Source organism: Seriola aureovittata, chromosome 17 (assembly GCF_021018895.1).
Source record: "Seriola aureovittata isolate HTS-2021-v1 ecotype China chromosome 17, ASM2101889v1, whole genome shotgun sequence".
Lineage (NCBI taxonomy): Eukaryota > Metazoa > Chordata > Actinopteri > Carangiformes > Carangidae > Seriola > Seriola aureovittata.
The window spans coordinates 17,685,208-17,751,201 of NC_079380.1; the positions used below are offsets into that span (position 1 = coordinate 17,685,208).

The window sequence follows — 65,994 nt, forward strand, 5'->3', positions numbered from 1 at the left end:
TGGAGAAGATCTAATTCTAATGCATGTGTAGTGTTTTCAGTACAGTGTGTGTGTGTGTGTGTGTGTGTGTGTGTGTGTGTGTAGTAGTAGTTATTTTCTGAGTGTATTAAGCTGAAAAAAATATCAGTTACTAGTTGTGAGTGATATTTGCTCTGTTTGCAATGCCCCCTCACACCTACCTGCAATGGCTCTGGCTCACTTGTGAAGCTGACTTCACTGCGGTAGACAGGACTGCCATATTATACACCAGCACAGCACAGCTCTGTGTGAGTGGTGAGTAATCTGTTACCTCAGGTGCTACAGATCCTACAAAAACAGTTACACACAGACCTTGAGCCAAATTTTCATTCAACTTGCTTTGTTAAGTGCAATAGAGTTATATCAGCAAGTAATTTATTTATTATAATAATATTTTCTAAAGTTCAGACACAGTATCTTTAACAGCTGTTGGACTTTACTTTTTTTTATTGACATGATAGAAGATGCAAACAGTTAGAGGCAAGAGTGAGAAGAAAAAAGACAGCTGATCAATTTTTCCTTCAAATAATTCTGAGCTATTAAATAATTTTACTGAATGGCTTTATGGGTAAAATGCTATAACTCTATAATTGTAATTTATAAAACTACAACATATAAAAAGTGTCCTTACTGCACTGCTGTATATATTTATATATATGTTAAAAGGTCTCTGACAGAAACTGACTAAAATTTCCTCCACTGTGCAATTCTTTAGACATAACAGGCACACTCCATTAAGTAACGTCTGAGAGTTTTGTTTTTTCAGACTACATCCTATTATTATGGAGAAAGGCATCCGCATACAGTATGCACACACAAGAAGCAGGGCACAGAGTCATTATGTGTGATGCATTTATCTTTGTGGGAGGCAGCGTGAGCAGAAGGCAGCTAGTCTCCTCTCTGTCACCCATACTAAAGAGACATGAGCGAGGACAAGAAGAGAATTCATTAGGAAGAAGTATCAAATATAACACAGCAGAAATGTAAAGGGTGGGTGATTGGTCATGGAGAAGTTTTCAATATTTGCGTTTCAATTAAATGTGAGCAAGTAGTTCAACCTCCGCTGCCCTCTCGTAGAAGAGATGAGATGAGGGCTGAGTTTTAAAAACAGTCACAGGAGAAATAATGTGGATAAATTGAGAAGGACTAGAAAAAAGGAAATAGAGGAGTTGAAGAGAATAAAGGAATGGAAAGGGCAGTGGTGAGGAGGTGAGAGTGAGGCTGGAGGAATGAAGGTGCCTGCTGTGTGTGGAGAAAAGCGATTAATCCTAGTCTGTCTGACCTCTCTCCTTGCAAAAGTTGGCCTGCTATGCCATGAATCATATTGTGTCGTGGTTACACTCTAATTCACTGGTGACGAAAACACACTTTCACACTGCTGTGAGAGCTGCAGCACCTACTGTTCAACCAGCACATACATTCATACTTACATAGTCAAAACCTTGACTTATAATATAATACATTCGTTTGTGTAAAGGTAATTTATTCTTTTGAATGATTCTATTAAAATCAGGTTCTATAAAAGCATAATTCTTTATTACAAATTGTGTCTTTTTTTGTAGTTTTAACCATTATTTCTACCAATTATGAAACAATGTGCTGACACCTGGGAGCTCGGTCTTACCAGGTATGAAAAATAAAGGTAAAACCAAAAGTAACCACACATGTACTGTGCAGTTCAAAGCTGCAGTTGGTCTGCAAACTGTGATGGACGTTTTCAATTGAAGTTTACAAACTGCCTTCCATTTCTTTTTCAAATCCTTAAAGTTTGGCTAACTTGTGGTGTTTCTTGCCCTGTCAGGCTTCTCTTAAGAATTCAGCTTAGATCTCTCCTATTACGTGTCACATCCATCGCCACCAAGAAAATTGGCTCCTGGCATTGCAAACTTTCAGTACTTGAAAAAGTTTCACTTTATTTCTTTGCACTTGTGTCCGGGTAATATATGGCACAAAGGGAAGTAAATGTCAAAATTTAGTGTGATATGATTAAGTTAAGGTAATGGTAACAGAAGGCTGCAAACAGGTGAAGGTGTTATTTCATCGGCCCTATAACTTTGACAGCTGAAGACTGGTGAGTTAACAGCAACACGAGATAGGTCTAGCCTGACGATGTAGCTGGTTATAAACAGACTGTGGAGATGCAGGCTTGTATTCTATCAATCATACAGCACAGAGCATTTCACAGATGAAGTAAGTATAGCTGTAGCGTCTTAAATGTCATGTATAATTAAATGTACTGTAACAGCACTTACAGTGCAGGCATAAACCTGCTGTAAATGCCCAATTAAATATACTCACAGTGAGGAATCCTCCCCTGAATAATACAATGCAAATCAAAGGTTCTTTCATCACCATTATACCTCCAGCACACATCCCAGTAAACCATTAAGATTGCTCTCTTAAGGCAAGCATGTAGCATGTGTGTGCACATTGACTGTCCTGTGAATTTTTCATTCGCGTTATCCTCAGGCCAAGCAGAGGTTTTCCATAGCTCGAGATTTAAAAGAGCTCCATAATAAACTTCTCCCACCTCAATCCACATTGTTACCTGAAGGTAGCGCAGTGAGCTTGCCGGCAGCCTTTGTAGCACGCACAGTCCCAGACTGATCCATAAGCAGGGCGTGGAGAATCTGTCTGAGGTCAGAATCAACAGGTTGTCAGGACAAGAGAACTGTCAAAGAAGCATATTTTACCTGCAGGATGTAAAAAAATAAAAAGTAAAAAAAAAAAAATCTTTGTGTGATTGCTGCAGCATTTTTTAGTGTGTTACTCAGTCAGTTATTTCTTGCCGGCAAATTAATGAAGTTTTTAAGAGGTGAAAGCAGAAATAGAGGTGAGCTTTTTTTTCTGTATGGCTGAATAGAAAAGTGCTTAACTACAGATGCAGCTCAGTAGGTTTTGCTCAGAAAAAAAAAAAAAAACAATTTGAGAAAACTCTCAAGTGGTATATTTATATTTTTCTTTATAGCTTTAAGTCTCAGAGGCTTTTGTTCAGCACCTGAATTCTCACCATAAAAGCCCTAACAGATTCAAATCCCTCTTCACTACTGCCAACACACACATAGATTCTTTTACCTTTGGTTTCTGAGAATCAAAAGAAAGTTCAACATTAGTTCAGAGATTATAAATTGGAAAGGAGAAATAGGCATATTGCGAAATGGTCCTTACTATCAGTCAAAGAGACACCATCATTAAATGAAAACTGGCAAATTCCAACTCTGTCTTTTGAGGATGTCTCATTAAAATCCTCTTATCTTAGTGAAGGGCTTCACAACTTCAGTGGAGCAGCAGCTCACATGATAATGACTTTAGTGACATTGCAACATTTCTGTGCATATTATAATGTCCATTTGTAAAGGTGATTTAAAATAAATGAGGGAAAAAAAAATCCTGTTGAAAATTTCTGATCCTCAAGCTCTCAAGTTGAGCCTGAAGTTGACAAGAAATGCCATAGAAAACGAAGTCGTACTGCAATTTGGGAAATGAGTGCACACCCACTCATGAAAGAGTGCATGTCTTGATTGAGGATATGAATATAAAACAACATGATTGAAGTGAAGAAAATTGTAGGCAGCAGATTTCATTCGACTGTAGATTTTACTCAATCACTCCATACTGATGTCACTGGCACACAGAGGATTGGAGTTGTGTGTTTGATGTTTTTTCCCTTAAATTAATTGGCTAAGACCCACAATTAAACATGCATAACCAGTGGGCTATTTGGGCTTTAATGAATAGTTTAGAACTTGCTACAATATCATAATATTAAGCTATAAGGACATTTTCAAGCATCTGTGTTTACTTATGGAGAGTATTTCTCAACAATTATATCCTCTCCTATGAAAACACATTTTATTGTTATATGATGATTTTAACTGATTTATGATGTTGTCATCCATTATCCGTTTGTGCTGCAGCCTCCACCTTTGGGTGCACGTAGGAGAATGTATAGTTGTTGGTGAATACATTAATAAAACATAGGAATTATAAATACACTACAACTACTATGTGATGAAACAGAAATGCATGTGGAAAAATTGAAATTCATTAAAGATTGTATATTGAGTGGGGCAATGGGAGCCACATTAAATTTGACCTGCTTTGAGTAAAACAGTAGATTACAGCCTTTAAGTTCTGTCTTGGTAAAAAAAAAAAAAAAAATGGTCCCAACATTTTCTCATGATATATCTTTTTTGCCCGAGGCAAGTAAAAGTATTTCTGAGAGAAAATTCCAGGGAGAATTTGATCATTTGCCGTTTTCAGTGTGCCTATCATTATGCGACACATGATGGACACTGGCTGTGCTTTGAAATGGCTGTCGAAAGCGGAGTAGAACTTTCTGGCACAAATTTACCTACTTCCAAGGCGCATGGGGAAAGTTACAAGTCTAAAAAGATCAAAAGTCCACAAACACTTGTAGTATATGGAACAACTGTATTGTCAGACCAATGCATGTCGGCTTGTCCATCTGGGTCCTTTTATACTACAAATGTTGTTTGAGTTTTAACCTCTTTAGGTTTGAAATGACTTCAATCGTACAAGAACAATACGACTAAATCTAACAGTTTTCAGTTTTAACTCTGCTGCAGTTGCCATGGGCTTCTGTCTTAATACAAAACTCACAGACTCATATCTGTACATTCAAACAGTTTCTGGTCACTGTAATAATTCCTCCTCTTCACACTGTTTAACTCAGACTGCTGAAACCTCACATTAGCTTCAGCTCAAGTTTAGAAGTCTTTTATTTTTTGTTTCACAGAATGTCACCAGTGTACACATGTGTAGGCACGTGACTGTTGTTTTAAGACATACTCAAAGAAAATGAGAATTTACAATAATATGGCACTTCATCCGTGAGGATTATACCAAAATAATTTGGCAAGCGGAGAAAGCTGTCATTTTATCTGCTGCTACCATACATCAGTCACTGTACAGTCATAGTGCAGCTCATCTCCTACTCTCTCTGTATAGAGGGCTGATGTCAACCTGTAATTTTCACCACAAATGGTTGTGTTATCAAAGAAAGTGTCTCCCTAAGTAGAAAACATACAACAAATATGGGTTTCTGTAAGGGTTTGAATATAAACAGTGCTTAAGAGTATTGTATTATTTACAACAAATATCTTCTACTATAGCTTTCCTTAATAGCTTTTATTTTTTTATGAGAAAAATAAATAAATAAAGAAAAATAAAATAAAGATGCAGGAATAAACCCAAACACTATTGTCATCTTTTATCCAAAGACTGCTCTATAAACTAATGAGCCTGAGCCAGCACTGTTTGCATATAAATCAGTCTGAAAGAAGTAATTAGGATATTTCCCCGCACTTGGCTTTGTGAAATTGACCATAAAAGATTGATGATGTCTTATACTTTGAGTCCTAGTTTTTAAAATGTGATGAAATATAATAATTTCCACAGATAACCTATTAATAATCTTATAAATAATGGCAACATGTTTTTCCCCTGAATTTTATTAAACAACACTTATGTACAAATATATTCATTACAGGACATGTAAAATAGTACATCTCAGCACGCTGTAAATGGCTTTCGGTGCAACTAGTACAAATATCCAAACTCCACTAAGATACTGTAGCTATTCACACAACACTGAAAAACACACTTATGAAATTCAAGCATTAGCAACATTTTTTTGTGATCACTCTTTCCTTTTGATTGCTCATGATTTCTTTACTAAACTAACTGATCCATCAAATGACACATTTCATCATGACTTCTGTAGTCACTGTGGTGCCATGTGAACCTTTAAACTGAGGTTTCAAACCCACCAGATTCAAAGTACAATCATGCAGTTCCCTGAGAGGTTATTACCACTTTACCTACTTTGGCGGCCAGTCCTGGGTCAGAGGTAAGGGAAAAGAGTCATTATTTTTTCAGTCATTACAGCTTTTTACCGTATTTTCCTCTTGTCAGAGAGGAGCATCTCCTGGGTCATCCTGGACCTCGCCAAGAATTAGAAAAGCGTCTCCGTCCACCAGGAGCTCCTGTGGTCATAGGCAGTCCCTGCACAATGCCACCTGGCCGATACGATAGTCCCTGCAGGGGCATAGGCGCTGGTATTTGGCACTGGAGCCAGCGCAGCTGAACAGCAGCGGATCCTGCTGCAGGCCACATTCAGCATGTTCTGCTGAGAAGGCAGGGAAGAGGTGGTTCATCTCTGACTCCAGTCCCTCACACTGGAAGTCCAGCCTGGACACAAAGACAGAGAAGGAGGACCCAGCTTACAATGTAACATTTATTGTTTTCAGGTTTATAGGGTATTAACTGTTATTCCTCTAATAATATGTTTAATATTAATGTTAGCAGGAGTGCCAGAGGGTACCAGTGATTATTCCACTAATATTTAATATTAATTCTACAGTGTTGCCTCTAGAACCTCAAGGGGGGAAGGGAAATATTACAGGGAAAGGGGAGCCGGTGTCTTCTCTTGTACTTTGTGCTGCTGCATAATTTTGAAACTAGGAGTGCAGATGACGCACAACACCTTGAGGAGGGAAGATTAGTTAAATTCATATCTCCCTCAAGATGCAACATCTCATTTTTAAGACTTTCCTGAAAAGACATTACATTTCACTAAATACTGAATAGTGTGAAACAGTCTCTTGTGTTTAAAGGGGGGCAGTTCAACTTACTGTTTTCCTGTTTACTACCCTGATACATGCTGATAAACACTAAATCTTTTACATTAAGGAATGAAAATTAAGTGTGACAATTTTGTTATAATGCAGTGTCAACAGGAGCAAATGAAAAGATTAAAAATGTGTAAGGCCAAATTAATATGCACAGTCATTAACAAATTATCCAAATGAGGAAACATCTTACGCGCTGAAGGCCTCCTTAATGTTGATGAAACGATACAGGGCGGGTTCGCAGATTAGTCCTGCACTCTGACACGCTTTCACACATGATTGACCCTCCAGCGAAGCCAAAAGCCTCAGCGCACTGAGTGGAGGCCAGGATGTGTAGGAGCTGCCGTTGGACGCCCAGGTTAGGAAGCTAGAGTTGGGCAGGAGGATGAAAGGGCTGGGAGGGCTGCCCAGCCACGTCCTAGACAAGTTTACTGGAGGAAACTGAGCTTGAGGAGAGCAAAAGTCCTGCAAGTGCGAAGACAAAGTGTCCCAGATCAGTAATATTTTGAGTGTTATATTGCAAACACTTTGACCTGTCAGGTAAAAATAAGCACTATACTCCACTGCAGAACAGTGACAAAGTATTCAGCTTAGCAATACATACAACTTCTGGACAACTGATACGGGAAATAATAATGGAAGCGTTACAATGCAAAGGTGCTTATCAGAACTGACAAGTCCTCAACAATCTTCCAGGAGAAATATATGAATGCAGTTATACAACCCAATAACAAATGAGGATTGGAGGCAAAATTAGGCTCAGGTGAAAGCCCTGATTACATTCCCCCTCCAGCTGGAGCTATTCATAAGACCCAGGTAATAACATTTCTCTGACATGTCCCTCTGGCCTCTAGACCCGTTTATTAAACAGGCTCCTAGTGCCCACAGGCAATAACCAGGTTTCCAATCTCTCCATCTCTGCTGCACCTCCACTCTTAAACACAGACATCATCCATGACACGCAGGCACGCACCAACACACAGACACGCGCACTAAGAAATCTGAAACTATAAGATTAGATAGTCACATTGGTCTGTGCAGTCAGATGATCACACAGGTTTGTTTAAACATGTTATGTACATATTATCTGCACAGGTGAAAGTGATTACCTGGAAAGGTTTTTTTTTTTCTCTACATGAGAAGTTGTTGTACTTTTTCAATGCAATGGATGACTGTAATGGACGTTTTGAGCGTGTTCACTGTTGGGTTCATGAGGAATAAATTGGGTGTTTGTTTTGAAAGCCCGTGTGATCATTTGAATGGAATGATTTTGAATGAATCATGTGGTAATGTTGCCGCCCTCACCAGTTCAGTTAATGAGGGAAGTGTTTTCTTGAATGCGAAAACATATTTTAGTATATAACTTATAATGTCTTACATTAATGCAAATGTCTGCATTATTATTTACACATTGCATATATTCTTTGTACAATGAACATTAAAACATTTATAACTCCTAAAGATTTCACTGCTGTACGTCACAGGATGACCCCCCACCAGCCCATAAATGCATTGTAATAATAAAAATAACTGTTGAACACAAAGTTAGCACAAAGTAAACAAACATCTTTCTCTGTTTACTACTCTAATTGTGTGTGTTTGAAAGAATTGTCACTGTTATTTTTCAGTTAAATGCTTTCTCAGTTATTGGGATACTTTAAGGACAAAAAATAAGAGGACATTTGCCATCATGGTGTCCTATAATCAATGCTTTTTTGTTGGGGGGGGGGTTCAAAATGGGGGCCCTGGAACTCTGTCAGTGGATGGAGGTGAGAGGAAGTCAGAGTGGGAGATAAGGAGGATTACAGATTCAGCAGGAAAGTAGAAAAATTTAAGAAATGTGAGCGATTTGTGAAGTTAGAAATAAAATTGGAAAATTCTGAAAGGAGGGTCAGGGAGGGTTGAAAAAAAGTGAAAGAAAAAGAAAAGGGAGGAGAGTCTGATTGGGAGTCTGACCTTGTACACGCCAGGCAGGCAAGCAGTCACAGTCTCAGTCAGTCACGGCATGTTGAGTGTGTGTGTGTGTGTGTGTGTTTCTGACAGCGGGGGGGGGGATTGTGTCAGAGCAGAGCAGAGGCTAACACATTTCCTTAACCTGCCACTGCCAGACCCTATACCAACCATCACAACATAATAGATGTGCCAGAGGATGTCAACATGAGTGAATATACAAATACAAAATACAAAAATGTGTGTATGTTGGGTTTGGATGTGTGTGTGATGAGTGTATTCTTTTTTGTTTGTTCGTTTGTTTTGGTAGAAGGACTTCTGTACTGTTCTGATTACAATAGTATGCGATGTAACATCAGATTTTAATTATTGATGAATTCATAATTTCACGTGTGCAAAAAATTGGATAACCATTTCTATGTATGAGCGTTACTTTCTCTTTCATGTCTGTCCTTGAGGAGCATCATTGAGAAAAAATTAGTCACTGTGCTTGTCTATTATGCTTGTAGCTGGCGCCTGCAAAGGTTTTAATAGCTGACCCAGGCAGTGTAGCAGAGGTATAAATACTGTGGCCAAGCAACTGAGAAATCCCAGAAAGGGAACTGTTTAAATACAAGTTCAGCTTCTTGATTTAACGCAGATCAACTGAATGGACATGTGAGTGCTGCAAGGACAGGAGACATTGTGCAGTTGTGAAAATTCAATTGCCGTTTTAGTTTTTAATCTATTATCAGCCATTTATCCACACAATATTTCTTGGAACTAGTGAAAACCTCTTTATTTAAGTACCTCAAAACACAGGCTGCTGAAATACTTAATACAGTTATCACCACAAATTTGACTGAAAAAAGCGGCTGTCAAGATAAGCAGGGAAACAAAAGATTCAAATAAATATTAAGCTTGGAGCATGAAAAAATGAGGAGGCTAAATGTGTCGAACTGAAGCGGTGTGGTTTAGATGGTGTGTGTCTGTTCCAGGAGAAGGACAAATGATAAATATGCTTCAGAAACAGCGAGCAAGTAAGAATGCTAGGAGAGCCAGGAGAGACCCAAGCATCCACCAATGTCTGGTCCACACCAGGAAAAGTCCAAGGAAGCAGATTTGCTGGGTGTAACAAAACAACAGTCTGTAAACACTGTAATGGAGGTGAGTTGGACTTGTAAGCTTTAGTATGAACTTAATCACAAATATAGCTGCATATGTTGGTAATATTATATTAAATGCAAATTAGCTGTGTTTATCAGCTATATGCATAGGTAAAAGTGTACTATGACATTTTGGGAAAGTCAAACTATTTATGTAAGGGGGCCATTTGTAAATTTTCTCTGCTACCAAACGTGGTTCCGGGAGCCGGTAGTGATGATTGTTACTTGACAAGAGCTTCTTCATTGTTGCGTTTACAAGACAAGAGGTTATAATATTGCACTCTGAGTAACAAGGCGGGCCAGGGCTAGCTGGTGAGATGTGATGGAGACAAGAGTTAACATTGCGGTAGAATTCCACCGCTGGAGACAGATTTTGGAGGATAAAGGAATGAAGTTTTAATACTGAACTTGCAACGTTTCTTCTAAACTTGTAAATAAACAGCTGTTAATGCTAACGCCAGCTATGTAGCAATAGCAAAATTTACAACTAGCTCCATCAAAACGCTTTTAAAAAGGGCCACAACAGCTGAGCCACACACTGAATAATTACTCTTGCTCACATTTCACTTCTATTTCTATGGTTGATTCACACCCCCAAAATGTCACCAACCTAAGTTGCTGAGAGGCAACATATGCACCAACAAACAATTTCTATTATATCATTATAACCCTAACTCGCATGCCTACTGATTTGGATTGGTTTTGAGACCCACCTGGTTCTGAATGTAGGCATGAACTCTTTCAAGCATCCCCTCACAGGTGTACTCATAGGGCAGGAATGGCTCCACCTGCAAACATAGATGCGAACACAGATGAAGAATCGGTGGGGGGCAAGAGAGAGAGGGAGTGTGTCCATGTAATTATAGGAACTGAGCATCTGATACTTAATCAAAACTGACATATTCATTAGTGTAATTGTGAAAGGCTTATATCATACCACAAGCCTCACATTAAAATCAATGACCTAATACATCACAGGTGACAAGTTTGAAAATTGATTTCATTATTTTTAGTGATGACTATATCAATATGTCAAACAATGGATTAAACTGACAGCGGGGCATAGGTCGTCCGGCGCCGAAGAAGCCGATGTTTTTGAGCATTCTGGGTCCATCGGGTGCATATATCAGTGTCGTTAAGGCCTGCCGCTCCTTGTGTGAATTTTGATACCAGACAGTGGATTAAAATTCACTGAGAGAGCACTGATCGATAGCTTGTCCAGTTCTTTCTAGTGTTTTATGCTAACAGCCTTGTGAGAGATGTGAGAACACAGCAGTGGCAGGAAGAAACACTCTTACTGAATTAGTGCAGGCTGATGTCTTATGAGACAGTTTTATATTAAGTACTGAATTTTTGAACCTATTGTTTTTTGATGACATCAGTAATTATGAAATATAACAGGATAGGATACATTGTGTTAGGATCCCCAGTGCAGAATACCCTCTGAATGTCTCCCATGGTAGCTGAAGTGAGATCTCATTGTTTACTATCAGGCCACTAAAGCACAAGGGCTTTTAAACTGATAAATGGTTCCTTTTAGTGTTGTGTTCCTTTTAGCACTCCCTTATTACTTTATTTCATCTGAGTTTAATGAAATGTATCTGGCACTTCATCAGCTATTCTGCAATGCAATTTGCCTTTTGGGCATCTTTATATAATAGAATCCGAGAGCGAGAGGAAAAAAATGCTTCATAGATGGTGATTTGAATTCAGCAGTGGAAAACATTTCAAAAAGACTTTGCAGTTTATATACCAAAACTGACTGCATTGCTGGGCCTCAAAAATATGTGAGCAACATTCATTATTTCACGTCATCTTTGATGACATAAAATAAAACTTCATCCACTTTCCCGAGCTGAGCTGTGCCTGGAGCAGCCATGTCCAGAAAAAGGTACACAAGCCCTGCCTGTGAGTAAGATGAAGCTGGTGTCAGACATTTTAGTGCGCCTTCATCAGCTGTCTGTTTCTTCATTTCCATCATTCATTGTTGCCATGGTGTCAGTAAAAACTGAGGCAACAGTGTTTCAGACAGGCACAGAGGTAGCACTACAGCTCACTGACAGAAAAAGCTATCTTACATTAAAAACATGAGCAACAGCTTTACTAACAAACCTTAACTACAAATAGTGCTGGGTAGTTAGTTAGTGAGTGAGTGAGTGAGTGAGTGAGTGAGTGAGTGAGTGAGTGAGTGAGTGAGTGAGTGAGTGAGTGAGTGAGTGTAATTCACAATACAGAATAACAATGAGTATAAGCTACAAGAAGGGTTTAAGTAAGTGAAATATGATCGATTAAAGTAAGAGATGAGCTAGATTTTCGTGGCAGTCAAAGAAAACTATGCATTCAGCATCCTCATTGTATTTCTGGGTGAGAAAGATCCAGTATAACCTCGTAAGCTTTGTACATTATTATTTAATTCATATCACACACAGCAGCTTACCTATAATTATGTGATGCTATACTTTTGTTTTACCGTATTTACAATTCTCTTTAATTTCAATCTAGTCCTAACATTTACATGTCCACACTACATGGCCATATTAAAACAAAAATCCACCAATTTCTTATGCATGATATTTATGAACATTAAAATGATTAATCTTTTTAAGAAGATACAAAATAGAAGGTGGAACTTGCTCAGTCAGTCTGAGTAATCAGTTTTGTTTTGCTTCCACCAAGTAACCACTTTTTAAGCATTTACCAGTGCCATGACTGGTACCTTATTTTACCTCTATCAGCAGGAAAGACAAAGTCTATTTAACACACCTGCTAGGTAGAGGCACACATGCATCTTGGCACTGCAAGAGCCTTGGCTGTGGCTTAGTGTTGTTGTGGTGACAGATTGAGCACAGCGTGATTGATTAATATGATCTGCTGTGGACAAAGCTTACTGACTGTGGCGCTGGCCTCTGGAAAGCAGCCATGTAAACCCAGGTGTGGGCATAGTTTACTTACTGAGCCGCTCAATATCTCAAGCAATTAGCAGTGCGGGGCGCAGAGAGGGAGCCAGCTAAGCATTTTGCTCTAATGTCGGACGCCATGATTAAGAGCTCTATTAAAGGCTGAGGGCTTCAAAAGTAGGTCAAACCCCGTGAAGTGTGAATGTAAAGTGTGCAAGAGCATATTATGCTATCACCCAGCCTATTATGCAGCAGTACAAAGTGTGCTGCGGTAGACTATATATTAGAATACTATTATATGTTGAATGGGTAGTGCTGAGTTTGGATGACAAACACCGAAAATGAACATACATTGATCCTCATGATCTCACGAATGGTCGCATCAAACTCTTCAGAGTTATTGAAGTCGATTGTGATGACATGAGGCCTGCCAATATACTGCTCTGCATAGGGATGCTGGGAGGACACCTGAGGGAGGGATAAATAGGATATATAATTACAATAACAATAAAAGTCTTAACTACAAATCAAGTCAAGATGAGAGAATGGTGTTGTGCACTTGATTGTTATGGATGTGTGGATATGTGGAAGGACAGGCAGAAATTAAATTACTGTGTTCTGTAATAATATTGTCAATCACCATCATTCTCATGGCTGAGATGAAGACAAGTGTATCTACCTTCCTGGAGGTGGGCTTCCCTCTGAAGAAGTTATGATTGAGAGAGCTGTGAGGGGGATTAAACTTGGGTTGTAGGAAGATGCAGCCATTGGCTATGGCCTCCAAAGGGGCGGGACCTTCATATGGAAAACCAAATCCAATGAAAAGCTTGACAGGAAAAAAGGAGGAGGAGGAGATCGTGAGTATATACACTGAGCTGCTCATATCCAGGTCAACACTTGTGTAAGGCTTAGTTTAACTCTTCAAAAACACAAAGCTATTCAGAGAGCTTTTCATTATGAACCAAAAATTGTGTGTGCAAACATCTGAGCATTCTCATGAAAGCATCAATAATGTCCCCACCTTAGCCTTTCTAAGGAGCTGCTGCAGCTCCTGCTGAGGCAGCAGACCATGGTTCTTGACAAAGGCAGGCACCTCTGGTGGACGCTGTGTCTCATAGTACACTGTCCCGTGGATCTCCATGTAGCGATGCAGAATGGCCAGGAACTTTTCCTTACCCTTTTCAGACATTCAGGAGAAAATTAGTTAAACACTTAAAAAAAGGCACTGTAAAATAACTGATTTATCATTGCAAGCACTGCTGCAAAGGTGGGTCATCTTCATTTGCATTCAAATTATTATTTTTTTTCAATCCACCATATCCCTATCGGTTAGTTTTAGCCTCTCATTCTCACTTTGTATTTGGCATATATTCCAATGGTTTTCAAGACCACTTGACCTGCAGTTTGGATGCTTTTATACTGCTTATGTTGCTTTGAAAACTCACATATTAAAGCACAGACCTCTATGATGAATATATAAATAAATGCTGGCCAAACTAAAGTCTGTTTTTATGAAATTCTTGAATTAACTTTCAGATAAATGTCTCATTCGAGACACAGACAGTACTTATATGTGAGAATGCCAGCTATGCATTTATGAGCTTTTCCTTCTTTTGATTTGTACTATGTTTAATTTAAAGGTTCTGTAAACAAGATTTTAAACAATAATATAGCAGCAAACTACTATTTTCTATGTAAAGATATAATGGAGTAATGACGTCCTGAGCAGAGAACAAAGATACACCCCCTCTGTGTGTATTGTAAATCTGAGTGTCTCTGTCCTTTGTTTTGGTATCCGGTCCAAAGGCATGTGTACGTGTTGGTGCATGTAAGTTCCTCCCTTTTTACTGGCTCTGTCGGTGTCATATGTGCAGCCGGTCCCAGGAGATAACTCCAAGGCTGAATTTCTTTCTTTCCCTGTCGAACTGTGGAGCCAATACTGGTCTGGCTTTAGGAACCTTAAAAGGCTCCAGCTTGACTCGGAGCTGACTTTTCTTCTCCTTGATGATTAAGTAACTTGATAGCTACATAATGTTACGTCTTCATTAATGACCTGCTACATTAGGCAGGATACCGTTAACTAACTTGCTGAATTTGTTTAGCAAATGTTGCTATTGCTAACTGGTTTAATGCCAGCAGGCAATGTGTGGACTAATGGTTATGGCTGGCTAGTAGCAGTGACAACTGTTTACAGAACCTTTAAACACTGTCAATGACTTCTCCTCTAGCACCAACATTACTTTGACCAGTTAAATGGAGGTGCACTGATTCATCAGTATTACACACAACCACTCTATAACGGGCAGAGGAGAAAATCCCAAAGGTGTTGTGGGGAGGGCAGGAGAATGACCCCAGCCTGAGCAAAAATTGTCAATGGAAATGAGGCAACCAGATCTGATGAGCTGAGTCAGCTCTTGTTAGCACTAGCATCATCATCTTGGTAACTATCCAACACCGGTGACATGATGAAAGAATTAAATCAATGTATATCTTCTGTGTTGCTGTGTGGAGACACTTTGCTTGAATAATGTTACTGAGCTAAAAGTGAATTTGTTCATCTCAAAAAGTGTTGCTGGGGGGAATGTCATGAATTATTTACTAATGCTATGTCTTGAAGGCATAAAGCATTTATAAATGTCATCCGAGTGTTACTCCTCGTTTTTCATCTTGGGCTATTTTAATGTCTGCGAGCAACATGGAGATGAAATCACACTTTCTGTAACTCAAAGTGATACTTCTACAGTGAATTATAACTGTGACCGTAGGAAAAAGGGCAGAACTTCTTCACTTAATTCAGTCATTCATTTAGTCATTTTGTCTATGCCCATGAATACTCCACCCTAATAAGTGCACATGCACACACACGCACATACACACACACACGCACTTACATGATGGTCCTCTATGCTACATTACACAGGTTTAGATTCTGGCAAATATTTGAAATCACGTCTGTTAGCATTTATTTTGGAATAACTGCTTCCTGGACTGACATTCAAAACTAAGGCTCTGATATATGAATACATGCCCACATAACTGAGGGGGAACTGTCTAGGAACACTCAGTTTGGGTTTTGACATTTGGAGAATCGATAATGCCAGTGTAAGGCAGGTGCACTTACTTGAAGCTGTGTAGATCCATCAATGATGCATCAGGGTATCATGAATACAGAGTAGTACAGGACGAGAACAGAAGCGTGAAGAGGAGGGATGTGAGTAGGGACACGCAGATGTAGGGGAAGAGAGAGAATATGACATGAAGAATTAGTCATTTTTCCTCTCGTAGGACCTTTGCAAGCCCCAAATCTCACATGCATCTCAGAGGTGGAGGAAGAAGCTGCTCTCAATGAGGGGGTATTCACTGTCTGGAGAGACCCTGGCACTACTGGCTTTTACAGTGCAATCTTTCAGACTCACAAATGTTACATTGCGGCTCAAGTTGTTCTAAGAAACATGGGACGCTGTGGCAGTGCAGGAACAAAGCTCCAGTTAGATACAAGTGAAGCAAACCTTGGGGGAAGCTCCAGCACACTTCAAAGTTACAGTATGAGAGAGAAACCTTGCCAGTAGCTCGGAGGGAAAATTTACTCTAAACAAAACCAATTGTTCCTCTACCAACACACTTCAGGACAGATTCCTGGAGGAGACAGTTGTTTGGAAATGTTAGATCTAGTGGGTGTTTTACAGTTAAGGAATGTGATATTCAAAAGTTCTGCATTTTTTTTTTTTTTTCACATTAAAAACAACCCACCCGGGGTCAAATCATTTCCTCCTCTCACAGATTAGAAAGATGCTACAAAAATATACCACATGTATTGACAGTTGTTGCAGGGGGTTATTGTGTGATACGGACCTTCCACATGCTGGCTTCTTTGCCATACACAACCGCCATATTGTTAACCTTGTTCCTCTGAATGTTCAGTCTCTCCGTCTCATTCAGCTCCTCTGCCACAAAACCCATAAAAGAGTTGTCTGGAGTGTGGGCTGCCAAGGACAAACAAAACAATTGGAAATACAACGTTACAAGTCCAATTCAATGTCTGGGGGAAAAAAAGTTATTAAATTAAAGTAGCTACTGTGGAGATCCAGACTGCTGTGCATTTAGAGAATACAGAATAAAAGGAAGGCAATGGCAATTCTGTAAAGCTGAAATTCATAATATTTTAAAAAATGTATTGTTGCATTCATCTGTATGGGACAGTGTGGTGAAACAGTAAAAATGGTACATGTACTGGGGTTGAGGATGCGTTCCGTAATTGTGATGTTGAGAAATTTCTAGTTGATGATGCCAGTGTTAACTTCACCAATAATCCGTACAGTGTATTTTCCTCTATGTGACCTGGTCGGTTGATTTTAACTGTACATCAACAGAAAGGTGAAAGATCTTTACAGAAGTGAACCTTTTTATTAATCATCTTTGTTGTAGTTTTGACGAACACAGGATTATAGATTGCAGCTTTAATGTGTGCTGAAAGCTTTCAGCTCTCAGAACACAAAATGGCACTATGAATGTTGGCACACACAAAGGATCTACTACACCAGGGAGCTGTAAAGTGGGAAGGCAAAAGAAACTGTATTTTCAGTCAATTTTCAAACCTGAGATGAAAGCTGACATCTTTCACAGTGTCATGCTTTGTGATAACACAAAGTATTTTGGAAACAGCGGGGGTTGCCCATTGTCTCTGAATTAATTGGAGACTAGTGCAAACAGCTGAAGTTTCACCAAATGTGCCGTGAATGTGCTCGTGTTTGTGTGTGTAAGCCTGGTGGTGCTTGGCTACTGTAGGCTGCTTCAGGCATCTGTGCAGGCACAGATGTTATGAACGAGCTCTGCGGTGTTTGTGCCCCAAAGCTGCGCCTGTGTCGTCCTGAGGACTTAGTAAGCTCATCCAATCTGTTTGCACACTCAGTCACATAAACTCAGACGCACACATGCCTGCGCACACGCATCAAAACACCTCGTATTTCTGATTTATAATCATCTGTGAAAATTTATGCAGACATTTAATCTAATAATTTCCCATAAGCAGATGTGAAGCCTCGAGCTCAGAAAGAGCAAAGTGGAAATCTGTTAGAGAAAAATCAAAGTCCACGTACGGAACATGGTCATGTACTGTTGGCCGTGAAGGTTCCAGTAGCCCCAGTTCGTTCTGTAGCCGTGCAGAGTGGCGTACTCCTCGTGGTTGTATGCAGGCTCAGTGCCGAAGGTGTCAATCACTCGGATGTGGCACCTGGGACAGAATAAGAAATAGGCTGAGCTAAAATTAGAACAAAGTTGTGTCTTGCTTTCAAATCAGGAAGTCTCTGCTGAATTAGTGAAACAAAGAGCAAAAAAAGTGAAAAATAATCCCATCAGTTTAGTTTTTTTCACCAAAGGTAGCACGTTCATGCACAGTAAGAATTAAGTCTGCATAATAATATGCTCACACAGTTAGATCACAGTAACGACACGAATGACAGCCGTGTAAAAACAAACAATATATTCTTCATTTAGAGTTATGGGAGCTTATCACACAGCTATAATAGTGTCTTGTTGTCAGAGTGGTTTGTAAAGCTGTCAGCCGTGATGGATATCCATGTCCCCTGCCAGTCTCCCCTCGTTGAGCAGAGCTCATACGGGGCCTCAAGGTGAGACAGCTGAGGTTTAAATCACAGCCTTGTTTCACAGCCATCACAGAGCCCTCTCCTGGAACAGAGCATGACACCACCTGGACTCGGCTAAGCTGGATTTGAGTCAAACACATGGATCAATACTGCTCTCTGAAATGTTAAACTCTTTTGCCATGTGTAAGTCTCTCTGGATTGACTGAAAAATGCTTGAAATCTTTCCTGATAATGTTGAGGCAACATTGCAACAGGGAATAGATTGCACCGCTTCGACTGCATCAGCACTTAAACATGTTGAAATACATTGCATTGACGTCTCTCCAGATTAAACCTGAACGGAAAAACAGGGGTGGAACATTTAGTTTACGAGGAGCAGCACGAAAAAAGACATAAAGAAAACCAGCACTTTATCAGCAGTGAATATTCGCAGTAGGAAGTCAAAAAATCCACTGATGTAATCCAGTCCGAGAAGATTTATCAATGCCCTGCATCTCTAATCAGCATCAGGGCTGGTGAGGAAATTAAAGTACTGGTCTGTCACACTTTGACAGCTCAGGAGTGTTTGTCGATTGGCTGACCTTGGACTGATGCTGATTGGAATCAGCAGAGGCTTTCGCTGCTGCTCTGCCGGGGGCCGCATTTTAGACATTTAAAACACAGGAGAATCCGAATGAATTATTGTGAAATGCGTGCACCTTCTGCTCGGTCATTTAACAAATGTAGCAGCTTTCTTTTCTTATACATTGACAGTAAAATACAGGATGCAAACAACCTGCAATAAAGCCAGAGCATGAAATGTCAACACTGTATTACACCCCATCGATTACCATTATTTTCACATTGCTATAACTTGAAGATTTTGAAGTTTTTCTTAAATATATTTCCCTCCCAAGGGAATAGTTTGCATTAAAAGCTGTTTACAAAGTTTTTCTCTGTTTGGATAAAGAAGAGGATTTTCTTGTATACTGTGACTGTTCCAGTTTTGCTCATGTGGAACAAAAACTTTACCAACTGTATTTATTGTCAGAGCAGAGCCTGCAGCCACGCAGAGTGATGGAATATGTTGGTTTTTGTTTGGGCATTTGCAAATAAATGAGCTGTGTTTCATTCTAATACATATAACTATAAACTTGTGTTGTGTATATGCTAACACATTCATTTTAAGCTTCTCTATTTGATGCATATAATCAACAGTCTGAGAAAAAGGAAGTGACATCAGCCCAGAAGTCTGACCCTGTTCATTGATCAGCGTGGAAAGAGGCTAAATTAGCCGCCCAGTCTACCAGCCTGTAATGCCGGCAAGTCAATAAGCCAATAGTGAAGTATTTCATCAGAAAGGCAATTAGTGATAACCAAAATTGATGCAACAAGTAAATGGAGCTTGTTAAACAAACAGAAATGACAGTCCTAAGAAAGAGAGAGAGAGAGAAGACTGACTTGTGCTTCCTCAGTGACAGACCCATGTGCTGCTTCATTTGCTGCAGGCCATGGTAGTCGGTGTAGATAAGGTCAAAGGGCAGAGGTCCTGTCAAAGGGCAGCTTCCTCTTCCTGGAGGGACACCCAAAAACCTGCATACATGGATCAGATGTGCTTTTATTGTGATACTGAGTCGAAAAAACGTGCAAGGTGCCATAAAAACACTCACTGTAATCCAATAGCACAGATGAAAAACACAAAAGAAGAGAAAGAGCAAATGTCACTACCTGAGAGAGTTTGACTGGCCATCTCATAAGTGGAAAGAGAAAATATCTCAGCAAAAGTGAAGCAGTCCAGGGGCACTCAGGTCTAACGTACTGAGTTCTTGAACAGAATCTCAACTAAGGTTCTGCACATCTAAAAGCTCAGTTCACTTGCCTTCAGTCCAACACTTTTACACTGATACTAATAAAGCTGTAGTCGACAAACAGTCAATGATCAGTTAGTTCATTTAATAAAAACATGTTAATATTGTCACTCCAGTATTATCATACCTGTGCAGGTGGATGAATTCTTGCAGAGGAATCTGACAACTTTCGTGAACATTACTGTGATTGACAGACCATTGTGGACAAAAGGACTAAAAAAGCAAAAAAATCTACTAAAATACAGTCAGTTCACCATAACGCAAACAACAGATCAGGAGAGTAATTGATTTTGATGGGACAGCTCTACTTTTCATAGCGTTGTGCTGCAATTTCTCCCATTTCTCTCAAGTGTGGAAAAGGGTGCATGTAAGAATTGAGAATGGTTGGGAGAGAGAGAGAGAGAGAGAGAGAGAGAGAGAGAGTAGAAGACAGGAGGAATGAAAGAGCCCAATTGCACCGTGAAGCATCTCAGCGCTCTCAGCAAAACGACGGCAGAGCCATTCAACCGAACAACCCACAATTCAACACTACCAGCCAGTGATGTCTCGCACTGGGGGGTCACTCGGTTTGTCTGCACAACTTGTTCTGACTCAGACGCAGAAACACACATATTATATGAGACATGCAGCATGTTCATTTAACCAAACATCTCTGACAGATGCAGAGAAATGGCCGCTTTCAAGTTTATTTGTGCAGCATCTGCCTTTGTCATGACACCATCTAAAGCACCACATAAATTCTTATTTGAGCTGATTCATTGGCTTTAAATTTTAATTGCTTTAATTATTCTTTAGGATTCACTATCATAATTTGGGTTGTTATAATTTTTTACTATGTATTGCCATTTTTATCTTTTTATCTTTCCTTCGAGAGTTACTTGGTCCATTGGATTTTTTTTTGTGCATTGTTCTTTTACGCGGCTATATTTTAAATGAGGTCTCTACCTCAATGTATTTACGAGTAAAAATTAAGGTTGAATGAATGGAAAAATGTTGGCATCTCTTGCATTGTTACTTCTCTTACCAGATGTTTTTTGAGAAAAATAATGAAGAAATTACAATTAAGTGAATGAGGAAAGCACTGATTGCAAAAAGGCTTGTATCGCCTTGCATATTCAGCCCTCTATATTGCTCACAGGGCATGTGTGTGAATGACGGTTATATTCTTTGTATATTTATGGCATAAATTAAATGTGAGAGATTAGAAGTCAGCGCTGTGTTGAGATAACCTGCCCTCATTGCTTCGCTATTCTCTGCAGTCAATGAGCCTGGCTTGATCAGGCTCGGTATTAAGAGTCTGCTGCCTGAAAAAATACAGTATAAATAAAACCAGACGAGAGCAGTTAAAAAAGGGCCTTTTGTTACCAAAAATAAAAAAAAAGAAAGAAAGGAGATGCAAATTTGTTGTCTGCTATGACAAAGTACAGTGCAGCTTCAGAGTGCTCTGCTTTCAGTTGGGATCAAGGTAACACTTTGTTTGAGGAAAACACAATCAAGCGTGTCTGTTTTCATTACAAGAGAAAGTAATGCTTTGTCAAACTTCAGCAGTTCTTATGAGCCACGCAGCATACAAAACAAAAACAAGAGAGAGTGGATGTACTTTGTGCACTAAATGTACTTTACTGTGTGTCGGGATAATGTGACATTAAACACTTTGAGGCAGTTTGTAAAACAAACTCTAGTATAAAATACTTCATAAATACAGTGATAAAGTTCTGTAGGACCAGTACATACCACACAAACACACTGGAGGTGTCGCTGGAGCCAATCTTAGCTGACAGTGGGTAAGAGGTGGGGTAGTCACCAGTTAACAGAACCTGCATGTGAAAACATCTGATTTATAAATGTAACACGATCTAGTTTTTGTCTCCCGAAATAATCAATGACCAATTTTGGCTATGCATAGTTTACACACCTACAATATTAAGTATATGATGCACTACACAGCACCTTTAGTTTATGTGCACTATTTTCCATGTCAAAAAGAACACACAAGGACAAACATGAACTGCAGTGCACGGTGGATATGATTTTTTACAATCGCTCTTTGGTTCTGGGCCAAAGGATTTTAAAGTTAAGGTAAGGAAACAGCATTTGATGACATCAGTCAGTGGAGGGACTATTGACACAGTTAACACCCATCTAACCTAATAGTCGTCTTCCTTGTTTAAGATTTCAGTTTCCCATGACTTTGTCAATGTAATAAATGCTCCTGCTTCATCGACTGGAGCTTTCTCGTGCAAAGTGTAACTGAGACACTAATGGGGTTACAAAGTAGATACGGCAACCAAATTACTTGCGACAGGAAATGGACTGGATCTTAAATATCAACAACGTTCTGTGATCAAAGGAGATCCAAAAAAAGGGAACACTGTCAGAGCTTCTGTTTAAATATGAATGAGAAAGAAAAGTGAACCAATGTTAATGAAAGCACCTCTGTAAAAGATAGAGATGATCAAAATAGCACAGGAAATACTAAAGAAAAGCCTGTGTTCAGTCACTGTTGGTTGAGAAATATAATAGCTTTTAGTGTTGTCAAACTGCATCCACTTCATGAAAGTTTTTGCAGCAGGAGTCACAGACCCATGACCTTACACACTCTCTCAATACCTGGCTCGGAAACAAATCTTGCACGACCCAACAACCACACACACACATACACACAAATACCTGCAAAACAAGAGACTATCGATCTTCCTTTGGACAGTGAACGTATTTAGTCAGCACTGCAGCCTTGTGGAAACAGGCATGGCGGCCCGTTCCCCTACAATAGATGGGATAATGAGCAAGAGTGTGTCAGCCAACGGTGCTTTACGCTGCGGTTTCATCAGTCAAAACTACACACCCAGGCAATTCAGTGCTTACACAAACAAAAGGCTCTTCACTTAAGCTGTATTTCTGTTCTCTATATTGTGTGCAGTATGCAGCCAGGTGGACACAGTACAGTCCAGCTGACAGAATCTTACTATATTAAGGCCCTGATGCGGGCAAGAAAATAAACTTTATTCATATAGAGAAAAAGCACATGAAAGTTATAAGATCAAATATGGAAATTCCATATTTTACACATTATGGGAAAACAGTGAAATTAACTCTTCCACATTATACCCTATACTGAAACAGCTCTCACTTGCCACAGCAGTTTTTGTAATAAATTCAAATGTACGTAAAATAAATTTCTTCTGTTGTTTGAGTGTGTGTATGTGTGTCGTTTCACTTGCCACTATTCTGCGTATGTAGTATAAATGAGCATGTGTTTTCATCAGTCTGTGTGTGTGAGATTTCACTGTGTGAGCTTTAGTTTGAATTATGGTCTTTATGGACCCTCATAGTTTAATGCTGACATGCAGTAATGTAAGAAAAGATGTGTTACAGTGACTGAGTGCAGAACTGTACGTGACTCCACTCCACACAGATTCAATGAAGGTGCTGCTGTTCAGAGGTTTAATTGGATATATGCAAATCCAGAGAAACTTTAAGGGAAGAGTAAAAGGATTAAAGTGTATTATGGAGCAAAGACTATGAAAATAGGAGTACACACAGACTGTAGCTCACAAGCACACATACATATATAGAAAGAAGACACAAACAACTCCATCTTTTTCTCTTTATCTCCTTCGGAGAGGCACACGCGCACAAGATTAAAGGATACGGATGGCATTATTTTATCTTTTTATCATTACCAACAAATCCCATGAAAAGACCAAGACCAACAATGGATTCATTCTACTAACAAGTACTGTTTGTGCAGCCATAGTCTGATACAGCCCATGCCTCTGTGATGTATAACTTCATTATCATCCGGAAACTATTAAAAACACATTAAACAAAAGCCATGCCGTTGCATATTGGTGACATTTTGCTTCACTGTGATGAAGATAGCAAATGTAGTTTAATCTTCTCAGAAGTATAAAGAGGCAGCACATCCCTGAGCATACTCAGTGATATCTTCCCGTCACAGAGCTCCTTTTCAAATGATGACAATGCAGCTAGAGAGTTGTTTCAGGATAAATCCTCCTGGCCGAGTTCATCATAGTGAAGGAATATGTCACCCAACGCAACTTTATGCTTCTAAATGTGTTTTTAATAGGTTTTGGACAACACAGGCGTAAGCTCTATCTGGCTTTGGCTACACACATAATAAGTGTAATAGGATAAATTAAACTTTATTCAAAAAATAAAATAAAATAATATCAGATATTTGAAAACATAGCATCAAACTGAGTTCTACAGAAAAAAAAGATCTGTGCTTTAATAACCTGCTCAGACTTCAAAGAGGACAAATAAGTTGTGGAAGACAAATTTCACAAAAGAAAGACTGCAAAGAGAAGAACAAAGGTGCAAGACTTGCATGAATTTCCTGAAACGTCTTGATAACCACCATCAGGCACAATTTCTCTCTTTCACAGCTGGCCACTGGCACCATGGCAACTCACCAGTTTGAAGAAAGGGAGAGAATGAGACAAACAAATGAGCGCATGAGACTCCACACTCGCGCTGAATTACCTCTTAAAGGAAAGACGCATAAAGTATATCAAACGGGAAAGGTAATTGGCTGAGGCAAATTTCTCGGTACATGTGAGGGGCTGAAGCTGGGGGCATGGTGTTTACTGATGGCTGCAGGGAGGCAGGCTGGGGAGAGGGCTCATAGTGTGAAGTGAATGGCATGGGCAGAGAGGAGAGTTGATGTGCCACTGAGTGTAAAGCTGGCCTGGCAGAGGGAGCGGGGTCTGGCATGCTAATCGATCACTTGAGACAGCAGGATAGCGAGAGGAGATGAAACCTTAGATGTTGTCGCAGCCATGATCAGATACAGCCGATGTGCCACTTTGTTGTGTTGCATCTGTCTCCAATTTCATGTTTAAATGGCGCTATCACAGCACATAAGAAACAGTCTCTCCTTTGTGTTGGACAGCTTTGTATGCATAAAAAGTAACTGGGGCTCATTATTTTCAGTTTTTATTAAAAAAAAACAAAAAACACTGCAAATATTTTTGCGTTCATGGGGAAAAACATCAATAATACAAACATCTGGGGAGAAATCTGATTTTTAACTTTGTTTTTTTACTTACTAAGAGGGACTGTAGTGCAAAAATCATCAGCTTGTTTGTGTATTTTCATGGAAGTACGTTCGGAGCTGTCAGCATCACAAGAGGGCCTAATTTCCTTAAAACTCTAGTAAACAGAGTCCTTATGCTGCAGAAAATCTAACAATTTCGGGTGTGTATGGGCATTAAATATGTCTGTCTAGTTAAGTTTTGTTATATCTACATCGTCAACCACCTAGCTCAGGCCCAGTTGGTCCATCTAGTCACTTTCTGATACTGAGTCACTGTAGCATCCCGTTTGTCCTGAAGAAGTAGCGCTGCTCAGGAGGTGTATTCAGGGGCCGACTGAAGGGATGTTTAAGGCTGGGAATTTGACACCATCCCAGACCAACCTCACAAACCATCAGACTGCTGGTGTTGTAGGCCAACCCTATTTGAGACAAGGCTAGTTACAAATTTGGCCCCTATGTTCGTCTGGGAGGAAAGTTATCCAGATAACAAAATACAAATGTTTGTGACTGATCATCAATTCTGGAAAAAAATTATGTTCAATTTACAATTTTCACGATTGCATGTTATTACAGGAGAAAGTGGAAGCTACATGTGTACTTTATAGTCATAGCAGAAATCCTATCTCTCTCTCTCTCTCTCTCTCTCTCTCTCTCTAAAGGAGGGTAAACAAAAATCATGTGACTGCTTTCTTAACTCTTCACCTTTCCAACCACTCATCAGCAATTATTACTGTTGTCCATTATTCAAGGCGGCGGTCTGACAAACGCAGGTGAAGTCAACTAATTCCAGCTTGTTATATTATGGCTGGTCAAGTTGACTGTTAACAGCACAGGCAAAAACGACCACAGGGAACCGGGTAATGTCCTACTTCTCCAAACGGGCTGAGATATAACCTCTTGTACTGTAAATTCATTAAGGGCTGAAGCTCTCGGCAAGACTGGCAAGTAAACAGAACAGAATAACAGAGCATTGGCTATTTAGCAATAGGAAAACTTACATAAAGCTCCTTTAAATCTTTCTTGGTCTTTAAAAAATTCCGTATTTTTCTGTAAAAAAATCTCTAAACGACAGTCTTTAGGGTGACATATTTATGTATGTTTATATATTTAAAAGCACTGGCTAGTTGTATTTTAGTAATAAAAATTATGGAATATCAACATATTGCAACACAAACGTACTGCAGTGTTAACCTAAATTAGTTACTATACTACTCTGTTGTACTGAAGACGAATCCCGGCATTGGCCCACACTGGCTATTTTTAACAGTGCTGCTGTTTTTGCATTTCATCTTAAAGCACAGAAACACAGTCTCATCAATCAGAAGGCTGCAGGGTGAGAGTGCATCAGCACTTATGGAGAGGCACAACCTGACACTGGCAGCATAACAAGGCTCTTTGTTGATGCTTCGAGGAAAAAAAAACACTTTGATTTCAAGTTTCTTATTTTACACTTCAGCATGCCTGCACACGCCTGTCATTACTTCTACTGTTCAGGCTAGGTTTGAGGATTACAGACACATTTGAGTCCCAATTAAACATTTTTGAAATAATTTCTTAAGGTTACTGATCACACAATTCTGGCACTTCTGTATGTTTGCAGCAAGAAACAGGAGGAAATTACCTGATGGCTGTGTTAATATGCTCTGTCAAGTGCACCACAAAAGCCCACTAGACATGATTCATATAGAAACGCCATCGGCAAAGCATCTAGGCAAAGCAGCTCTCACATCCTGCACGTCAAACCAGGGAACAGCAAAGTGGGAGAGCCTGAGAGTATGTAAAAACAGTGAGATGATAACAGCGTCAGACATAAAGAGAAAGACTGACAGAGACATTTTGAGTGGAGTTGGAATCATCCTGTGAGAGAGTGAGGCAAATCAAAAATATTGGTTTCTCCTGATTATTTCTGGATGATAACAGTAGTAAGTACAATACTCCTCCACCCTGCTGACAGAACTTGCTGTATGTGACAGGCTGCAGCTACCTAACCCCCCCACCCCCCTCATCTGTTTCTTTGCTCCTCAGGTGTTGAGACGCCATGCTCTGTCGCAGGCTAATTACCCGTGTCGCTCTGGGAGGAGATGAGGGGAGATCCCAAAGCGGAAGTGACAGCTGTCTTTGCCACACTGCAAACTGCAGTGGGACCCTCCCCTCCTCTCCCCTCAGATCGCTAAAAGTGCCGGTCTTACAGACAGAAATGATGTCATAGTCTCCACCTCACTTACAGTAAATCAAGGAAAGATGAGAGACAGAGACTGTACTCCTTCTCTTGTTCTTTTATCACTACCGCTCTGCTTCTACATGGACCTGTCTTTTACTTTTCTCTTCATGACTCAGTGTCTACACTGCTACCACCTCTCATATCAACACTACAACAGAGCAAGACAATGTTTGGAGAAACGGCTAATGCGTAATGCTCTTAGTGAAAGATTGTAAACAGAGTGAATTATGTGCAGAGCAACAATGGTCCTTTTCAAAGGAAAGAATGAGTACCATCAAGTGAAATGTACTAATGGGAGTTATGTGAAGAAATACAATTTTATAACTGTTTCAAAAGATTACATATTGATTAGTTTCCATTGTTGAATCAGACCTACAGTTAAACCATGTGCCTTAAAAGTTGTGTCACTTTGCAGCACTCATAGCGCCATTAGGACATCCATCTGACGCTCAGAGTAGTGTTCTGACTTTCACAGCTTATGATTAGATGGTGAGTAACGTGAGTCTACAGCCACGCTAAAAGCTATGTGAAGCCAACAATATTAGGCCGGATGGCAGAGTTGATGCTACTGCAATGAATTCTATTGTACTACCAGGGAGTAGTAAGTTGAGTAAGGACATAATTCATCAAAATGACATGCATCACTGTTCCCTGATACAATGATTTACATGGCCAGCTAAACCATCTGTTGTGCACAGTGCTATGTTTGAATTTCCCTGCCTTCTATGCAAAACATTTTCTAAAAGAAGTTTATAACTAGGTAGGTTTCCAGCCACATGTTTTTATGCAATTTTGGGTTTGCTCATAATAAAATGGAGCTGGAACCAGCTGTTTCTCTTCACAAAGCAACTCCTAATGACAGCATTGGATGGAAACATGCATTAATTCTCTTTTTCTTTTGCAGATTTCGTCAAAATTGAGTTAAGATTTGTGCTATATTTGGATGGAACCTCACCTACTACATAGTTACGGTATAATTTCAGCTACACAGGTGATTGGGGTTGAAGGAGCAACAGGTTGATAGAAAAAATTAATAATTGCAAATGTATAATAATTACAATTACATCAATAGAATAATCACAACTACCCATGAAGGTGTGATCGTGCATCCCTTGAGAAAATCTTGCAGTGTGTGAAAAGAGAAAAGACACCAACGTCTTTGTCCAGAGACGTCTGCAGGGGAAGTAAACTAGAATCTTACTGTGAAAACACAACGTGTGAGCGTAACTGATTTGCACAGGGAAGATGGCAGCCAAAGTGACTACTCACAGAAGCCACCAGAGAGCATGAGTGCTGCCAATTAGAGCCAATTATGTGATGCAAACCAACAGTCGGACTCCCACTGTAACTACGCTCCCAGTGTGGCTAATCTGTCTATCGGAGAAAACACTAAACATATCAACAATCCTGTCCACACCAGAACCACAGCAGGCCATCCAGTGATATTAAGCTCCTTTCCAAAGCCTGGGTGGGAAAGTGAAGAGTGGGAAATGTAAATAGATACAAGCCTGAGGGAATCTGTGGGAGCACAGCCCACATAACGATCTGTCAATTTAATAGCATGTGGGAGAGTAAAAGTAAGGGATGGAGAGAAATGTTCCCTTTCTATATTCATTAATAGTCACAGAAAAGGGATTTATGGATGTTCGGCATCTGCCATTAAATGGCCAATTTACGAAGGTCATTTAAAAGAATGGGATATGTACACTGGGTTGTGTCTTGTGTGGCTGCAAAGCAAAGAGGGAATATAGTTAGTGCCTTATGAATCCTCTTAGCTATATTTTATATTTTACTTATATTTTCTCTAATGCTGAACATTTCACCAATATCAGCTCTAATGGAACGCCACTGTACACTTATATAAATGTATATACACCAGTGAAATCTTAACTGTCTCTCTCTGCTGTAGCATAAACACACACACACACACACACACGCACGCACACACACAGTAGAATATTATCGGTTGTTAGCCCTAACCTTGGCTGATATTTCTTTTTTAGTCTCTGTCAAAACTTCTACAATTTTCTAAACATTTCTGACGGTGCACCCAAAGGAGACAGGCTGCAGTGATTCAATACACCATGACACCAATTAGTGGGGTAAATAATAGCACGGTCAACAGAAGTATTCCCACTGCGCCATCTTTCCACCCTCACTGATCTCCACAGTCTGTTCTTATCAAAGCAGCTTTTCTTCACAGCCTGAAATTTAAGATCAAAGGGCAGCTCTAACTCATCAATGCCCTCACCTCTTCCCCACAGCAATGGATACAGTGTTCAATAACAAGCGCACATTATCATCAGCCTGTCTGCTCCGGCTTCACACCACCCACTGGCAGAAAGGAATCGACAGCAAATCTCGTCTTGTACAGTCATTTTCCTGACCAGCCAGCGTGAAGCTGGAGCAGTTCTGAAAGATCACGGCGCCCAGAAAATGTCCAAGGCAGAACTGGACCCGTCTGCCTTCTGAACTCTTACCACACCTCGCCAGTGTGACAATCAATAGACTTATATTTTTAGATGAAACCATCTCGTCTGTGTGACTGGAAGGCACGTTGTGTATATATGTGTGTGTCTGCTGGCATAAGGACTTATGTTCGTGATGACAAGCGACAAGGCTGTTATCACTCTGGAGTCAGTGAGCTGCAGCAGGAAGGAGGTACACAAGCTGTAGAGATGCTGTCAAGCCCTCAGGCTGAAATGGCACTCTGCAGGAAGGAGAGATAGCTTATCTGTGTGTGGCCAAAGGTGATCGAAAACAGTGTGTGGGAAAAAGCGCTCCAATTGGACCGCTGATCACTTGCAGAGCATCCAGAGAGAACAACAGAGCATTTTCATTCAACAAAAAAAGCTAAAGACAATGCTTTATGGTTTGCATTTTCATAAAACAACAGATGATTCCTGCATAGATGCCCCATGGAATCCCACATTAAATTTGGATGGAAGGAATATCATCTCAAAGAGCTGCGTATTGTACACTGACTGCAGCAGTTCTGCCTCCAGCTTGAAAGCAATATGAGAAAATAACAGGATCAGAGAGGAATAAGTCAAACTTTGACTTACCCGTGCAGTTCCTTGAGAGAAAACGAAATCTTGAGGTTGTGCCCGAGCACATGGAGCACTGTGAGGATGTCGGCCCATTGCACCATCTCACCCAAAGGACCCCCCTTCAGCACCTTGGGACTGAAGACATCTCCAGACTCCTCAGTCAAAAAGCCCACATGGACGAGAATCTGAATTTAGAAGGAAAAAGAGGAAGTCAAGAGAAGAGAGGTGCATGCTACAACACAGTGTTTCATTACTATAGTGTATAGAGGGTTTTTTTTTTTTTTTTTTAAACCCATCTCTGCACTGTTATTATAGAGACCAGGCCATTATTTTCATACATTTTGGATTTTTGTATTCAATCTCCAGTCCTACATGGTGAATAATTGACATTTTGTGAGAGTGATTTTCACAAACGCTTCAAAAGATTCACATATGAATAAATTCAGATATTTGGTATGGATCAGTGATGTCAAATTTTAAATATAATTGAGTATCTAATGAAAGCGAGGAAGCAAGTGACAGCATATTCACACCAACACAACTCTCAAGAAATACAATCGGCTGTGCATTGAGTTGAAATGAAAATTGACCTGCTGAGGGCTAATTGATATGCAGAACGATACACGAGCACTGTAATTGCTGATGGGGAAGGATGGAATTTCTAGACTGTTAAATACATAATGAAATTAGATTTTTCAACAGATGGCAGCATTTAATTTTTTTCTCAATTACTTTTGTCATGAAAATACTTTTATTTATCTACTAGACCACACATTTATTCACCAGTTCGTTTAGCGAGTCATAACTGACACTTCTTCACTTGGCCATCAACATGAACCCCTTCCTACACCTGCTTGAAAAGACATATTAGTTGTGAGGCTTTGCTTCGACTCCTACTATCTTCCAAAATCAATTTCTGAATATCTTTGAGGAGCCTAACAGACCCTGAGGCAGCCACTCGTTTAAAAAGATGTTAATGAGGTTTTGAGAGGCGTCAACTCATATTAGCATATAAACTCTTCCCATATTTCACTGACTGGACTAAATTTGTTTTCACATGGGTGAGTTTTAGATTTAAATATTATCATAATAAATGTCTTAATACCAATTTTTAAGTTTTGGTACTGATACCAATTTTTTGTAAAGTTAATAATAAGCTATTTACATGCAACTTGGATGTTGTTGGGATTGTCTTGTAAAATGACATACTCTTTTAGTCTTGACATTACGCTGAATTTACCAATTCACCACTAATTCATCACTAACCAACAACACAGAAATCGCCTTAATGTTAGAGAAGAGGAAGGCTTCATTAATCTAATTTTAAAAAGTTTTGTATTTGGACATCACTTCGTTTGATGCGCACACACATTGTTAAGGAACAAAGTAAAGAAAAACAACATAATGATAATCATTATAAAGTCATTTTATTGAAGTAGGAAAAATACATGCCTCAAAACTTGTACCGTTAGTGATGAAGACTGTGTCCAAGTGGAAGTCCAAGTGAAATCATATTTAATCATCCCTTTTTGCAGTAAAAAATATTAGACCTGCACCATTTGCTCTCAGTATCCGGGAGGGCGTGTCGCTGTCTGTGTTTGATTGACAGCAGCTGGGAGGCTGAGCGCTGAGCTGTGTTGAAGTTCCCTGTTCAACTAGTGTATTAGTTCCGGAAGGTTCAAGTGTTATTTTATATAGGTCCAGTTGTTGTGAACCTTAAAATTAGTATTTTGAGTTTTCAAGTGTTAGGTGTTGCGCCCCTTTCAGGCCACAAGTGTAATTAATATGATCTGTTTGTATCAAGTGGAAGAAAAAAAAAAATCATTATCCTATATTAAGCTGTCAGCTACATAGAGCTCCCAAGCGGTCTCTCAGGCACTGTTCAGTGTACGGGAAGTGGCTACAGCAGCAAGTCTGTACAAGAGCTGGTGTAAGCAGGAGGCGAGTTGATTGGAGTTTACAGGTTTGTAGTACTAAACGATCTCAGCACCAAGTGCACACAGCTTTGGTATGCCCTGAGGGCAAAACGTGTCAGTCAGTCACCACCTGCACTGCTTAAGACAGGCTAAACTTTATCACACTGTACTCAAGTGAGCTTGTAATACGATATAGGGTTGTACTACTTTCATTGACATGGCTGGCAGAAGACATATAAAAAACAAGTTTTGCCATGTTGTGCTGTAGAGTGCAGGCATATGACTACAGTATTTCCTGAAGGCAGAACCTAACCTAAGTGTAGACTTGATACGTAAAGAAATCAGAAAAATACCAGTAGAAAAGATCCAGTCATTCATTTTTGAATGACTGGATGTGTCATTCAATGTTGATGAATTGTCCCTTCCAATACTTTTACCCATCTCAAAAAATCTTTTAACTCCCCTCTGTGTAGCAACTATGAGCTGCTAGGTTTGTGTTTTTTCTGCAAAATGTTAGTTATTATGATAAAGAGTGAAAGACTGGGATATGGGGTATACTTGGCTATGATCAGGCAACTTCAAACTGCATTACACACTACATTCTATGATTACACACTGTTGACCAGCAGCAGCCCAGCAGTGGTGGAGCTTGTGATGAGTTGGTGGTGAATCTGAAACTGTGAGTATTTATAGTGCGAAGGTTTCAAATGTCACCGAATTTAAAACATCTTCACCAGACAAAATGAACATCAATTGATATTATATATTTGTGTTTGCTTATTTGTGAGCCAAAAGTGCCTGCCGAATCAAAGTAGGAAATCAGGTCCTTTTTAAAGAAGAACTGAAGCGTAAGTAACAGCTGAGCTCAGCTAACAAGAATCTGTAATCAATCCAAACGTGCACAGTTCTTACTACATGTGGGTCATTATGACATAAGGATTATTCATAAAGTAAATAAGTAACAGCTTGCCCAACTGATTTGTTTGACATAATTTTATTCTGAAAATTCTGTGAGCAGCAGCCTGACCAACACAGACACACAGACAGTGAGCTGCAGGCTCTCAGGTGAGCTCTGATGACCCAGTGAAAGATATTGCCTTAAGTAATAATAAAAAAGAATAAAAGAATAAGTTTTTGAAAAATGTATAATTTTAAGATTGGTTTGAGCATCACTGGATCTCTGTCATGAAACGAATACAGAGCTACTATGCGTGGATGCATGTGCCCATACGTGTGCATACGAATAAAGAGATAGAGAACAAGTTCACATAATTATTTTGGCCATCTGGCAAAAACTGTCCCTACCAAAGATAAAACTAAACCTATGCCCTTGCAGAAATAACTACTTGGGTTTAGGGTCACGTTAAGCATCTCAGAGGATGACTGGTTGGGGTTAGGGATAAGGCTTAGTTCAGGTTTAAGTAAGGGAAACACATTCTGACATGGAAACAGTCTTTGACACAACACCAGCACCAGTAGTTGAATAAGAGTAGTCTGCCCACAGGCAGACAGTGTGTTGTTATTAGCAGCAGGTGTTAGCACTGGTATTGAAGAGTAAGAGCCACAACAGCATCTAAATGGAACAAAGTGACATTTGCAGCATTTACATGATGTTTAATGTGCCGCAAATGAGCAGCTAATTAGCTATGTAGTCTGCAAACTGACGTTAGCAGAGCACTCTTCCCCAGTGAATGTTTGTTTGGTCGCTCATTCAACAAGCTAAGATGCAGGAAGGACAAGATTTGTGTTCATGTGTGCAAGAACGAAAATTTTAGCAGGAAAGCTGATGTAGGTTTTTGTTCGACGTCTGTGACCCTTGTATTGTGTAGCACGCTGCTGTCTGACCGAAAATAAGTTGTTCACGCAAACACTAGAAGTGAAGCACACGCTAAGAACAGAAAACAGTAAAGGGATCAGAAAAAATGGACAGGTTGGCCAGAGATGATCCATAAAACATCTGTCTTCTCTACAAATCAGTCCATTTCTGTTTCTCAAAAGCACTCAGAGTTTCAGCAATGGAATCCAAGCCTGCAGGGTCTGGTTAATGGACAGTAACCATTACTGTCAAACAAACCATTACAATAAACAAAGTCCTCTCCCCAGTGGGGCATTTGGGAAGAGTGCAATTTTATTAACAGAACGGGCTTTGATTTATCCAAGTGAAAACTGGCCGATGAAAGAAACTGATCAAAAAAAAAAAAAACACACACACACACACACACACACACACACACACACACACACACACACACTGCAGAATGCAAGGGTGCTGTCGACTTGTTTACAGAGAGCAAAATTGAGCAAATTCATTTCTTCCATATCTCATGTTTCATTTATGCTTTTCAGCTACTGAAGAATTGTGAAGAGCAGTGTACATGTTCTGGGTAAAACTAGATCTATAGTACAATGATCAGCCATGCATCCCGACCCCACATCACTGTGAGACGCAAACCCACATAAAGTCCTGCATACAGCATGCATGCAAATGTGTCGAAAAAGGGTCAGAAATGAATATAGCATCAGGCAAAAGAAACTTGAAATGTGCCAGAATGTTGGGTTTATTTTGTTTTTATAATTAATTGTATGCAAATGATTTGGCTACTGTATATTTTTTCCAGAGCAGCCCTGATCTTTAACAGGTGATGAATATGTATGTATGTTCTGAATACGGTGCTGACATCAGAATTAATGCTAAAAAGAAGGAGATAAACATAATATGCTGTAAGATGTAAAGAGAAGAAAAAAAATAATATTGTGAGGTCAAGTATCTTGTTATCATTTTGCTAATGATTTAAAGGGGTACTCCAGTGATTTTCACTTCCATAATGTTGAGGGACTCACAAGAGACAGGATAGTGTCTTTCATTAGACAGACCATGCCTACTAAATGCCCACTTCTGTCAAACCCCACACCTCTAGTTCACAGTCATATTTTTTTCAGACCTTGGGAAGCTCCTCTAGAGTCACAGAAAACATTATACAACTGATTTCACAGGCTGAATGGCGCTCCTTATCACGAGTAAACTGAACTTCACGTATAAAAATCAATGGCGATGAAAAGAAATATGACTAGTGCTCTGGATAATACTGCACAGATATTTCACATGTTCAACAGATTTGAAAGTCTCTCTATCTCTCAAAACACTATATGCCCCCATTTACTGCTACCTATTATGTGGGAATAAAAATAGCAGTATACTGAGTCACTTATAGTGATGCTGTGAGGTTGTTATTGTGAGCGCGCCAAGATTTTTACAGTGTTAGTCATACAGCTTGCTTGTCAGCATAAATGATCCCATATGCCAGGTGGTGATAAGGAACCTTATATTTAAGCATGTGTAGATTGGATGAGGTAGAGAACTGCACTAAAAGCATTATTCATCAAAATTCTGGCAATTGGAGTTTATTTGTCTATTGTTGATCACTGGTGACTAATAAGAAAGGTTAATTAAAACTGGTGCAAACATATTGTTTTGTGGGTGCAAAGGTCTAAGATTTGACAGAAAGGGTACCATCAATCCTTTCAAAGCAGCCTAGTGCTAAAAGGCTGGTTGTTGATGATACAATCGGAGCTCTGAAGGCTGAGTTTGTTTATCTTTCCACTGCCCTCCATGACTGTTTTGATGGCCAAATCCTTTTTGCTGGCCTCATTGCTGTTTATGGTTGCAGTGCCGGCTGCGTACATGGATATTGTCTATGTAAGGCAAACACAATATTGAATATATTGATCATTTTAACCTCCCTGTAGATAACTATTTGAAGCCTCCATCCAAGCATGCACAGATTTCAAATTCTTAAAAACATCATCCTATGCTCACCTAACACATACGCTTTCTACTGTCAGAAAATAACTGAGGGACATACTTTATCTGCTGTTAATTCCACTGCTGTATGTAGCCATCCTACTTTTATGCCCTCAGGTAAATTTATTACCAACTGATATACTGTACCTGTAACTATCTCTAACATTCAATTAAAGAAAGCTTGTGCTGCAAACTGTAGCCACCTCTGTAACCTAATCTTAACCTACTTAAACTTACTAATGTTCTACCATTTTGCACACCTATGCACACCAATAAGAAATTTATGGCCAAGATTCACAGATGATAATAAATTGGATATCCTTTTCATTACTGAAACATGGCTGGATGCAGCTAATGCATTTACTCTTGCTGAAGCTTCAACACCCATTTACACTTTTTTTTTCACACAGTGAGGCAGGATAGATGGAGTTTTGCTGTTGCTGTCATTTTCTCAAATTGCCTCATTTGTCGCCAAATTTCACTTGGTGATGTACACAGCTCTGAATACCTTGCCTTGATTATTGAAGGTGATGTGCCAGTTTTATCTGTGTACCGGTCCAAAAGGTATGACTGTGAATTTCTGCGTTTGCAGATCTATTATCTAAAACTTGCTCAGATTACAATAAGGTTGTTATAAGTGGCAACTTAAATATTCATGTTGACAGCTCTGCTTCCATGAATACAGCTCAGTTCATGAACCTAATTTATTAATTTGATCTAATTCAACACATTACTGTTACTGCCAGGGACTTCTTTTCCACAATTAAATGTAATGATTTTGGAGATTTTTTTCAATTAAAAACATTCTTATCAGGGACAATATTCTCCATAATCAGTGTGATTCGGACTTTGGTTTTATGACTTTGGGCAAAATCACCCTCAAACATTTCTCCATGGTGGACCCCAGTGAGCTTGCTGATGCTATGAGTCAAATCCAATCATCCATCTCTCCACTTGATCCGTTTCCATTTTGTGCCACGTTGCAGGTGATATGTTTACCACTGTTTCCTGCTTGCTAAATACTGAAGGTTTTCATCATTCGTTAAAGACGAACATTAACACATTACATTTGCTGTTTCAAGGAGATCCATCTCTGTCTGTCTGATCAATCGTCCTTTACCATCACTTACCAAGTCAAAAACCTCAGAGTTACAATAGATGCTGACCTAAATTTTCATTCACACTTTAGCCACATCACCAAACTATTATCCCAGAAATATCTCAAAAAAACATAACTTCATCTTGCAGGCAGATTCAGAAACTCTTGACCATACCTTTGTTACCAGAAGACTAGACTACCTTTTAACGGTCTTTTTGCTAAATCCATCCAGTGGCTCCATCTTATTTAAAAAGCAGCCACCCATATCTTAACTAGAGCCAAAATGTTAAGGCTTGGCTTCAAGGTTATGGTTAGAATAAGAAATAGGGATTGTGATACACAATAGATAATGATTCAGGTGATGTTGATGAGGGTTTTTATGTCTGGAGTTACCTATTTTCTGGAGATCAGAAACAAAGTGAGTTGAATGATTGGTTGAATTACTGACTGTGTCAACCATCACTTGTAGAGCTTAACACGTGGTTATTTTTACCACTGTGTTCTGGACCAAAAAACACTGAGCAGCCTAAGGCAAAGAAGACATGTCAGAGGCAGCAAGAGAAGAACATTTCAACACCATACAATTCACTATGTCATTAACACATGAAAACAGCCACAAAAAAGGCAAAAATAACTGCAATCAAAGAATGAAAGTGTAGTAGTTTGGAACACAGGGTTGGCACTTTGCTGTGGGTGTTCTGCACAATGTAGGACTATAAAATAATTAATGATAGATATTGAACATTTACTGTGTATTTCCTAATATGGAATCCAAATTGGCCACTACAAGGATAAAAATGTTTTGTGAAGAAAAAAAGAAAACACTTTTCTGGCTTAATTACTTACATATAAGGAATATATTGTGAAGCTATTTAATATATACACCAGGAGGGATCTAATGTCATTGACATTTCATCAGACATCTGCTCCAGCAGCCAGCAGTCTTTAACACTTTGTGATAATGTCCATGTAAATGTCAGCAGTGAAAGTGCACTAAAGCCAACTGAGGCCTGCAAGGAGCTACTCTCCATCATTATCTACTTATGTTGGTAACTCAACATACTGTGATTCACACAGAGAAGCTGAAGATAAAAGAAGAAAATGTTAGTCGAGCAAATTTTGACAGCTGTTCTTGGAAACTTAGTAGCCTGGCATGTGGGCAATAAAGGACTGTCTAGCTTGTGTAGAACCGTTTGATCCAAAAAAATCCTGTGCTAAGAGTTGTTTTTTTTCTTTAATGACTAAACAGATGGATTTACATCAAATTGGGAGATAAAGAATATGTTTCCAGGCTTACAGAAAAATAAGAAAGAAAATCTGTTGAAACTAAGAAAAGTGCTTTTTACTGGCTCATCCTCTGCAGTATGTTAACCACAGCCCTTTGAAAAGATGAAACCACGACACAAACTTGTTCACTCGTCCTGAACTTTCATCCTCCAGTGTGTGCAGATGCATATTTGTTTGTGGAAATGCCTCATATTCACCCTTTTTTGCTCTCTCCAGAGGTTGCGGAGCTTGTCATCCAGCCGTCTAGCAGCAGAGGCCCACTGCGCTGCCAGCCTGCGTATGCGTCTCTTCATGAAGCTCAGTGATTCCTTCCCGGTGCCCACCTGCTCCAGCAGAGTCCCGATGTCAGACTGGAAAACAGCCTGGATGACAGGAGCAATAAAAATCAATGGAAAGGATCATAGGTATGGAGGGCTTATGATTTCTTTATGTAGAACTTAAGCAGAGGTTCTGCGACAGAAGCTCCTCAAGAATTCACTGGTGTTAACTTGCCCTGAAGCAGAAGGGCAGGCATACTGAGAAACTTCTACAAAATAGACATTGTTAGGCTGTTTTGTACAAGTGGAACTATTTTTATTAGAGGTGGTAGACTATATAGAGCACAGAGAGCCTGTTATATCTTGTTATCTGCTGGTGCCCTGAGGCAAGGCCTCTCAGATGGGTTGCCTGTGGGATTCCTGGATCATCCTCATAAGTCACTTCTCATTTTACATCCCCTCCTCTGCCCACTGTAATCACTGCATCACAGCGCAATACCATTATGCAAGTATTAATCAATGGAGTAACTGTATTGGAGGAGCACAGAGGACTTAAAAATATACACAAGAGAAACTGCAACACTCAAACACAAACTGTCTGTCTCTCTCAAACACATCCAATATAAAAGATAGTGAAATTCTCTCAAAGGCAAAATCAGTATGCAGAGCTGTACTGTACTCTCATAATGCAGGTGAATTATTGCTCTATGGAGCAACTTGTGTATGGCACAGCAAAATGCAGAGTACCCCAGGGATGCCTTGGGATTAGACTCATTGAATACAGGCTGGCAATTAAAGCAGAAGGTAGAGCTGCAGACCGAACACACATCGGGGGCTGCTGTACATTACTCAGGGGAGAAAGAGGGAGGAGGGGACAGAGGCGAATGTGTTTTTGCTGAAAATAAAAATCAAATGACGCAGGAGCGCAAACAGCAATGAAAACTGGGAGTGACAGGCAGCACCCAGTGACAGATGATGTACAGTAGGGTCTTCAGATTCTTCTAGAAGCAACTGATCAACAAAACGTACCAGTGAATCCCTTGGACTTTGAAAATAATAGAGTCTATGGCAGGAGTCTCTATAAGGCTTGTTTTTATTCATCATTTCACCCACTTTCTTCCTAATTTGGTCATGTCATAATTTTTCTATGTTCTAAGTTGTCTCCGTTTGTTTCACATGCCTGCAAAGAGTTTAACTTGGGACAGTTTGATACTTTTCCCCCAGACCTCCTCCTCACATTGAACAGGTCTGAAAAAAAACAGCAAGAGTCTGTACTGCAGCGACAAGAGCAAGTTCCCTTATTGGCTTCCCACCACAGAACAGTAGCAGCTTCCTAGGTATTGGACAAATGTCTCTGCAGTAGTGGGATTTTGTTTAACCTGTGCTCTGCTGTTATGTTTTTTTTTAATTGAGCTAACGGTGTTGCTGTGGAATCCAATTGAATTGAAATGGTGGGTTACCTGTCTCTTGGGTAGAGGCTTCAAGGTGGGTGTAACAGTCTGGTTCCTCCAGGCCAGTGGGGGGCAGAACCACTCAACTTCGCTCAGGTAGATGAGGAAGGAGCAGTCGGAGCCATCCACACCATAAAAGGCATAGCAAGGGTCTGATGTCCAACGAGCTCGCATCCACTGGAAGGCAAAGACCCAAACTGTTGTTCAACTTCAGTTTAATGCCATTCCTACAAGTTCTCTGGTGGCCCCTTTAATGTGGCTTGCAGTCTCGGAAAAACCTGGCATTATTGACATTATATTGATAACACCTTATTTGAGTTAAGCTAGAGGAACCCTGTTAACTGAGTTTTTGCACGGCTTCCCACTCATGTGAACAGGAATGTCAGCAAAAACAGCATGACGAGGTTTTCCGGCAGTGTAAGATCAAAAAAAATATTACAGAGAAGGCAGGCTAATTTTGTTATGGAGGTTCAGATCAACTAAATTTACTGTCTTTTTGGGGGTTTTTTGCAGTAGGTTTGCAGTAGTTCCAAGAGGAAGCAGACAGGAAAATTTAACAGTGAACTAAAGAAACATCTGTCTTTCTCCCCAGGTAAGCGGGTCTTCTGTTATTTGCTGACAGAACTTAAATCATTTACTGTTTAAAAACACTGAAGCAGGTTGCCTGTACAGGCATGTGTGTATGTAATATATAGAGTATACTCATATGGTGTGGAACAGACATGCATAAACATGATTGTGATACACCTTGCAGATGTGTATTTTTCTATACATATGCTACCTCCGTACAGTGTTTCCCATATAATACTTTTACCAAAGTGATTGCCACTACTGCAATGTCATGAAGTTGTAATTAAACCAGTCAGTCTCTCTATCGGCCTGCTGTGTGCCTGTCATTCGGGTTGCACATGAGCTCTCGCAACGTACATGTGCCACGACTGGGTTCACTTCTCTGACTTGAGTATTTGGGCAGCGGACTGACCTTTGTCACGATTTTTCTCCAGTGAGGAGATAGAATATTTCCAATCATCACTAAAGTATACATCATGCAAGAGAGTCCATAAAAACTAATGGAATGATCAAAGTTGTCATATTGACATTGAAGGTGTATTGATTGATTTCCAACATCAAATAATGCATTGACTAACACACAAGAAAACATTTCACCTTAAAAGTTGCCAGTAGCTGCCAGTAGCCTTTGAGAGACACAGCGAGTGAAATTATTTTTGCTGCCTAGCTATCATTAACTATGAGAAAGAAGAAAAAAACATCCTTTCATTCATCAGTCACTCTTTTGACGGTTTCTTTATGTGTGATGCATTTGCAAAGAAAAATAACAAAGACAACCTATTAAACTTGGACAGCTTGTGCTGCATCCACAATGCTGCTGGAAATAAAGGCTTGCTTGTAGTATTGTCAACTTGATGAAATTATTTGTTTAGTAAGACTAAGATTTAATCATGTTGTCAGTTACAGTTGACTAATGTGTGTAAACTTACCACATTAGGAACAGCGGTTACATAACCTTTGAAGCGAGCCACAACTTAAAAGTGTGCATGCACGAATGCGCTTGTGTCACAGGTATGCTCCTGTACTTAAACAAAGAGCAGTACACTTCACAGAAGGCACCGCCTGGGCCGCTGCTGAAAAACAATCCTGGGGGAAACATTGCTATATACATAGACACCTCATACACACCTCTTAGCTACAGTTTTTGAATACTGAACAAAATGTACATATTTTTCACACATTTTGTCTTCAAATCATGAGCTTTCCTTGCATTTCTTTAGGCAATTAATAGAAAGAAGCACACTGTACAGTTTATTGCTCATGTTGTACACACTGCTTGTTGCTACTGCTGCTATTTTGAATCCATAATTCATATAATGTATCTATATACAGTTTGTTTATAAAACCATATTTTGTTTTTGTTTGTTTTTCAGTGTCCTGCTTTTCTTTGCTGTCACCCAATATAATTTTTTTTACTCAGAAAACCCAGTTCTCCACAAGGAGCCTTTAAACATCCTCTTATCTTATTATACAAAATTCATGTTGCACCAAGGTGAGTCACCAACAGAGGACAAGGGGATGTTTGTTCTGTCTGTGAAACTGTTTGGACTTAAGTGAGATATGAAGACTTACATCCATCTTGCTGGGACAGTCTGGATAACGGGGATCTTTAGGAATCTCACATTGTCCTAATGTTCCGTCCCTACCTGAAGAAAAGAAAAATGCAGGGTATTTATCAAAGCTTTAACACACACACACACACACACACACATTTTGACAAAAGACCACACATATCAGACACTGGCACAAAAAAAAAAAAACACTGGGTCTTTTTTCACAGTGCATAGAGACAAAAGTCACACACAAAGATGAAGGTGAGAAAAACATGCTGGCAAGGTATATCCTATACTGTATATTTACTTTGTTTTTACATCTTTGGGCGAGGAAAATAAAGCGCCCGGTTTGTATTTCTGTCATAAATACTGTTAATTATCTTTCCATTACCTAGAAATTCTATCAGTACATCAGATTTTATGTAAGATTTAAGTTAGCAACATAAAACCCAGCAACATAAAATTGATAGATATAAATAGATAGAAGCATCACTCCCCATGGACCTTCAAGTTGGTCATAAGACTAACTGGTTAATATTGATTGATCTAGTCTGCAGTGTTTGCCTTGGGCATTAAGTGTTTGACTTGGCATTAGAGGATATATCCTCTTACCTTTGGGATGAACAGATAAATTATCTGTTTCAACCAAAATGCTGGATTTACTATAGATAGATTGTATTAGTGTGATTCATAAAAATCCTACCCCCCCAACTCCCTTACTTCTCTTCTCATTTTTCCTGTATCTTTCTGCTGCTCAGTTGACTCTCTCCCCGCTTCCTTTTTTCTCTGCCTCTCCTCTCTCTTTCCTCTCCCTTCATTTCTTCCCCTTGAAGCCCAGCGCTAGTGAGCCTAATTAAAGGAGTAGTTGCAGCTTCTCCAACAGCATCCTGCCAAGCGTCGAAGAGCACAATCACAGACAAATAATTGCTATCCATTCTGTCTGATTAGCATGATAACGGCGGACCTCTCACGATGAAAAGTGCTACTGCCTGCCACTGTCAAAACTTAGCCAGGTTCAGAGCGGCCTCATTTAAATGATATCAGACATTATGACAACAGACAAATTATCTCACAAATTTTAATGAGACAGTGAGTTGAACTGCTTTCAGTCATAAAGTGCAACGTAGTGGATACAGGAATGAGGAATTGAATTGTAAATTAAATTGTGCTGTCCAGTTTCTATTCTGTGCCCAATAAAGAAATTGAGAGTGAAAGCTAATAAAGAAAGCTGACAGACGCCGATCCCATTAACTAGGCAGTAATTCATCACTGTGCTTTCAACATCCTGCAGTTGTGTGGTTATGACATGGCAGCAACAATTGAGCACTGTGCTGTGGCGCACAACAGCTCTTCCACCCTGACACACAACAGCGGCTTGCTATTTGGACACGTAATGTGCCGTGAATAATGTCTGTCATGTTCTATATGATCAACCAGCAAGAGCATGTTACACATAGAAATTGTGCATTCAAGTGTTTGACTGGATTCAGGCTTGACAGTCGGTCTTATGTGGGCAGAGTGGGAAAGTGTTTTTAGATTGGATGGATTTGAAATGGACGGAGGGGATTGTCTAAAGGGCTACAGCTATATTTGGTATTCTCCAGGTATGTGACTGGGCACTGAGTGTGTGTGTGCATGCGTGTGTTTTAATATCATACCTCTGTTGCTAGCCATGCTGCGCTGCAGGATCTGCTCCACCCTCACTGCCATGTCAGACATGTTCTGGGCTATGGCCTGGATGCGCTCCACTAGCCCTATAGGCTGAATCCTGATTGTGCACGCCACACACACACACACACACACACACACACACACACACACACACACACACACACACACACACACACACACACACACAAAGTGAAGGAGAATATCCAAAAATATTCCAACAACAACTATCTTGTTGTTGACCTGAATTCTCTATAAACTGCAATCAGGCGTCTTCAAATGAAAGAGGACAGTATTTCTTTTATAGCCTCCTTCCATCCAGCAGTATTTGTTGTTTTCCCATCCTTTGTTCTGAGTGTGAAATAGTGGGATAAAAATGCTAATTGTCTACAACTTGAGGCGTGAAATCGAAAAAGCTTTTAAACATTGACAGATAATTTATTTGTTCAGATAAAAAAAGTGACTCAGCATATTAAAGCGCATCCTAGGGGGAAATAAAAACAAAAGTCAATTAGATTGTTGGCAAATGTGTTTCACTGCACTTGACCTCTGTGACCTAAAAGCTTTTGGCAAAACCATCAGGAAGCTATATTTACAATGGAGAGGCAGATATGGAGGAATGAAACATAGAGAGGGTAAAAAGAGGAGGAGGAGGTTTACAATATACATTATAGTGCAGGGTTACAGCTCCAAGAGATTTTGGAAATGTCTACCATGTCAAAGAGAAATGGAGCAACAGCAAATTATCTGAACCTTTGTTTAGTCCCAGTCTCAGTAAAAGTTTCATTTCACTCTAGAGCTTTATGTTTATAAAAACATTTTCTAAGACCTGCTACTGTGCATTCTTACCAGAAACAAGACCATGACACATTAACTGTTCTACAAGGTGCAAACACCAAAGGAGAAAATACATCTTTCTAAATTTGATCTCTCTGGGTAAAAATGAACCGTCAAAGGAAAGAGGGCAAATGTTTTAGCATTTGCTTCAGCACCTTTGGAATGCACCACAACTACCTCCATTAATGGTTAATGGATTTATGCAATCAATTATAAATATTCTTGAGAAAAAAAAATTATGATATATATATATATATATATATATATATATATATATATATATATATATATATATATATATTTCTACTGGTATCCTAAAGAAAAAAAATCTGCTTAAAAGTCAGGTTGACTTGAATTGTCAGATATCTACTGTGTGTGCAGTGTCTGTCTTTAGGAAGCTAGTAGTGCCACAAATACTGTAGGGCTGCAACTAATCAAAAGATGATTTCTCAAGTACTTGATTAATTGTTTCATCTATGAAATGCCCACAGTATATGCCAAGGTGATGTCCTTAAACATCATCTTTGTCTGACCAACACTCTAAAGCCTAAGGATATTAGGTTTCCTGTCATAGAAGACTAAGAAAACCAGAAAATATTCACAGCCAGTGAAATTTTACAGCCTTTGCTTAAAACATAATTTAAACAATTAAGCAATTGTCCAAATTAAATTTTCTGTCAATCTAAAAAAGCAGCACTTGCCTAAGCTAACAATTATTCTGATTGTCAATTGATGTGTCAATTACTTTGTGTCAGGAAATAGTGAAAAATGTTCATTACCATTTCCCAGAGCCCCATATGATGTCCTGAAATTGCTTTGTTTGTCCAAACAACAGTCTGGACAACTGATGATGATGATTACTTTTCCATTGACTGACAAAAAGAACTAGAACCTAGAGGTGTACATTTCTTGTTACTGAGTGGAGACTACTACTTTTTACTTTGTTACTTTTGAACATAAACTATAGATATAGTTATATATACAGTATATATTTTTATTGGTGTATACTGTATATGATAATATATCACGTACAGTCTCCATATACAATTAAGTAAACGTTTAGTGTTCAGAGGGGAAGTTTAGTTTATTTTCACACTGTATGCTTTGTACGTGTTTTAGTTTTATTTTGCAGAGAGTATTTTGCAAGAGGAAAGCTTCTAAATACTTAATGTCTGTAGTTGCTGGTGGATCCCATTAAATTGGTGAAGTCCTTTGCAGCATTATTCTTGTCTCTACACAACTCTACACATAATCCAACCTACTGAATAACATCTGACATGCAACAACAAAAGATAAAAAATGTAAATTTTAACCTCAAACTTGCACATCATGTCTATGTTATAATCAACCATTATGAATCGATGGAACTGCTGGCCTCGGCCTGTTTTACATGAAAACAAACACTTAAATGACTTATTTTAACGAGCTTTCTTGTTGTGTAGTAGTATTTCTGGAATTTATATTGCTCGTTAAACAGCTCTGAATATGTAAACTCAGGAAACTCAGAAAAACTAATGGAACAGTGGTTCTGGGCCAGATGCAGATCAAGCAGTAAAAGTCTGATTTCATTGAGGCAGCATGCATTTCTGTGTGTTTGCCAAGGGAAAACAAATCTAACTGCTTATATGCATAACTTAACATAATCCTAAACCCCAGTTTCCTTTTTCCATGCAGTGCCCAGGAGGCAAGTGGTGGCCAAACCTTTTCTTGTACCCTGTAGATCGGCAGGTCAGCATAAATTAATTGCTAATTACACAGTCACACTGGCACACAATACAGTGAAGTACACACACAGACCAATACTTATTATACAGTGGCACAAAAGCTTTCAGTTGTGCAGACAGTGTTGTTTTCTTACACAGAACCATCCCATATTTACACTACTGGGACACTGACCCAGGAGAGGCTATCAGCTGTTGAAGAGCAAGAGGACAACCTAATTACTTCTTAAACATTGTATCAGGTGGCCAAAGTTTTTCCTTCCTGAAGATCTCCCACTAATCTCCGGGTCAACCCTGAGCCATGCATAGTTTTTTTTAATCACCTGAGTGAGGTAAACCGAAGCCAGGACATTTCAGCATTAGATACATTTATACCACCAAGTTGGTTTAAAAACTATTTGGCCTTTGTCACTGTAACATTTCCAGTTTAGTCCCTGAGAGGCCAATTAAATGACTGTTAGAACTATATGACAGAGTGTATCCACAGGGCATTTTATAGAGAAAATTAATTCCGTAAGTGTAATATCAAAGGTAAAAATAATGATATGCAGAGTTTTTGCCAGAGTACAATAAATATTTTTCCCCAGGCATCTGAAAAGCAGTTTGTCAGGTCAAGTCATCTCTTCTGTCATTATTTGCAGTCAGAAACAAACACATAGTGGCCAGCAGTATTGTAAAATTGCTAAGATAGCTACAAAATATTCTGAGAGGTGGTTATATTATTGTGTGCTAGAGTGCAGACTCTATTGAAGTGGATTTCAGAGAAGATATTTCCTGGCTGTGAGGAAGAGGGAGGTGGTATCCAGGAGGGAAACAGACAGTAAAGGCAGAAACAGGAGGGAGCATCCTCTCCTCAAACTCTGAGCAGGTGCTGGCATGAGAAAAGGTCTGTTGCCATGGAAACCATGGAGCACACACACACACACAACTCTGTGCAGGCAGCTTCAACTTGTCCAGCAAGACCCCTGCTCTTCCTTTTTTTTTCTTTTTTCATAAGTGACAGTCTCTTTCATTTTCTCCAGCTGCCCAGGGAGAGGGATGGAGTTTGTTCCAACACATATCATCTTTAACACCAGGCTTCCACGACACGAGGCTCTTTTCACTGCGTATGCCTGCTCTACTGGGATGCCCCAGGGCTCCATACTTGGCCTTCTTCCTTTCTTCACTCTGTATCTCTCAGGTCCACTTCAACTTCCATGTTTTTATCTCACCATTACTGTGCCAATGAAATTCACCTTTGGCACACGGGTTGAGCTGGACAGAATATTTTGCGGCTCACCTCAAGTACAACCTTGACAGCTTTGAGCTGCTGTTCCTTCCCAGCCTTTTTAAACACCTTTCGATCACTACTGAAAACACCACAGCAACTAGCTCGAACACTAGAGAAATAGTTTTGTTGCACAAGCAAAACTGAAACATCCTTAAATCATCCTGGAACCTAGACCTTTTGCATAAACCCTGTCTTCTACTAAACCAATGCTGTTGGACCAATAATCTACAAAGGGAAAATTTTTCTTTAAAATACAAGCAACCAGCAAGTCAGTGCTGTACCTGTCCAGTGCAGAGCTGAGCTCATCCAGCCTGTGGGTGTCTGTAGTGTTACCCAGTTTAGACAGAGTGTCCATCCTCTTCATAATGACTTCCAGCATGTCGCTGATTTTTCTCAGCACCCCACGAGACTCTTGGCCGCCAAGTACTAAAAAAACACAGAGACAGACAGTTAATGTACGCAATTTATGTTGCAAATATAGCAGATGGTAAAAAGAGTGAGGATAAATAGACGAGCTAGCAAAGATAATGAATAAGTTCATGACTTTGACATTTTTATGGCATGAAACAATGTCTTTCTATATGGTCACTTTTTATATAACAACATTTAGCTTTATATAATGTAGGAAAAAAGGTCACAGGAGCAAAACAACAGTACAGTAAATCATCGTCTCGGAAATAATGTACCTGCTAACAGTTTGACTGCACCAATGTAAAACGTGAAGGCCACATTTATTTCATGTTCCATTTTACTGTTGGTTTCCTTTAAAACATCACTTCAGTCTAGTTTCTATTTTCGTTTGTTCATTATTAAACCAGCAGCTCACCGGGAAACAGCGCTGCTGCAAAACACAGGGATGGGCAAATTAGCCTGACAGTATTGGTTTCTGTCTTCCTGCTTGGGCTCAAATTGTTAACGACCTGACTGGTGGTGAACTGGAATGATGCTGTTAACAAACACCCAGTCAATTAACCAGCCTGCAGCTACAGACAATAAGGTCAAAGCAGGTCTCAGACTGCACTGCCACTGTGTCGAGGTCCTGACCCCGTGCTGTTTTCTTTGATCACACTAAAGTCTACACTCAATGCAGAGTGTAATTATTAACCTGTAACAGCATCAGAATTCACAATCACCAAAGGCTTCACATGCGCCTTTGCTGCTAAGAAAACACAATTAGCTTGTTGCCTCAGGCAGAAGGTCTTAAGTCGTTTTTGATGAAGAAAATTCAAAGAATGAAGATAAATAATTCCATTCTCGGAACTTGGGAGTGAACTTGTGGTCTGAACCCCCGAGAAAAACAGTAGAAACCAACAACAGCCTTATATTGTTCTTGGTGACTGCGAGTGAAAATAAAGCCTCACCTCTCAGTGTTCTCTCATCAATTGCATTAGCCTTTAGAAACTGCAATGTGTGCAGGCTCACTTCCCCTGCCAGAGTTCATTTATCACTGCCCCGGCAAAAGTCACCTTTCACAGAAATTTTTTTTATCAAATCACCAGTAAATAAAAGAAGGAGAGAGAGGTCTGTGTGTATATTTGTTGTTGAAATATTAAAAAAAGCAAGGAAGCACTTAGCAACAGGATCAAGAATTACAAAAAAGAAAATTGCAGGTAGACTTCAGCTTACAAGCGAATTGTATTAGGGAAAGCCCAGATATTTCCCCAAATCTCTTTCCTTTATTGCCTGTAAATATTTTCTTCTTTGTCTTAATACAGTTCCAGTCATTTCCAGAATATCTTCAGTCAAAATGGCCTGAAGACAATCTTCCTTTTGAATAATTCAGCAGTTAGACAACAAGTTTTCCTTCCACAGACAGAAAGAAAGAGACTAAATGAATTTCCATTCCATTAAGGAGTAAAGCACTGCAGGGTAACTTATTTCTGTGCTGTCCAAACTATCCAAAACCTGTTGTATGCAGGTCCATCTAGCGAGAACCAAAATCGAGTGAAAAATCCTTAATAAAGAATTATTTTACCATCCTAATGTGTATTTATTTGTCAGGATTTTTGTGGAGAAGAAAAGACTAGGGGCTCATGAAGAAGAATATTTTCAGTTCAGAGGACCCTCTATCAGCTGTGGTGTACTCTCTGCAGTAAATCTAAACAAAGCCTCTGGGCTAAAGTGTGGGAAGAAGAACTCACATTTCTTCACTGTAATGCTCCTTGCACACATTGTGCTCATAAATCACCATTACTGCGACCAAACACCCTTCCTACACAGTACATTTTTAGAACTGAGCCTTATATGTGTTTACAATCAACTGTTCATCAGGCTAGCTTTTACTCTTGCTGCCTCTTGGGAAACATTGGCTCCTGTGTTTTTTTCCAGTGGACAGTCCAGCGTGTCGACAGAGGTGTGTACCAGGAGTTGATAGTATCTATGTGCTAATGTAGAGCCTTCTGTCATTCATCATCTGCTGGTTAATCAAGGGCGGATTTAGCAGCAGCTAATCTCATTTAACGACTCAATTTCGGAAGAGCCACAGCACAATCGATGTTATGAACAAATTCCAATTAGATCACCATTTGTACTGTAGCCTTCTGTGTCCACAGTGAAACACTGGGCAGCCGGCTATAAACAGCTTCCCATAGAGACTCACTGGCTATGTGCATGGCCAGGCAGAAAACATTTCTGCCTCAACAGGCTACTCAAATTTCAGCACTGAAGATTGTTGATGAGAATGAAGAAATGAACACTGAATACAGCTACTGTCCCTCAAACACAATTTCAACTGTGAAAAACACTTGTTGTTGCTTGGTCGACATCAAAACAGTGGTTTTTATTGACTACTTCCACACCAGTCTCCCTATATCAAGGCCACAGCTTTTTACCTCTTGTTTGACTGAAAGCCAGTAACCCTCCTGTCATTTCAGACCCTGCCATTCCCCTTTCTGTTCACCACTTGTCCTCAGTTTGTCCCGCCTTTCTCCATCACCTGAAGTCCATACCTTCACACCTGCCCCTAATTCTCTCATCAGCTCCACAAAGTGCTGAACGAACCAGACCGCTAGCTGTAGTTCTCCACAAGAGAGTCCATTGTGCCATTCTAGTCTTAGCGTCTGGGCCCACTGCCCTCTTTTGTTGGCGAACAGCGCTCTTATCATTGACCTTCGTTCACTTCACTTTTACCAAACCCGTTCTGTTCCTTGTCTGTTTTTGATATGCTCTATTCTATATATAATTGGCTGTGCTATCTTGGGCGGGTCTTTCTGGTTAAATGAAGGCTAAATAAAATTCTGTCTGCAAGTCTTGCTTTTATGTCCTCACCCTGTTTTACTGAGCCACTGCAGCCGAAGAGTTTTACACGACTGAAAGATTAGTATTTTCTTAAGCTTCAAAAGTTCCCCGCTGAACGTCTGCTGGCATATAAAGCTCATCCTTCAGGCATTTCCAAAGACCCTTGATCTGAGCCAATTATCTGTTTATATGTCCAGGATGTGAACGGCTATGAGTGTCTGAAGTCAAACAGGGAGAGGTGGTGGTGCTTTTATTGATCAGGTCTGTTGATGGTTCATTTAGATATGGCCTCTCAAAACTGAATTCACAGATCAACTTCAATGTCAAAACCAGAGAGTCCCTCAGTTGAAGGCTATGATTTGGATGTTTAAATAGTGGTATTCAATTTATAGAGAACAGATTTGCAAGGACAGCCTGGTGCATGCATGACCAATAATCCACCTTAAGTCTCTTCAAGCTTGACAAAAAGTAGGACTGACAAATCATACAATCCACCCTCTTTGCGTGATATCTAATTGTTGTTGCCTTCAAACATGCAGCCATCTGGGAGGCTTTAAAAGAGTGACAGTGCATCTCAGTACCTCGGCTCTCATGCAGTGTGTGGATTTAGACACTGCTCGACATTATCTCACAGGGAGGCTCTGAGCATGGTCTCTCACTACACTGGGCTAATTCTACCACTAGCTCCTCTAATAATCAGATGATATACATATATAATCTTTGCACAAAGTAAAATCAGTTAAACTGAAGGTGCATAAAATGATTTGTTTCCTTATGCTGAGTATGAGTAACTTAGCTTTTCTTTAAATAGGGACAATGTAGCAGTATTTGCTAGGAAAGTTATCAGCAAACGACACAGACTGACATATAGTTTGGCACTCACATGCATGCAAAACCAATGGTAGAAGAAGTATTCAAAATATATACTTAAATAAGCACAAAAAGCACAAGATGAAAATATTCAATTACAAGTTAAATTCAAAATTAGTATTATCGGCAAAATTAATTAAAAAATTCAAAGTCAAAGTACTCATTAAGCTGAATAGGCTCTTTCAGTGTTACATTATTATTATATTAGTGGATCATTACTACTAATACGGATGTATTAAAGTGTAAACAGTACTTTATTGTTGTAGCTGGTCAAGGTTGAGCTAATTTGAACTGCTCTGCAGACTTTTGAATGACTTAATCCGTCACAATGCATCATTTTTTATAAACTGATCATATGTTTTGTATGTAACATCTGAATCTGTAAGGCAGCTATGGAATTATCGCTGTGAGGTAAAAGTAGCGGAGTAAAAAGGAATAATATTTGCCTCTGAAAGTGGAGTAGAAATATAAATTCGCACCAAGTGGATATACTCAGTACAAAAGTCAAAATTATACAAATTACAGTTGAGTTTGTATACTTAATTAGATTCTACCACTGTGCAAAACTGCCACACGCATTATTTTGGCAAGCAGACATGAAATTACATTTACATTTACTCATTTAGCGGACACTTTTATCCAAAACAACTTACAAGTGATGGACTTCACCAAAGCTTCAGTGCAGTACGAGACCTTGGTGTAAATACAGAGTACTCCATTCAATAAATGCAAGGAGATCAGGTAAAGAAGTGCAACGGAATGACCAACTTAACAAGAACATGAAGATCTCACACCAAAAGTAACACAAAGACCTCTTTGAGAGAAGAAGCCCAAAAATGATATGCTGCAGAGAGCTGTCACTGCCAATGTGTTATCACATATTTTGAGATGTAACTTGTGAAGACTCATAAAACACATAAAACACATTTCAGTTGGTGGCTCAGGTGTAATGCAGGTGTTGAGCGTCACTGGTATGTGGAAGGTATGGTATCAATATATGGTCATTAGAACGGTATGCAGGTGGATTATACAAACTGAACACTATTGAAATAATCTTATTGATGATTTACTGTAGATTAAACTACATTTTTCTTAATTCTTCCTTTTTCCCTACCACAGGCTGAATGTTGATAAGATATCTTGGCAGCAATGTAAACATCAACAGAATCAAGTCAGAGATAAACTAGAGCTCTATAACACCTTGTATAAAACCTTATTTTACATTGAGCTTTCTAAAATGGAAATACAGTGTTTTGACATTTGGTAATTTATGCATCAACAAAGCTATTGATTGTAGCTGTGTGTCATGTTTGATTTATATGCAGCGATTCTTTCTCCTCCCCACTGGGGCGATTGAAAGCTAAATAAATAAATGCTGTCATCCCTGATATGCATGCTGGCTGCCTAGTGTTCTTAGTGAAGGAGCCCGGGGTCAGACCTCTCCATCTCATCTGTCACCAGGACCTATTCATATATTCTCTCCTGCTCTGAACTCTTTTACCTTCACACATGCACAGCTAACCCTCTGCCTGTCTCCTCACTCCTAATTCAAATATTCATTACAGAAAAGGCTGATTGAGATTGAGTTTCTCTTTTCTTTTTGTCACCTTTGGGGAAGCTGCCAGGAGCTATTAGAGCAGAAAACCTCTGCGACCTATCCACTGTGTGGCTCCGGCATCTTATTGTGCCTGACAGCCTGGAAAAAGGGGAAACTACCTGCACTATTTATTTATTTATTTCATCAAAAACGTGGCTTTCCGTGGCTTCAATTAAAACCTGATTCCGTGTCTTCCTTTGGCTATCTCCCCTCTTCCCCACACTATGCAGATGTAGACCAACATTTTTTATCAATTCCCCACAGTGATAAACCATACCGTCATTTAGTGTGTGGAGTTTGTTTTTTCCAGTCAAACAATCAGCTCTCAGTTTACCCTGCAACGCATAAGTGTTTATGTCACAGCATACAACCTTTTTCCAGAATGGGACTTTAGTAGTTTTATTCTCTTTTATCCTTTCACTACTCAGATTGTGCCGAGCCATAAAAATATGATGAGCATTTGCATAAACATATTTCCTGTTTTCACACAGAAAAGTCTTGTGTGAGTGCAAAAGAAACAACAAGAATAGAAAATGCTACCTAACCGAAGTCTGGAAGTGAACTTCCTGACCCAGTTTGCAGCTCATCCTACAGAGCCAACAGTGCCTGATCAACAAAACACATGCTCCAAATGAGGCTGAAATCAAGCAGCCTATCATATTCATTCTCCTCTATATAATATTACAGCACAAGATCTTGTCACTAAATTAGTAGCAATGTTGCTTGTGCATTCATGACTTTGAAAGCTATCCTGTTTCTGTATGTTCAGCATATATGAGCACCGATATGTCCAACTGCATGCACATGCTTCACGGCAACACTCTTTACTAAAGGTAATAATGTTACACGACCTAATTTACAGACACAGTTGCAAACAAAACTGTAGTGCTTCCTTTCCAACTGCTTCCCCCAGGAGACAATTTAATCTACTAATACTGCACGGTCTACACCAGCACTTCTACACACATCACACATACACAAAAAGCAAATCAAAAGCCAAGCAAATCACTGGTCTTTGCACCAGTTGACAGAAGCTAACGAAAGGGTGAACAATGAGCATTCATCTTTTATTCACACCTCTCCTTTGTCAGGCATACAGCCAGGCAGTCCGCCGCACATTCATTTCCAGTTATTCTTAACTACAGGTGAAGTTCCATCAGCAGCAAAGGTCAGTTTTATTTTATTCATAACATCTACACACAGTGGAGAGAGAGCACTTCTATTTCAAGCAGATTACTTATCCCATTTTTTATTCAAACCAAGTACTTGAATTCACAGCTTTTGATAAACCTGCAAATACCACACCCTTACTATGAGCGATGTCAGGAAAGACTCATTTTCATGCATCACGTAGTGAAGATTGCTGAGCCATGAAATAAAAAAGTTCCGTCAGTGTCTGTGAAAGGATCACAGCGAACTGGATGTTGAGCACGATGCTCCTCGCACACCTGATGCTCTGACTCAGTGAGGGATTAAAACTGTGTGGAAAAGGCAGGTTTTCTTTTAGATTTAACCCTGAAAACTTTCAATGTTGCAGCCAACAAAGTGTAAGTAGTTGCTTTATTATTCATTTAAGAGCAGTTCAAACATATTTTTTGGCAGCATGCATTCAGCACAGCAAATATAAAGGGGTAAATGTAAGGGGTCTAATACATGCATAAAGATTTAAGAAAATGTCTGCCTTCATTGAGAGACGCAACACTCCGGTTGCCTGCAGCAAAACATATTTTCCAGCACTTAGAGAATGATGGGTAATGGGGCTTGCAGGTAGGAATAGCGAACCTTTACATCTGAACCATTTAGTCTTGCTCTGACCAGGCTAAAACCTGAAAGTATCCTAGGCCTATTTCCTCCTTTGTGACTAAGCTGCACTCAGACCCCTGTGGTAAAAGGACACCCTGTGAAGGTGGTCTTCAAACAGCTTATTAGAAAGCTACAGTACACCTCTGGAGCCTTTAAGATATCTAGGATCAAACGCCTCCGCCTTTCATGCTTCCCACTCCACTAGAAATAGTGCCCCTCTGTCCCCCCTCTTACTTCTTTTCCACATCATTAGTTTCTTGTACCTTCAAAGGAAAGTAATGAAGGAAATGCATGCACATTAAATCTGGATATAGCTTGGTGTCCAAATGCAATTCTGTTATTCTGGGTCTCTGGCTTTCAAATGTCAAGCAGAGCAACATTACATGATACACAGTACACAGGAATCTATAACTATGCAGAAAATGGAGCCTATTTTTGACTGAAAAGCATCTGAAAAGAACGTTTGACAGGCTTGGTGCATCTTAGGTTAGGTTTTTGACCAAAATAATACAAAAAGTAGTGAGAGAGACAGAGAGAGCAAGGGGAGGAGGGAGACAGAAAAGCAGAGAAGGGAGAGAGAAACAGAAGGTAGCAGGACAATAATTACACATTTTTCCTCACGGCATTTGCTCTTCAGGTAGTTGTTGCCATTCACAAGGTGAGTAAAAGAAAGGGTAGCGGTTGCTGTCAGCACAGCCTGGCCATTTTATTTACTGTTTTGGATTGAAAATACTGTGAGTTTTAAGGTGCCTCTACTGCTTGTATGTGATTTTTGTCACATTTTCTGCACGGATGCATGATGCACACATGTCAGTGTAAAGGGGGACAATGCAGGTGCAGGTGCATGTTTGCAATTATCACAGTGTCCAGCAGCATTAGCTGGATGGGTGTGTGTGCTAAACACTATCAAGGTGCTGCTCCACTGAACAATTCACCCCGGCTCATTCATTATGCTAACTCCCCGTGCCGCTAATCCTCATTCCCAAACATGCACGTGTACACAAGCACACAGTGGACAAGAATTTACATAGCCTGACTCTCCCTGTTTTGCGGTATTGCAGGGTTTAATGAGCTAGAGGCTGGATGCCCTCCCTTGACTGCAGCCTGTGAGTGGTTAATTAATCAGACAGCTCTCCTGTCTTCTACCCCCCCTCCCCCCAATCTCCCCCCTTACCCTGAACCAGCTTTGCATATACTACTTCATAAATGAGTGAGATCCTTGAAATTGTCTCCGATGATGACACCTGATGCACCTCACTACAACATTTTCTGCATCACTACAGTTCCAGAATTACACTGATTTTCCCAAGGATGCGCTCCGAATATGAGTCAATATTAAAGCTTTTAATAACTGAGTACAATCATTCAACGCAACAGTATCTTTACATCTCACACAAACAAACAACCAACCACAGGGTGTCATGCTGTTTACTGATTGGCTCAGAAACAGACTGCATGATTCAACAGGGATGAAACGATTACTGTTGCCTCATTTGAATAGAAATAAATTGAGATCAGTGTAATATTTTACAAATACAAACTACAAACAACTGGTGTCCTTGGATGGTTTATGATAGATAGACGCTTTGCTTTCTCCCGTGCCAGCTGGTATCAGTCACAAAGGATGACACACAGTGTCAACATTGTGTCAGGCAGCGATAAAAAAAAGGTGAGAGACAATAGTCCAAAAGCTAACACCAACTCTCCCACATAGATTGTGCTGTAGTGGTTGATATGCAGAGGCACATTGCGCAAACACAGAAAACGTGTTGAGAAAGATAAGTTTCTCTAGGGATGGTGGCTCTGAAAAAAAGTTGATTTCTTTCGGGCATAGCTTTGATTTGGTCAGTGCTGCTATTCCTGAACCGACATTTGAAATTTTTAAAGATAAGATTTTTATCTAAATTTGTCAATCAGCTTGTTCTTAAAGAGACACCAACACATGATCAGTTGTGCTTTGTGATAAACATCACGCTGAACCATACAGCATACCAGAGAAACAGATGCAGTACTCTCCCCTGATCACATTACCATCAACATCTCAAGCGCAGGTTTATTATTAGTAGTATTAGTATTTTCAATTGGACTTCTCTGCCAGATTAATCCTTGTTATATCAACACATTCGCCTACACTTGCTGTCAAAAGTGTTACAACACCTCAATTTTTCCAGTTGTTGCTGAGTCAATTACATAGTGCAATGTCTCAGTGTAAATATTAAAGATTAAAAAAAAATAAGATAAAAGATAAACTTCTGCTTTGCTTTCATCTTCCAGTTCATCCCAAACCAGCTCCATGGGGTTTAAGTCTGGAGTCTGTTCCATCATGTGAAGTCATTGTCTGGTTCTTTTCTTCTAATGTTTTGGGTCATTATCTTGCTGTAGGATGAACCCTGACCAACCAGTCTGTCTTCCATTGTTACCGTTTTCTCACTATGCAGTTAGCAATTTACAGTACTACTTTCTGCAGTACAGTATTGTCCTAATAATGCATCAAAGAGTGTAGTAACACAATTTGTTCCAACACTGGCTTTGTACAAACAGTACAAGTAAGTCATCACCTATAGGAGTTGTTTGGATTAACTTTCAAGGATTCATTTACTTCCTTTGCTGCGGGAACTTTTCAGTTTTGGTGACCTTGTTGTTTTTATTACCTTGGACAGTTTACCACTTACCTTTGGACCAGTTAATGTTATTCACTGCACTTGAGCAGCTGAAATAAAAAAAATAAAAAAACTTGAAGAAATGGGGGTGTTCTAACTGGGTGTTTTGACCGGTAGTGTGTATACAGGGTCAACATAACCAACATATAAATATGCACAAAACTGCAACATAAAATCCCAACAGCTTCCACAAATTTTAACTACTAGTAGCCTACTACAAGAAAAATTAGTTTATGCAGGTCAGAACAAGGTCATGTGGGCACTGAGCAGAGATGAAAGTAGGTGTAAAAAAAAGATGGAGGTGTAGATGAGAGAAGAGAGCAGCCTCTGCAGGCGACAGCACCCTCTGACGCACTCCTGATGAGCAAAGTGAGCAGGTCTGTCAGCCCGCTGGCGGCAATCAAGGAAGCCCCACAGAGCTCTCAGCATGTTTCCAGCCTGTTCATTACCAGCGCAGGGCACAGCCACTGTAGTCACAGGCTACCAAGCAGCACTGACGTGCAACCACAGGCTTACCTTCTGCTCGAACGGTGAAGGGGGAATCTCCGGGTCGCTTGGCCGAGAGCTGGCCCCCGAGAGAGGTCATTAGAAAGCACAGGCTGAAGAAGCCAATCCCCACCACAAAGATCCTGCATGAGAGGGACAGAAACAAAAGGATAAATAAGTGATAAAAGAGCAAGAGACAGGGTTAAAGCTTGTGAGACAGAAAGAAAAAGAGTAAAAAGAACAGAGGAGGACAAGAAAGTAGAGGAGGAAATATCACAGTATAGGCACAAGAGAATTGACTTCACATCAAGCTCTTTGAGATAACATCCCTCAAAGTCTGTGTGAAGCTCTATCGAGCGTGGACATACAATATTTTTCAGTTCATATTGTATTAATCAACTCACAGAAAAGAACTGTGTAGTCGCTTGACTGTGTCATCTCAAATGAACCATAACATGGGTGGGTTTTCTACATCACGATGTGCTCAGTGAGCAAAACATCCAAAATAAAAGCATTAAATTACAGGTGAATGGCTGCGCTTTGGAGAGAACAGTAAACACACAGCAAACATTTCTCCAGCTCTCCAGCTCTTAAACAAACACCAAATGCCATGCTTAGAAAATGTTAGGAAATGTTTGGAAACAAGCTTTTCATGGAGTGGAACTGCGAGACAGATTGTCACACTTCTGCAGACCTCAGCTCTCTTTCTTGAATGTTTAAGGCAGAAAACTGACAGCAGAAAGGCTGCAGTCACTCAGCTAGAGCCTGAGTGAGTGATAGGGATGCATTACTATCCAAAATGTGCAGTAATGGTTGCTGTGCAAGGAAGCATGTGTGCTTTGTGAGGAAACACGAGTATTGTACGTATAATTCTAAGGTGAGACCTCTTCTAACTGTGCCAGCCACTCAAGTGCAGTATGAGCATGTGAGTTGCTCACTGGCATGTTAAATCAGGTCTGGAGCCCTGGCAGGACATGCACTGTTACGTTCACTCAGAAAGCTGTAAAACATCAGGGAACCTTACGCCTGAAAGACTGACTGCCTGTGCTAGCATGGACACCATCGCTGCCCTTGTGATGACTAATTCCTTAATGCTAATGAGTCCTTGAGCTATCAGGTCAAACTTGAAACTTTTTAATGAGTTTGTAGCTGTTTGATTTCCTTTCACTGTTTCTCCAGCTGCTGGTGGTGAAACTTTTAGCTGCATAAGCAATTGTTGTACAGCCTGTATCCAGTTGTTCCAATTAAAGTCAATGCTCTGAGCTTGGAAGACTTGTTCCACTAAGGGAAACGACCATCACGGTATTCCTATGTAGGAACCCCATCTAATATGTTCTACAAAAAATGTTTACACTGCGACAGTTTAGCAGTTTTTGCTGTATTCATTTTGATCAAATTTTTCATGATGTTGCAGCAATAATAATAATAAAAAGTATTAATAAAAAGTAAAACAGTGTAGAGAAGTACAAATGTAAGTCTGCTGTCATCATTTTGAATGTAAGTGAACACTAAAATGGTTTCAACCGGCGTCAGATCGGAAGGAGCATGTTCTTACCTGAATGGTTTGAAAGTGAGAAGACATCTCCTCACCATAATGGAAAGGTCGCTGCTGGTTGCGATCATTTTCCACACACGTAGAAAGCTCCGGGTCTCCTTATCATTGTGCAAGTCTGTGCTACAACCAGCGTCAGAAGCATAACTTTCAGCCAGAGTCCCTAAGATTGGATGAGGGTGCGATGGAGGGAGCAACTTCCCAGCCCCGACTGCTGCCCGTGCTGAGCTGTGAACAACTTCAGCTGGCACCTCGCCGGTGCGTCCTGCAGCGGCGGCTCGGTTAGTCCGATTCTGCAGAGGAACAAACAAGGGGGAAAAAAACTATTTGAAGACTGTCCTTTAATCGGCTTTCACTGTATCGCTGATACGGTTGACTGTCTTGGAAACGGAGAGCTGAGTTCTTGAATTACTCCGAGTGGACGGAGCACTGACGGACTCTCTCTTCTCATTAGCCTTTATGAGCAGCTCTTTAGTTGTGGCGCGTTTACCGATAGCGCCATCTATTGATTCATACTGGAATACGAAAGTTGAATTATTCTCTGTGTGCAGCCAGTGAACAGCCCATGCATGAGGAAATAGACAATAATAAGAAAAGCGTCTACATCTAGAAAAATAATTTCACGTTTAAATGTTATTATATTGGAAACAAGTAAAATCAATTAATTATTAAAGCCATTAAGTGGTATTGTGGTGACACAATAAGACTGATGCTTCTTATACACATAATTCTAATATGCACTAAGTCTTTTTCACGATTAGATGAATGGCAGTGAATTATTCATCATGACATGAATTCTCTGAGACTGCATAAATCTAATCTCATGGCAGATCACTTCATGATCGCAAAACTGACATGGAAAAGTCTTCATCTCTAGCACCATTTTCAAACAAAAAATATAGCCTGTTCCCTTTGAGGTCTCGGGACACAATTCAGCACCGTGGACAGCTCCAACCTGCAGGCAGACAGACAGCAGCTTAGCAGCGACATCCAGCGGTCAGAAGACAGAATACACTGACTACACCTGTAAAACATGGCTCTATGTTGGATTCAAGGGGAACAGTAGCCTATTTGTTTTAATGATGATGATATAAAAACATTTTTTATATGATGGTTAAATCAGTATTAATGGGTTTGATCATTTTGAAATTACATTGCATTATTGCACAGATAAAATGTACGTTTATTTAAGGGTGTAAATCAGTATCTTAGTACGTCTCAGTAAAAGCAGTTATACAAAGAGAAGATAATGACAATAAAAAAAAAAACTGTATACCCAAAAAACAAATAAATGATTTTACTGCTTATCTAAAGAAAGCTGTAAACAAACAGAATAAAGTAGAAAATTATACAACTCAGTTGTTGGAGAGACAAAACAAGGTTTTCAGTCTTGAGTGAAAAATCACAATGTGTCTCAAGTAGAAAAAGGCTCTGCCACCAGATTACTTATTCTTTAGAATCCATAGCTTCATTTACTGATAATGAAATCTGGCACATCTTATAGTCCCTCAGTTGTTGCTGACTTTTGGGTTTTTTATGTCTTCATAAGAAATACATGAAAAGAAAAACAAAGAAATGTGACATGACCGGGGCCACATCCAGTGTCGGCCTAATGGACAGCAAGCGGCAGCATCCTCTGTTGCCATAGCAACTGTGTTCACTCTTACTTTGCCAGGCCTTGGCTCTGCCTGTTGCTGCTATATTGACTCTTGGTCTGCAGCCCAGCGAGACTGGCTCTGGTGACATTACAAGCCTGGGCAGAGATTTAAAATGTGCCACAGGTCAGATCACATTCACTTACTATAAAATGACAACATGACTGGTCTCCATCTGACAGGCCGCTGGGGTTCATTACAAGGCTGAATGAGAGAAAACCTCAGCATGAATTATAAGTGACAGAAAACTGATTATGCACATCTGTGTGTGAAACGCTAACGAACTGATAAAAATGTTCCTTTTATTTGAAAGCAATACCTAACTTTGGCTTCACAAATGAGCAAAACACTCTCAGATATCAGTGATTGTTGAATCTGAGATAAGCTTTCACACTCTTTTGATTAGAACAAGAATCATAATGCCACCTGAAGAGACTTAAACCAAGGACATTACCACCAACAGCAGCCTCTCAGGTTTTCTTTCATACTTTATCCTTTCTACTATTTAATTCCTCTTTATCATTTCCTTCCCTCTGTTTTGACTACCTGCAGCCCTGCGTAACTCTGTTTGTCTACCTCTTTTCTTTTTTCTCCTTGTTCTTATCATCTTCTCCTTTGCCTGATTCATCTTGACCCCTCCACCACTGCATTGTCCTCAGTATTTGTTATTTCACTTACTGCTTTTCTATCCCACTGTCTTAATCTCTCTATCTTTCTCGCCATCTGTCTATTTATCTCTTGAGTATCTACTTCCTCTGCAGTTTCTCTCTCCCTCCCACTGTTTGGTTTGGACTCACAGAAGCAGACGCCCAAGGACAAAGAACTCTTAAAAGTAATGCCTTTATAATAAACACTGTATTTGTATTGAACAAAGAAGTATACACTTGGGAAAAGCAGAGGCGGAAAATGGAGGCTTATGTGTTACAAAATGGGTAAAAATTCAAATGCATTAGGCTTGTAGCTGTATGCTCAGAGAAGAAATAAAACCCAATCATACTGAGTTTTTGGAACATCTAGTGTTTTTACTAGGTTTTGTCTGCCAGGAATGTGGGAGAAAATCAGGGACTGAAGCCTCAGCAAAGCAGTTCACAGCACTTCAGCCCACATACAGTAACTTACTTTCTTTGCTGAACTTCACTCATAGCAGCTGAAAGACAAATAACGACTGCATCTTCAAGAATTCTTAATATTATTTAAGAATTCTTTCTTAAATTAAATTGTCCAAAATTCTTGTAACTCTATCAACTGAAATTGTATTTGTTGTGATCCAGCCAAAGCAATTACGTAATACATAATATTGATTCTTTAGCAAGACATACTTTTGACTCCTTATCCTACATCCATGATTGGCTGGCAAACCTGTGTGGTTGCATTTTAAAATTGCCAAGCATAACTAGGCCATATTCGATATTACAGCTTGTTGATAAAACGGCTTGTTGCTATCGCTTATAATTATATACATATTTATGAGGAGTGCATAAAGTCACGAATATCTGCAAAACTGTAAAGGCTACAGAGTTGAAACTTAGCAGACAGCTGCCCCATGATGAAATACTTCACATAGTCACAAATCACTGCAATAGTGCTACCATATGGCCAGTAATTGATGTTTTAATTGACTAATACTTTAATACTTATATTTTTTCTTATGTGTTCACGTGTCTTGCTTTGAACATGGTCTTGTTTGGTTTTGTTTTACGCATTAGTCGGCATAAGGACAGCAGCAGACGCATTCTCCTCGGAAAATGCAGATGCTCTAGTTTTAACTGTTCATTACAACCATTTACTGTGCGTTCATATCAAGAGCATAAAACGTTCACTGTTGAAGTGTCGTGGGCGCTCTGACGTAGATGAAATAGACAGCTAGCAAGTTAGGAATGCAAACACACATGTAAACCGGTATCTTATCCTCACTGCAAACTTCACACTTCAACCAACTCACCTGGAACACCTTTGTCAGGTGTCACGTTTGACCACTCCAGTCCCTGCAAGCAAACAGGGATACGTCGTAAAGGATAGGGAAACCCCCCACCGCAATTATCAATTCCTCCTCCATTGTGCCTGGGAACAAATGTTTACAAGGTTGTTTCTTCTGGTATTCTTTAAAGCGGAGCACTTCTACATTCCGATTGGTTTCCGCCAAATTGCGTCATAGCTCATTACCATAAAGTACATGCCGCTGCTCGCCGCCCACTGCCAAGGGTCACATAGAAAGTGAATGACTTCTTGCTGCCTTCAGTCTAGAGTACAGTTACTTAAAACTTTTAGCTAACATAATGTCAACAGTTTCCTGCCTAGTTAACTATTTAAGCTGTTAATTCATCAATTAACTGTTTAACTTACTTATGTGCTCATTTACTAGCTTTGGGCAATGTGGTGTTCAAGTGTTGCAGCTGAGCCTGTGTGGCTAGCTTAGCTTAGCTTTTATACGTTAGCCTTTTTCTAATTAATTGAGCTTTTCCACAGTCTTCACTTAACTGTGGAAGTAGCATATCCCCTGGGGTAAAACCTTTCTTTGGGAGTCACTGCTGTAGCTGGTTGATATCAAATGTTACAATACCCGTGTCTTTAGTAACCTCAGCAACATTTATTATTTATCTAATAAAAAGTAAATTCACTCAAACAAGAAAAGGAAAAAAAAAAATCAGATTGGGTTAAAGGGATTCAGTTAAATTTCAAAAGCTGCTACAGTGAGCAGAAATCATTTTTCCAAATGACCACATCTCCACATGCTTAACTACACAGTGAAAGCTAAACTAAAAAGAATTGGACTAACTCAGACTGTTACCCAGGCTTTACAAGCACACTGCTTTGACTCCGGCTTTCATACCTCTGAGCACCTGCTGAACCACATCATTCAACATGTGTCAGGGTAGAGAAACAGGCATTCTTTTAATACTGCAGTTAAGTGCCAGCTCCACACTGAGACGCACTGATTTTTTGATGTTGACTGACTCCAACCATGGATGCTTGAAAGACAAGATATCATTTAAATTTCTTATTCCTCTCTCACCAAGCCCGCTACACATGGTAAGTTATTTCTCACGGGAGCTCTCTCCCTGCTGTTCATTACCATAAATGTCCATAACACCCATTAATTTAACTGAGAGCGATAGTACAGCACTTGTGATGCTCTAATATTGGGCTCTAATATTGGTGCTGAAAGTGTAGCAGCAGTCTTAATGTTCACTTAAACAATTCCATAAAGATTCTGATCCATTAAGGTCTAAATGGCTGCACATGTAATAGCAACTAAAAGATGTGTGTAACAGACAATCTGCAAACCACAGGGACCAACAGAGAGGAATTATCATCTTTAGAGCTCAGGCTTTCTCCTCTCCCGTTCTTTGCAGATGCTTGGTGGTAAACCATTACAAACATGTTTCACTGGGTCTACATGCATTCATGGCAGCTACCTTGCACATACATTTAAATACCTTTTACACTTTCAAAATTATTGAATAAGATATATACTGGCAGACTTAACTTGAATAAATTATTTAGCTAAATCAACACAGTTACACAGGCTGCTGTTAGACATGTGCGTATTATGTGTGTATATCCTTTGTGAGTGACTTTACTGTACCTGCACAAATACACCTCACAAATACTGTTCCGAGTTTTTTCTCTGTCATCTGCACACTTCTCACCACCACGCTGCATGAAAACAGCTGCATCCATCTGTTCTTCCCAAGGTTTGTGTATATAAACAGATCTAAATTGTGCGAAAGAAGAATCTGGATACATTCACTTTTTGGAGGGCTAGGGAGTTTTTGTGTGTGTGTGTGTGTGTGTGTGTGTGTATTTTTATTTTGTTTTGTTTTTTTGTTTGTTTTTTTTTGGAAAATCCTAGTTTAAGTGTCAAGGGAGTTTTAGGTGACTGCTGGCCAGGTGTCACCACCTTTCAAGCCTTCAGACCTATTATATATTTATCTGACAGCTATAAGCTACATTGTGGTTGAGGATTTTTAGATGAATGAAATACATGACACATGAAATATAATATACAGGCAGATATTAGTGAACCTTAAATATAAACAAACTAGCCACTGTTCTGATTAATGATGATAACATCTGGAATATTAGCTGTGGGGTTTTTAAAACCAAAACATCATTAGTCTTGCACAGTTTTAACATAGTGCAACATTAGATAAGATTTAAATCTGAACACTAAGCCACAAATGCAAATGGCCCCTTCATCCTATCAAGACAAATACTGTCTCTTGTCAGACCCAGACCCCTGCTGTAGTTATGATGTGC

The 65,994-nt window shown here is 39.7% G+C and overlaps 1 protein-coding gene across 1 annotated transcript; it reads right to left on the reverse strand.

Moving 5' to 3' along the window:
* Positions 1-5,451: 5,451 nt before the first annotated feature.
* Positions 5,452-60,528, reverse strand: LOC130184481 (alpha-1,6-mannosylglycoprotein 6-beta-N-acetylglucosaminyltransferase B). The gene is made up of 18 exons (XM_056400411.1): positions 60,083-60,528; positions 58,558-58,670; positions 48,156-48,300; positions 44,037-44,146; positions 42,398-42,471; positions 40,265-40,432; positions 38,745-38,909; positions 30,459-30,628; positions 19,707-19,838; positions 17,760-17,893; positions 16,516-16,646; positions 15,785-15,790; positions 13,685-13,840; positions 13,343-13,489; positions 13,015-13,131; positions 10,480-10,554; positions 6,865-7,136; positions 5,452-6,231 (listed from the first exon to the last, which is right to left on the reverse strand). Exons 1-18 carry the CDS (start codon positions 60,148-60,150, stop codon positions 6,033-6,035), a joined length of 2,382 nt encoding a protein of 793 aa, XP_056256386.1. The 5' UTR covers positions 60,151-60,528; the 3' UTR covers positions 5,452-6,032.
* Positions 60,529-65,994: the final 5,466 nt, after the last annotated feature.

Coding starts and splice junctions, on each gene's coding strand:
- LOC130184481 (XM_056400411.1), bottom strand. CDS start 60,150: ATGATCGCAACCAGCAGCGACCTTTCCATTATGGTGAGGAGATGTCTT. Junction 58,671..60,082: donor CTCACTTTCAAACCATTCAG/GTAAGAACATGC, acceptor CCTCTCATGCAG/GATCTTTGTGGTGGGGATTG. Junction 17,894..19,706: donor CTGTCACTGAGGAAGCACAA/GTCAGTCTTCTC, acceptor ATTCTGTCCCAG/GTGCCACATCCGAGTGATTG.